The following is a 53,861-nucleotide window of genomic DNA, read 5'->3' as shown; positions in this document are numbered from 1 at the left end:
AAAACTTTTTTCATCAGAATAGGTAAAAGCTGCTTATTCAAAACGTGGAACACTAGCATTATAACTACCGGAGTTCGACTTAAATTGACTCCCTGATCACAGTCTAAGACCATGTTCTTATGAACTGATAGGCTTCTGTTGTTTATCTCCATGAGAGGAAAAGTACTAATGCTGGAATCCTCCCATATTGATCAACCAGATAAGTTACTGTGGATGACTGTACACAGAGCATTTCTAATAGTCTGGATAGACCGAGGCTCGATTTAATCTGTATCGAAGTTCAGCGCTATAGTGCAATTAAAATGTAAAAAGGACATTTCTGATTTGAGTCGACATATGCAGCGTTAACCATGAATGCAGTCTCCACAAAATGTGGGAACGTTGCCTTTAATTTCTCTACAGTGCTGAATTTCCACCATACGGATCGAATGGAGCCCAAAGTATACTTGCGGCTAGGGTTGCAAAGAAACTTTCCCCCAATTCCCAGAAATCCCATTTGGAAGATACCCTCCCTCTTTATCCACTCCTGATTCCAGGAATTCTCCAACCTGGAATTCTTGAAAACCTGTGAAGTTGCCAGAATTTTGCAACCTGACAAAAACAAACAGCAGATACAGAAACAGGTAAATAACAAAGTTCAACAAAGGTTACATTTAAGCCCTTGGTAGTTTTCTTCATTAATTGTGATACTTCCAACTGTGGACAGAGTACATGTTGAATGTCCTCTACTAGTATAGTGTTATGTACTGCTTTAGCAGTAGCTAATGAGGGTCCAACTGAAATACTTAAGGCAAATGTGTTGTTGTTTGACATCATGAGGTAACTTGATTGGGCCCAGTAAGGCTATTCAGAAAATAGACACAATCTTATAGTCAAAGGAAGCCATCCTCCTCACCTAACATACTATAACTGTATATAACCCTAAAATAATTAAAAAGCAGTGACAAATCTTTCTCACAATTACTTTTTGAATCATGCATTAAAATGAATATATACAAGTCTTGTCTTCTAAGTGTCAAGACCTTGAGGTATTTTAAGAAACTGTAAACTTAAGTTCAAACTATGGAACAATATATGAACCAACAATGTACTGAAAATACATCAGATCAGTGTGGATTTGAAGCAGCATTGTCCTCGGTTTAATCTACTTGATCAAACTGTTCATAACTTCTCCAAGCCTTCCCTTTCCATTCTCTAGTGTAACAGTACCTATAAGACCTCACATCTAACTGCAATTCAACTGAGGTTTGAAAAATGCAACCATGCCAACGAGGTATTAACAGTTCAGCAATGAGGTAATGGGCGTAGCTCAGTAATACTGAGGTAAAGATGTACATTATACCTATATCTTTCTGTATAATGAAGGGTATATATATGGGGCAGCAGGTAGCCTAGTGCTTAAGAGCGTTGGACCAGTAACCAAAAGGTTGCTGGATCAAATCCCCAAGCTGACAAGGTAAAAATCTGTCATTCTGCCCCTGGACAAGGCAGTTGGCCTACCGGGGAACAGTGGGTTGTCATTGTAAATAAGAATTTGTTCTTAACTGACTTGCCTGGTTTATGATATATATATATATATATATATATAAAGCCATTGTGACAAAAACAAACGGTATAATTTATAAATAAAACTTTTATAAATAAAACTTCAAATAGTCCATTTATACAATTTGTGTTTGTCACAATGGCTTTCCTGCTGGTCACAAATGGCCCAGAAAGTGTAATTTATCTCCTGTATAACAAAAGGCACAAGCTACAACACTGGAACAGTGTCAATGTGAATAATCCACTAAAACACCTGGAAACTCAATATCTAAAAATAGGCCATTTTGGTTCAATCTTTAAGAGGATGTAACGAGTAAGCAGGTCTGGAGCCCAACGTCTCCACTGGTCCCCCTGTACACCCAGCTGTGATTATTAGGTAAAAGAGGTATGAGGTGTTGTGTTGGCATGCCTTCCAACTCTTCGGGGGTTTAGAGCAGCTGGAGACCGACAGCTATGGTGCCTCACCAACTCACAGAGGAGGGTGGCTGTGCCAAATGGCTACCTAGTCCCTATTTAGTGCACTACTATTGACCAGGGCTCATAAAGTCGGGTCAAAAGTAGTGCACTATATAGGGATTAGTGTGCCATTTGGAACAGAACCGAGCTCTCCTCGTAAACCAGCCCTTGTGGCAATGTGGCTCTCAACAGACAGGAAATACTGGCCCATTAGATGCAGTCAGAGACACAGGGAGGAGAGGGCTGGGACTTGGCTTTAACAGTTAATGCTATAAGCACAATAATTAATCCTAGCTATGAACAGATAGCTTATAACACAGGGCAGGCTACAGTGGGGGGAAAAAACTAATTCAATTTTAACATTTGCATTTTTACTGGTTCTTGATGTTCTGTAGTTAATAGCCACTGTGGAACCATGAATGACCTGGTTATGTTCTCTCAGACGGAGGTACAATAGAGAGGAACTGCTGTGCTGACTGAAATTACAACGTCTAATGTGACCAACGGACTCACTGCCATCACAGTTCAGATCAGGGTGAATGTGGGTGTGGGAGCAGCAGCTGATGGAATTCTAATTATGTGGAGCCTTTTGCTTTGGTTACTCAGCCATCTGTAGGCTACATGAGTGGGTCATCAGGCAACTGACCAGCAGCTAGGGGTTACTATGGAGAATATCTATTGAAAATACTATGGAGGCAATGGAGATCAACATCAATGCTGTCACTTTTAATTTACTGGTCAGTTTTACTTTTAAAAATGATTTTATTTGCCACCAGGATAAAACAATATTCTCTTTCAGAGCGGTTTCCCATGAATGACGCATTCTATTTTGAAGGGAAAAAAGCTAAGCGGATGACTTTGACGGGAAACAGATTCGAGGCACTGAGGCAACGTTAGACTTTTCAAACAACGATCACAAAGAAAGGAACATGGTAGCATCATTAGGGTGCCAACCTAAACCACCAAACGTGTGCAGAAACGTTGTTCTTCAATCATATCAGAATGAAACGTCACTACTCTTAGACCCCTCTACTCTTAGGAAAGTTAGTCTACACAGATTTCATTGATTTGTAAATGGATATCAGTAAATAGATTTAGACTCAGCAGTGGTGTGGGTTAACTTTCTGATGATTCACCCAATTCAAGGTGGTCAATTCCTTGTTAAATGTTTTTTCCCTTAAAGCTGAAATCACACGACTGACTGAACTGACAATGGTCACTGATATCAAATATTCAACTGCCTATAGCAAACTGGCAGCAGCCTATTTGTGGAGAGAATCCATTTTAGAGTCTCAGATTACAACCTATTCACTATTTAGTGCACTACTTTTGACCAGGGTCCATAGCGCTCTGGTCAAAAGTAGTGCACTATTTAGGGAATAGGGTGCCATTTGGGACTCAACCATACTATCGACCTGAGGACACTGGAGTTCTGAGGTACTATGTGGTCGTGACATGAGGTAAAAAGGTTTTACAGAGGTATGGAGGCATATTCAAAAACAAAATGGAAAAATAACAGTTGCTGAGTTTATAAAAAAATGTCTGACTCCACGTTTACACATGTATGTAACACAGTCATTATTATACATTGTTCTCAGCAACATTCTGGGATTTCACACGCTTTATGTGCACAGTAACAATTAGAGAAAATGTGTGCGCGCTTTCTGTGCAAATATCAACCAAATGTTGCTTCATGTTAACTATACTTTTCTCTTGCATTGAGGTAGTTACTTCATCAAAACTCCACTGGCGAAATCTCTGCATCAAATAATAAAGGAGTACATTCATACACAGCTACATGAGGTAGGTATGATGCAGTGGAAATCTTTCAAGAATGCAAGAAATTCCCTGAGAAAATCAGAGATTTTGACACATACATCAGGAGCAAAGACAACTATCGAGCCAGATACTGTCACAGAAGGCCTACTATAGGGTTCAAAATGTCAGCTTATGACAATAACCCCTTGTTGGCATTGGTTCATGTACTGCATTGATTTGCTCTTTCAAAATAGAGGTAATAACTGAGAGAAAAGGTCAAGTTCAATATTACTGTCTCCATTTGCTCACAAAGACATTTGCATCTGATGGGTGTGTGTTTCAAAATCTCCTCTTCAATGTTTCTTTCTTTGCAAACCAGTAGACAAACTGCAAACCAGTAGACAAACTGCCTAGCCTAGAACATAATGATTCGGTTGTTTCCAAAGTCCACGGCAACAATCCTTCCGTCTGGAGTAACAGCTATACCCGACGGGCGATCCATCTGTCCAAAGCTGCTACCCTGAGTCCCCAACTTGCATAAGAAATTACCATTGGTTTGGAACACCTGATCCGGTGGTTCCGGGAGTCGGCCACCCACGATGCGGTCCTCCTGGTCCACTGCTACGCCCTGCGAGTCGCAGGAACTGACCGTTACGGTTCCCTCTGATCCCAGGAAGCGGGCCGACTGGCAGTCCGGACGGATGATCAGCAGACGGGTGATTGTTGAAGTCTGTCACCACCAGTGGTCCTCCTGAGTAAAGGCCACACCCTGGGGGAGTCCATAGTGTTTCCATAGACCCCCTCAAAGCCGTTACTTGTGAGGAAGGTGCCGTCCTGCCTGAAGAGCTGGATGCGGTGGTTCCGGGTGTCTGAGACGAGGATCTTTCCCTCCGAGCCTGACCGCCACGTCCCAGGGGTAGCTGAACTGACCGGTCTTGGTTCCCCTTCTCCCCGAACTTGAGGAGGAACCGGCCTTCAAAGGTGAAGATCTGGATGCGGTGATTATCCTTGTCGGCAACGATGATTCTCCTCTGGCTGTCGCTGGCCACCCCCAGCTGGTCGGTCCAAATGGCCTGGTCTGGAGCCCAGCGTGTACCAAACTTGTGGTGAAGGAACCGCACGGCTTGAAGATCTGCACCCTGTTGTTGCTTCGGTCAGCTACGATTATGTAGCCCTCTTTGTCCACACACACCCCCCACGGGGCGGACACAGCTGCCCGTCTCCGTCCCCCTCCCTGCCGAAAGAGGCCGCCGGCAAGGGGATACCTCCATAGCTACGGCCAGACTTGACCAGCGCTTTAAAGGGGCTGCCTTCGATGTGCTGGTTGCAGATAAGGACTGACACCAGATGTTCTCCTTCTACCTTGGGCAGGTAGCTGACCGTGTACAACCCGTTCTGATGGTCGGACACCTCAGCGTTTAGCAGGTTACCATCTGGCGCCACCACCACAGCTGACACACCGTCCCCCCCAGACAGCCTGGGCTCTCCATCATGATCATACCCCACCACAGTGAAGGAAGCCTGCTTACCCTGCAAGCCCCGACAAAGCCCCTCTCCCTGGGCCTTGGTGAGGGGGGCGAAGGCCCCAGAGCTGACCAGACCTAGGGACTGGATGGCGAGGAGCAAGGTCTGGTCAGGGGCGGTGAACAGGATGCGATCATCATCCTGCGGTAGTAACAGCTCCCTGAGGGCCTTAAGCTCTGTGATCTGGAGGAGCATGCTCTCTCTGGCCAGCAGCAGGTCCAGACTACTGCCCTTCTCTAGGACCTGGGTTACTGTAGCGATGGTGCTGTCCAGCTTGGTCAGGTTCTGGTGCAGCTTCTCTAACTGGAGATAGAGGGACTTGGCTTTCACCTGACGGATCTTCTCAACCTTTAGAGGGCGAAAGGAGGAAGAGGGGAAAGGGACAGAAGGGAGAAAGAAAAGATAGTTACACCTGTCTTAGGTTTTGTAACACTGCTGGAATGTGTAAATGTACTGTAGGTCCTACAGTATGATACCAATTAGCAGAAAACCAACTTACTTTCCACAGCAGTTCACCACTCTCGTTCCTCCAGGGCCTTCTTATGACGCTCTGTGATGGCTTTGACCTCTGACTGGACCACCATGGCCTTCAGTTCCACCTGCTCGGCAACGGCCTGGGCTTTCTCAATGCTCAGCTGCAGGTAAATCATTAAGAAACTGCTTTAGTGGGGACAAAAGCATGACCTTTGAATAGGACCTTTGAATGGTATATTGACACATTATTCACAGGTTAAGTCCTGACAGGTTAAGACCTTTAAATAGTGACACATTGTCCCTTATCAGATACAGTAGGTCAGTGTTTCTCAACCTTTTTGCACCAGGGACCAGCAAGCTACTGGGTATCATGAGACTATGGTGTAAATGGCTCTCCTCCCCTCCATATCAGTGGATGAACTGATGAGTGACCTCTCAAAGTCCTTTCAGTATGAGGCCAGCTGGTTAAGTGAATGAAATCCCTCAGACTGGCTCCAGTACTACTGCTGGAGAGAGGCTGGTGACCCCAGGCCAACACAGCAGCTGTGTTCCAGCCAGTAGTTGGTCCTCATCATGAAGTCCCCCCATAGAGGCATCTCTGGTGGATATAGGGGTCGGAACTAAAGCTCAGAGCGTTAAGTTAAGACTGTGTTAAGATCTGCTATCAAAATGCTTTATCAGCACAGGCCTTTAACTGTTGGGAGAGTGAATACAGTGTATGCACGCATGATTAAGTCTAAAAGTGTCTGCTAAATGGCCTTGATGTAAAGTGTGACTGACTAGGACAGAAATGTTAAATTAACTTCTCACTAGGTGGGAGCTGACAACCGTCCATAACCTGATCCGTCCCGGCAGGACTGAGCTCAACCAATGGAATGAGGGGTACTACCAGGGTGGTGGTGTCAATCAGAGAGGAAGCACCAATGACGTCATCTATAGGGGTAATAAATCCTGGGTCAGAGGTTAAGGGGGTGGCAGAACGGGCAGAAAAAGGCAGCAAATGAGATTATGGTGTTTTAATGTGACCCTTTAGGCCAAAGGTCTTCTACCTTTCAGGACAGAGTTCTACAGCTCGGGCTTTGTGCCATTCAAGCCCATGAACATTATGTGTGTCCCAAATTGCACCCATTGCCTATGTAGTGCACTGTTTTTGACCGGGGCCCATGGAGAACGGGGTGCCATTTAGGACGCAACCCATGAGATCTCTTCATTGGAGATAATGGATTATCAGGCTGGTCATAGTCATAGTACAGCCTCTTCACAGGAGCTAAAAACACTCAGCCTAGATTGAGTTAGCAGCATTTGGTGAATTAGGTCTTCAAGTTAAGTGAGCCTCAAAACACCAACTGAGTGTCACAGGACTGAAGGGGGTAGGGGGAGGTGTGTTTTTCTATTGTGTTTTGAGAAAGGGGAGGGGCATACATATTTCATTGGCATGTGAGTGAGTTGGTTTGGGGGGTGGGAGGGGGGTGTATGGGAGAGGGGTGTATGGGGACAGGGTGGGGGAAGGAAGCGTCTTCCTAGAATTCCTCTCCATTGTGTCCGTCCTCCCAAAGCCATCCCGTTCCCAACACCCTTCACTCTCTATTCACAGCTGGATGACAGCCCACCTCCCAGCCAGCCGCCTAAGGAGGAGTGGCCTAATGTTCTGAGTGGTTGTCGGCATCCCAACTGACACCCTATTCCCTTCATAGGGCTGACACCCTACTCCCTTCATAGGGCTCTGGTCAAAAGTAGTACGCTATGTAGGGAACATGGTGCCATTTGGGATGCAACCATGGTATTAGAGGGGCTATAAATGGGCACTATTGCCTCTCCCTCCCGCCCGCCCTTCCACTCCCATTCTCCTGGCCCTGTGAGGCTGGAGTGATAGAGGACACTAATGATCCATTCTGCTCCTGATGCCATCAAGTCTCTGAATACAAACTGTCAGAGCTGACGAGTGGCCGTCACACACACACACCAACGTAGAGTCCCCGCCGTATATCCCCCTGTAGATCTACATAGAGTCCCCGCTGTATATCCCCCTGTAGATCTACATAGAGTCCCCCGCTGTATATCCCCCTGTAGATCTACATAGAGTCCCCCGCTGTATATCCCCCTGTAGATCTACATAGAGTCCCCGCCACCTACAGCATGTCTGCATCCCATCACCCACCTAGAGCGTGCCTGCCCTGCATCCCATCACCCACCTAGAGCGTGCCTGCCCTGCATCCCATCAGCCACCTAGAGCGTGCCTGCCCTGCATCCATCAGCCACCTAGAGCATGCCTGCCCTGCATCCCATCAGCCACCTAGAGCGTGCCTGCCCTGCATCCCATCACCCACCTAGAGCGTGCCTGCCCTGCATCCCATCACCCACCTAGAGCGGTGCCTGCCCTGCATCCCATCACCCACCTAGAGCGTGCCTGCCCTGCATCCATCACCCACCTAGAGCGTGCCTGCCCTGCATCACATCACCCACCTAGAGCGTGCCTGCCCTGCATCCCATCACCCACCTAGAGCGTGCCTGCCCTGCATCCCATCACCCACCTAGAGCGTGCCTGCCCTGCATCCCATCACCCACCTAGAGCGTGCCTGCCCTGCATCCCATCACCCACCTAGAGCGTGCCTGCCCTGCATCCCATCACCCACCTAGAGCGTGCCTGCCCTGCATCCCATCACCCACCTAGAGCGTTGCCTGCCCTGCATCCCATTCACCCACCTAGAGCGTGCCTGCCCCTGCATCCCATCACCCACCTAGAGCGTGCCTGCCCTGCATCCCATCACCCACCTAGAGCGTGCCTGCCCTGCATCCCATCACCCACCTAGAGCGTGCCTGCCCTGCATCCCATCACCCACCTAGAGCGTGCCTGCCCTGCATCCCATCACCCACCTAGAGCGTGCCTGCCCTGAATCCCATCACCCACCTAGAGCGTGCCTGCCCTGCATCCCATCACCCACCTAGAGCGTTGCCTGCCCTGCATCCCATCACCCACCTAGAGCGTGCCTGCCCTGCATCCCATCACCCACCTAGAGCGTGCCTGCCCTGCATCCCATCACCCACCTAGAGCGTGCCTGCCCTGCATCCCATCACCCACCTAGAGCGTGCCTGCCCTGCATCCCATCACCCACCTAGAGCGTGCCTGCCCTGCATCCCATCACCCACCTAAAGCGTGCCTGCCCTGCATCCTAGTACCCACCTGTACAGCATGCCTGCCCCGCTGGGCGTCTGCCAGCAGCTGGATGGTGAGGGTCCTGGAGTCCTGCAGGGAATCCTGGAGGTAGCGGAGGCTGTGGCCCGAGTGACAACCCACACTGCCCTCCCTACAGACAGGCACGGAGCACGTATCACAGAACAAATGCAGAACCTGCACAGGGACATGCACAGAAGCAGACAGTCAGCAACAGAACCTGCACAGGGACAAGCACAGAAGCAGACAGTCAGCAACAGAACCTGCACAGGGACATGCACAGAAGCAGACAGTCAGCAACAGAACCTGCAGAGGGACATGCACAGAAGCAGACAGTCAGCAACAGAACCTGCAGAGGGACAGGCACAGAAGCAGACAGTCAGCAACAGAACCTGCAGAGGGACAGGCACAGAAGCAGACAGTCAGCAACAGAACCTGCAGAGGGACAGGCACAGAAGCAGACAGTCAGCAACAGAACAGCTATCCTCTCACATACAGCAACAACCAACCGCAGCCAGTTCTATTGTTACATTCTGTACAGTATCTAACATGTTGACTGCCAGGTCCTGAAGATGTAATAATAGTAACAATGACATTAAGCTATGGCTCTGCCTCGGTCTGCACAACGATGTACTGAACGGCATCTCATACTCAGTGTTTTGGACACAGTCCTGTCTAAAGCAGAGTAGAGTGAAAGAAGAAACAAGGGTAAGAAATAATGAAGAGGGGAAGCAGGAGTGCAGTGGTGTGAGGTACTTAAGTAAAAATGCTTTAAAATACTACATAAGTAGTTTTTTTTTTTTGTATCTGTACTTTATTTTTGACAACTTTTTCTTCACTACATTCCTAAAGAAAATAATGTACTTTTTACTCCATACAGTTTCCCTGACATCCAAAAGTACTCATTACATTTTGAATGCTTAGCAGAAAAGGGAAATGGTCCAATTCACACACTTATCAAGAGAACATCCCTGGTCATCCCTACTGCCTCTGATCTGGTGGATTTACTAAACACAAATGCTTTGTTTGTAAATTATGTCAGAGTATTGGAGTGTGCCCCTGTCTATCCGTCAATAAATAAAAAACAAATAATCATGCCATCTGGTTTTCTTAACATAAGGAATTTGAAATGATTTACACTTTTACTTTTGATAGTTAAGTATATTTAAAACCAAATACTTTGACTTTCTCACGTAGTATTTTACTGGGTGACTTTCACCGGAGTCATTTTCTATTAAGATATCTTTACTTTTACTCAAGTATGACGATTGGCTACTTTTTCCACCACTGCAGGAGTGAAAGGGTAGAGCGTACAGGATAGGATGGAGAAAGCAGGGTGAGTGATGCAGACCAATCACTACATTGTATAGAGAAAGGAGGCCAATAAACAATTACATTGGTCAGTTGCCAAGAACATCAATATTTACAATACAGAGCCCCTAAAGATGTTTATCTTTGATATGTTCCTATGTATTACCACTAAAGTGCATGGATGTGTGGCATGTATCCAGAACTTCATTCAAGCACCGTATAATACTTAGCTAGTACATGTCTCTATAGCAACAGTCATAATATCATTTGGTGCTGGTGTGGGGACATACTCTGACAATACTAAGGTTTAATGCAGGGGTGAAGTTGTCAGAGAGTTTTCACAACGAGAGTTAAATTAGACTGGATGCTCTTTAGTTAGTTCTGGAGATTCAAATCAAATTTATTGGTCACATACACATGGTTAGCAGGTGTTAATGCGAATGTAGCGAAATGCTTGTGCTTCTAGTTCTGACAATGCAGTAATATCTAACAAGTAATCTACCAATTCCACAACAACTACGTTGTACACACAAGTGTAAAGGAATGAATAAGAATATGTACATAAAGATATATGAATGAGCGATGGCCGAACGGCATAGACAAGATGCAGTAGATGGTATAGAGTACAGTATATACATATGAGATTAGTAATGTAGGGTATGAAAACATTATACAAAGTGGCATTGTTTAAAGTGGCTAGTGATACATTTAATTACATCAAGATGGCAAGATGCAGTAGATGGTATAGCGTACAGTATATACATATGAGATGAGTAATGTAGGGGATGTAAACATAGAATATAAAGTGGCTAGTGATAAATTGATTACATCATTTTTTCCATTATTAAAGTGGCTGTTGTTGAGTCAGTATGTTGGCAGCAGCCACTCAATGTTAGTGATGGCTGTTTAACAGTCTGATGGCCTTGAGATTGAAAAACAGCTTCTGTCTCTCGGTCCCCGCTTTGATGCACCTGTACTGACCTCGCCTTCTGGATGGTAGTGGGGTGAACAGGCAGTGGCTCGGGTGGTTGTTGTCCTTGATGATCTTTATGGCCTTCCTGTGACATCGGGTGGTGTAGGTGTCCTGGGGGGCAGGTAGTTTGCCCCCGGCGATGCATTGTGCAGACCTCACTACCCTCTGGAGAGCCTTACGGTTATGGGCGGAGCAGCTGCATTACCAGGTTGTGATACAGCCCGACAGAATGCTCTCGATTGTGCATCTGTAAAAGTTTGTGAGTGTTTTTAGTGACAAGCCGAATTTCTTCAGCCTTCTGAGGTTGAAGAGGCGCTGCTGCGCCTTCACCACGCTGTCTGTGTGGGTGGACCATTTCATTTTGTCCGTGATGTGTACGCCAAGGAACTTAAAACTCTCCACCCTCTCCACTACTGTCCCATCGATGTGGATAGGGGGCTGCTCCCTCTGCTGTTTCCTGAAGTCCACGATCATCTCCTTTGTTTTGTTGATGTTGAGTGTGAGGTTATTTTCCTGACACCACACTCCGAGGGCCCTCACCTCCTCCCTGTAGGCCTTCTCGTCGTTGTTGGTAATCAAGCCTACCACTGTAGTGTCGTCTGCAAACTTGATGATTGAGTTGGAGGCGTGCATGGCCACGCAGGCATGGGTGAACAGGGAGTACAGGAGAGGGCTGAGAACGTACCCTTGTGGGGCCCCAGTGTTGAGGATCAGCGGGGTGGAGATGTTACCTACCCTCACCACCTGGGGGCGGCCCGTCAGGAAGTCCAGGACCCAGTTGCACAGGACCCAGTTGCACAACATCTCCACGCAGCAGCGCCTCTTCAACCTCAGAAGGCTGAAGAAATTTGGCTTGTCACCAAAAACACTCACAAATTTTTACAGATGCACAATCGAGAGCATCCTGCCGGGCTGTATCACCGCATGGTACAGCAACTGCTCCGTCCATAACCGTAAGGCTCTCCAGAGATAGTGAGTTCTGCACAACGCATCACCATCAGACTGAAAAAGAGATTCTCTCTCAAGGCCATCAGACTGTTAAACAGCCATTACTAACATTGAGTGGCTGCTGCCAACATACTGACTCGTTTCTAGCCACTTTAATAATGAAAAATTGATGTAATAAATGTATCACTAGCCACTTTAAACAATGCCACTTCATATAATGTTTACATACCCTAAATTACTAATCTCATATGTATATACTGTACTCTATACCATCTACTGCATCTTGCCATCTTGATGTAATTAAATCTATCACCAGCCACTTTAAACAATGCCACTTCATATAATGTTTACATCCCCTACATTACTCATCTCATATGTATATACTGTACTCTATACCATCTACTGCATCTTGCCTATGCCGTTCGGCCATCGCTCATCCATATATTTTTATGTACATATTCTTTTACACATTCCTTTACACTTGTGTGTATAAGGTAGTTGTGAAATTGTTAGATATTACTGCATGGTCGGAACTAGAAGCACAAGCATTTCGCTACACTCACAATAACATCTGCTAACCATGTGTATGTGAAAGATAAAATTGTATTTGATTTGTTTGTGTGTTGTTCCAGTAACATGCACGACTTGATCTCTATGGCTCAGCCTCAGCCTCTACAATAGAACACTACAAGCAATACACCAAGTTGTTCTGTGTGTTGATGACCTCCAGTTCTGATACACTGGGGTTGCCAAATTCCTGTAACTTTACCGAAACTCACAGGTTTCTCTACATTCCTGTTTGGAGCGTTCCTAGATTTCCTGCTTATTCCCTCCCGATTCCAGTGATCTTCCAACCAGGATTTCTGGAAAAGTTTTTGGGGAAGTTCCCAGATTTTCAGAACCCTAATAAAGAACTGTGCCTCCTCATGGACTGACCATGAGCCAGAAACATATGAGACGTTTCGGAGCCCATCGCTGTCTAAGAATAGGGCTTCCATCCCATCCCAGAGAGAGAGCTGCTTTGATGCCACGCCAGACGTTTCTTGTATATAAAATTCTGAAAGCGCTTCCATGTGAGCCGTGCTGGTGGGAGGGGGGCAGCCAGACCTGCGTCTGCTGAACTACCCTACAGTCCCCTCCCCCCCACACACCCATATGAGCCCCCTGGTTAATGGAAGAGTGAAGGAACTACCCAACTAAAGGGAAGTGTTTAAACGGAATGTCCTCTCCAGCACCCGGAAGTTCCAGAGCCAAAACAGAGACCTGGCGGTCAAAACAAAAACACATTCATGGACACATCCTTTGACAAGCTCTAGCTCTACACTGATCCATGTGTCCAACACTTCCACACAGCTGTGATTGTGTGTACACCCATTCTGTTTCAAACAATGGTGATATTCCATCTGTACTAAAATCTAGACTCAGCAGAAGAAAAAACGTGACCCACACTGAGTGAATCACCCTTCTACTTTCCACTGTTCATCAGAAACACAATCTGCAGACCATTCCAACTGCTTTCTTTATTTCCCTGGACTGGACTGGTGGACTGACTGCTCCATCTGTCTTCTTCATACAACAGCATTAAATGTTCAGACATATGTTCCACTGACTCGCCGGCCGTGCTGCCTGCTTTATGGCAACACAGAGTCTACGTTCCAAATGGCACCCTATTCCCTTCATAGTGCACTACTTTAGCTTAGGGGTCGGGCCAAAAGTAGTGCACTATCTAGGGAATAGGGTGCCATTTGAGACATATAAGCAGAGTTATTTTGGCTAGACATTGTTTTCATATTCCCAATGAGAAGGCTGGGCCCCATCGTTAATGCCATGTCTGCTGATGTCTGCCGCCTTGTAGGACCAGCAGGGAAACCAAACGTCCACTCTGTCATGTTAAAACTATTTTCAAAGCCTCTTCAACACAGAGATTTGCAGTCATGGGGAGAAAAGATGTATAATTCCTTTCATTAAAAAGCTGAATCCTGCCAGTGCAATGGTTGTGCATGTGTAGCCTACAGTAGAACTTTAAACTGTATTAAAGGTTTGGTCCAGAACTAATCAATATGGACTACATCTGCAATGTTCATCCACCTTCAGAACCAGCTGAACTAGGAGGAATAGAGATACATTAGAGAGAGAACTTTCCATGGGAATAAAAACAACAGATCTCCAGTTTCTTTGTCTGGCTTCTAATTCTGTTACATAAGAGGTCTATTAGTAATACTGCCAGTCAGGCCTCCCTCCTCAGCCCTAATGAAGACCGTTCCACATTCCTGACGAAGGTCTGGTCCTACCGTAGGAGGAAAGGTACCCCCATTAGAGGAACCCCTCTCTCTCTGGCTACGTCCCAAATGACACCCTATTCCATTTATAGTGCACTACTTCTAACCAGGGCCCATGGGGCAATAGGTAGGCTCTATGCAGGCTATAGGGTGGAATTTGAGACGCAGACCCCAGCCTACAAGCAGCTCCACAACACCAGATGGCTACCATCCATCCAATCTTGGTCCTCAGGGGCTGAGCCGGGACTAAGCCGAGGCTAAGCTGGGGCTGGGCCAGGGCCGGGGCTAAGCTGGGGCTAAACTGGGGCTGGGCCAGGGCCGGGGCTAAGCTGGGGCTGGACCAGGGCAGTGGGGTTGTTTTAAGTCTGTGCCCCTAGCTGCCAGATTCAATATCAAAGCACCAGGAGGGGCTCCCTCTCTCACATGAAATGGGTTAAAACTGAAAAAGAGGCACAGGGAAGAAGAACTGAAACAGAATAATAAAATAGTGACTGACAGGGAGGCTTTTGGGGTTGGTTCACAGAGGATATCCCCAGCTAGACAGAATTACAAACCAGACAAGATTCCTTACATGAGTTCACTGCACTGGTAGGAGCGATGGTAGTCAATCACCAGCGGCAGCTGACACCTTCATTGGGGAGGACAGGCTCATAGTAATGGCAGCTCATAGTAATGGCTAGAAAGGATTACATGGAATGGTATAAAACACATCAGACCCATGGTTTCCTTGTGTTCGATACTATTCCATTCCAGCCATTATTATGAGCCGTTCTCCCCTCAGCAGCCTCCTGTGTAGTCAATGAGAGACGGGACTACTCCCCCCCCCCTTCCCCATAGTTAACTGTCTAATGTACTGTGGAATCATTGACTGAATGTTCATAGCTGTCAGTGTTGTCAATAACGGCAACAACAGTGGCTTTTATTTCAGTGACTGAGACAATATCTGAAAACACATTACCTAGCCTGTAGCAGTGTCTCATCAGATCGTCGTGCCATTGGATGAGAGTTACAGACAGACTAAACTGGTTAGTGACAAGCTGGGAGTGTCATCAGGCAAAAGACTTCTCCTCTAACCACTAACCCCTTATTGTCCTGTTGATTAGAGGATGAGTTAGATGCATTCCTCTAACATGTCATTAAGCTGCACAGCAAACTAGGTTGGCTATCCAAATGACTCAAGGCCTAAACATACCAGCAACTTCCACATTTCCTCATTATAGAATAATCAAGTCTTCCTATCCTAATGTAATCTACAAAAAGGTTTGGGTTAGGTGAGTCTTTACTGAATGTTCTACACCGTCACCACATGGCAACCAGTGTGGCCCCGCCCTCGTAACCCCTGACCCCAAGCCTGAGGGAGAAAACAGACAACAATGCAGTGACGGGCTTCCATCCCTTCCACCTTGTGACCTTCTGTTGGAATCAAAGTCAACAGAGAGAGAGAGGGCACAACATTCTCTCAGCTTAAACATTGAATGGATATAGGCCTCCTAGTAGTTATGACCCAAGGCCATTCACAACTACAAAAGGGAAACTGTTTTTTTAGACAATAAGTTACATAAGGTATTGTAGTGAGTTGAGTTTCTAGTCAAAGTCTGATGGGGGAAATGTAAAAAAATCTAACCAAAACTATGTCCACCCTATGGGCCGGGGTCAAAAGTAGTGCACTATTTAGGGAATAGGGTTCCATTTGGGATGCACACTATGTCTGAGGTGGCCAACTTTAACCCAACCTCCTTGTTGCGAAGGCTATTCAGATGCTGGATTTCTTTGGCTTTGCCCCACTACAAGGCAGGAATGTTCAACCATCTCACTGACCTGGTGTTACAGTGTTCTCTGTAACATTCAACGTTCTCACCTGAGACTGTAGAGAGAATTGGTAGAAAAGAGGGTGAATGGGTAGAACAAATAGAAAGTGTGTCTGTGGGGGCGGGGCAATACAGAGAGAATGTGTGTGTCGTCCCATCCTCAACATGTCTCCCAGATGACTGCTCTGCTGAAGGCTAACGTCATGACATTCCGACTGGCCTTCCACTGAGTAATGGCACCCAGTAGTGACGTCAGAATGGCGCCCGGTAGTGACGTCAGAATGGCGCCCGGTAGTGACGTCAGAATGGCGCCCGGTAGTGACGTCAGAATGACGCCCGGTAGTGACGTCAGAATGGCGCCCGGTAGTGACGTCAGAATGGCGCCCGGTAGTGACGTCAGAATGGCGCCCGGTAGTGACGTCAGAATGGCGCCCGGTAGTGACGTCAGAATGACGCCCGGTAGTGACGTCAGAATGGCGCCCGGTAGTGACGTCAGAATGGCGCCCGGTAGTGACGTCAGAATGGCGCCCGGTAGTGACGTCAGAATGGCGCCCGGTAGTGACGTCAGAATGGCGCCTAGTGACGTTAGACAATGGACAGGAGTGAGGGACTGCACTGCTGCTTAGTCCAACTACTCTCTATATCATATATTATTTATCCATGACTTTGGTATTATGAGACAAACTGTGAAATTGGTGTTATGAGACTGTGATATTGCTATGGACTGTCAAGCCCAAATGGTGTCCAATAACCCCCAAACCCACGTTAGGCTTTGAAGAGGTGTCCAATAACCCCCAAACCCACGTTAGGCTTTGAAGAGGTGTCCAATAACCCCCAAACCCACGTTAGGCTTTGAAGGGGTGTCCAATAACACCCAAACCCACGTTAGGCTTTGAAGAGGTGTCCAATAACCCCCAAACCCACATTAGGCTTTGAAGAGGTGTCCAATAACACCCAAACCCACGTTAGGCTTTGAAGAGGTGTCCAATAACCCCCAAACCCACGTTAGGCTTTGAAGAGGTGTCCAATAACACCCAAACAGACATCAAGCTTTGAAGAGGTGGTGGGTCAGACAGAGGATATGGGAGGATGGGGGCTATCTCATGATGATATTAAACAACATTACTGCTGTTAGATGGAGAAACTTACCGCATTGTCATGCTCCTGGCAGAAACTCAGCCTGTCCTGAAAGACAGGCAGCAGAGAGTAACTCGACCGGCTCAGAGTGGCAGTAGGAGTGTTGTTAGAGTTGTTGGTTCGGTTCCCCAGGTGCTGGTGAAACAGACTCTCCATTAGTCTATCAATGAAATGGTCTTTGGTAAGCCGGACCCTCTGGTGTGCCCATACACAGTTGTTACAAAGGTACTCCTGGCAGTCTCGGCAGTGAGAGGTAGCGGGGTTGCCCTCGTTGCAAGAGCTGCACAGGGGCTCTCTGCTATGTCTGTGAGACAAGTTGTTGCCCCTGCTACTAACAGTATTGTTGATTTGCTCCTCAGACGAATTTACCACGGCATCCAACATGTTGCTAAATAAAAAGTTTGACGAGGGCAAGGCGTCTACTCCTGATACGGGCATTAGAACCTTTTGGTCACAAATCGGGCACCGGAGTTTCAAGGGGTCTCCGGGGTTCCGCTGGTCCTCCAGACACTGCCTGCAGAAGGCATGGAGGCATGGGAGGACGTGGAGCCTTCTGGAGGATGAGGTAGATGAGCTAGTTGAGGTATGAGACGAGGACGAGGAGGTAGACGAGTTGGAGGAGAGCGGAGCAGAGGAGCGGCACAGTTCTTTGCATAGGGGGCATGTCTTCAAGTCGGAGTCAGGGAATGAAGCCATTTGCACGACTGCTTTGGAATAGGGGTCTTTAAACCCGCATTTAGACATAGCCTACGGTTGCCTTTGTAAATAGATGCAATGACGATAGACTAGATTAAATGTTTCTATTAAATGTTGCTCCTATTGTGCAAAATTGGTATCCACTCACTGACAGCAAATAAAATGTGTAAGTGATGAAATAGGTCTGCCGGTGAAGGACGTGCGTTTGAAGGAAATTATAATGGCAGTCAACGTCAATGAAAGCTCTTTGGAATAGAACAAACTTCAGGTCTTCCTTATTTGCATACATAATTCACATTTTACGCATTGAAATGTGAGAGTAATTAAAACTTAATATTACAGAGTTGTATGTTCTTGTTTACGTCAATGGGAATAAACCAATATTGTGGCAAACATTAAATCGTCTGCGTGTCCCCCACTCCGATTCTCCCCAAGCACAGAGAAAGGCCACTGCCGGTTTTCGTTATCAATTCCTCTGTTCAATTATGCACAAACGTGTTTTAACAGTAAGTGTCCGTCCAATTATTCTAATCCACCATCACGACTCTTTCAAATGTAGCCAACCATGCGCATCAAACAGAGACTGTTGAAGACAATTAAATAATGAATCCATTTGATGTAATAAGTTTGCGCGATACTTGCGCGCATAAGATCAAATAGCCAAACAGTTGCTGAACAGTCTCCCAAAAAGGATTTGCTACTCTATGATACCTTCTCTGAACGAAATGCTCTCTGCGATGCATTCGTTGTGCTTAATAAAAGGCTGCACTTTCTTGAGATCAAATGTGCAGCGTTTTCCACTGGCTTCCCTTGACCATCCGCCAGCGCAGAATTAATCCATTCGTCCGGTGCAATGAAGCGTTCCAATGTGTTCATTTGCACGCGTTTTACGCATGTTGAACTAAACCAAATATCAAGAGGTACGACGTAGGTTTTACTAATACGTGTATTAGGTGCCATGTAAACTGCAAGACGTGAGTTTCTCGAAAATGCCCTGAACGTCTCTAATCCTACAGCCGTGAGCATACTTCCGTTTCATGACTCGGGGACTTTGTTGGACAGCGGGGCTGGGCAGTTACATGCTAGCGTCGCCCTATTCATTCCATTAGGAACATTTGAATTGGAAATGCTACAGTATAGTATGCAATATGTCGTGGAGTAGACCTCAAACAGCATTTGTGCAAAAACAAGGGATCTATTTCAATATTTTAATTTCCTGGAAAAAATTATAGACTGTGGCTTTAATTTAATTTGACACTTTTGAGACTATTCCATTGGTTCCATGGTACCAGGCAAACTAAATCAAACTTTCTCTCTGGCTTGTGTATTTAAAACTAAAAACGAAATAATTGTTATTTAAACTGCAGTAAGTAGCCTAATGCTAACGTTTTATTTAAACAACTCTAATGTCCACTTTGAATGTGAACAAATAAATTACTGATCATGATTGTATCCATTCATCCTGTCTCAGACTGACAAGCAATGCTTACTCATGCATGCCTCTGTGAATGCCATGCCATTGATGTTGTGCTTTTGGTTTAGTCTCCTGGAATATCTCTCTCTCTCACACACACACACACACACACACACACACACACACACACACACACACACACACACACACACACACAGGCCAGGACAGGAGAACCCCAGTGAGGTTTATCCTTTACATGTTAGCAGTCCAAAATAAGCAGTGGGATGCCAGCCTGAGTGACAGAGCTCTGAAGGGAACCGTTTGACCCCATTATCCAGTCCTGGATAAGGAGCTGGCCCCGCCCAATCCTGCTCAGAGGAAAAACCCAAGAGTGTCGGCTACTAGGACTGGGGCATTATGAAAAGAAAGAGTCAAGAAGCGTCAGTGTTGGAAATGGCCAAAGACAACTTGGTTGTCCGTCTAACCAGCCGAGATCTGAACCCGAGTCTCCCACGGGAGGAACCAACCAACCAATCTGAACCATTAGACCAAGAGGACAGTTCCACTGCACTTGTGTTGATGGACGGGGTAGGCACGGTGTTGACTTCTAACATGGATGTCTCCCTTCCCTGAGTCATATTACACTTGGTAAATAAAATCTGTGAAAGACTGGGAGACATAAAACATGGGAATCACATGAACACCAGTAATACTCTACCAAGCCCCAATCAATATCTGAATGTCAAATCAAAAGTCACGGGTGGATAAAAATGCTACCTTTCCTGTTATTTAGGTTGCTGGGGAAATAACTTGAATGTCCCTGGCTACTTCAAAGTGGATCATATTTCTGGTTCTGAACTGAATGTTCTGATCATAATGCCAGGATGTATTTTCTGGTAACAAAAGGAAACAAGATGATGCTGTGAAAGAGAGTAGAGTGATCAGAAACATTCAGTTCAGAACCAGAAATATGATCCACTTTGAAGTAGCCAGGGACATTCAAGTTATTTTCCCAGCAACCTAAATAACAGGAAAGGTAGCATGTGTCTCCCCATGACTTTTCCATGGCAACACTTTGTGAAGGACAATGGCAAACAAACAAGAGTGTTGAAAATAGTGTTAATCCAGCAATAGTCATACACATGAGTCATTTAGCGTCTCTAAATGATATTAGATGAAATAAATGATACATCTTCTCCCAACGCTTGAAATCACTCACTTTATTTTAGCAGGTCTTTATTCTGTGGTATTGGTTGTGTTAAAGTTAACATGAGGTAAAAACAAACATATTCATCATTACTGTTCCCAGCTGTCCCGGCAGTATTCTAGCTAGTCAGGTAACTGATGCAAAATACAGTTAGTATTACTTGATCTTGCAGTATAAAGTCTCCATTCCATTTGACTGTCCCGTCGCCCGAGAGCTGCATCAACAGGGTGGGATCCACTTCCAGTACTATAGCTCTTCTTCTAATAGCTGTTGTCCATTTCAGTCAAGGTCAACCTACAGTAGACCACTGACCATAGGCTCTAAGTATCAAACATCTGATCTAGAATCAGGTCTCCCCTGTCCATGTAATTTAAAAGGTCAAACTGATCCTAAATCCGCACTCCTACTCTGAGAAACACCAGAACATCAAATCTCACTCGGAAGAATATACATCATTACAAAACTCAGTATGAGGCTCATTGGTTTTAGTGAGAGCGCTCCATCTAGTGGAGAGTTTAAACACTGCAGCAGTATCTCCCGTCTGATCATCGTACGAGACAGTTTGTAATACCGATACTTTTCTTTTCTTAGCTCTTCTTTTGTGATAGCAAAGTGTGTTCCTGTACAGTTTAAAGTGTAATAGATTTGAATAAGTGTTATAGTGGTCTTCGTAGATGGTCTCGGAAATAATACTCCACAACATGTTCATTAAAATAACAATCAATAAAAAGTGCTACTGTACTACATTAACAAACATATTATTTCCCCTCATAAACCCCTAATAAAAATATTGCTACTATTACTCTGTGTTGGTTTCTTCACACGCACACCCTCCTGAACACTGACTGACTTCATGATACTTGACCTTCTTGTTGGTTAATACAAACTAACTCTATTGCACCAGCCTGCTCTGACCAAATATTTTCACACTACCAAGCCAAGCTGCGCTAGTCTGGTTACCCATCATATCCACCATAGTTACTGGAACGTGCTGGAAAGGACATGAAAACAACGTATGGAAGCCAGCACAGTACTGGGCCTGGTTTCCCGATATCGATGGAATGGAATTTAGGCTTACGAGTGTTTTAACGATGCATCTTTCCTACAACAGCCGAAGATGTAACGCCATGCAGAGAGAACGTTCGCTAAGTGTGTCGATACTGACAAGATTGAAACGGAGCACTGCTGCTCTCGGATCAGGATTCCACAATACTGACAACAGATCAGCTAGTACGACTGCAAATATTGAGACGGCTTTTTCTAATGCTTACCCTATAATAAATACACTAAATCAAGATTTGACACATCATGAAATATATAGAGGCATAAATTAGACGGTAGCCAAATAGATAAATAAAACTATTTGAAATATAGGCCTATGTAGACTATATAGGTTTTCATTTTAAACATCATTTTATCCTTTGGTTGTTTCTAATGCATAGACATCGGCAGCTTTATATTTGTAGTCAACATCGTTGTGAAATTATCGGTGGTCACAGAGAGACAGATAAGCATCTTGATTCTATGTTTAGTGGAAGGGGAAAATAACACTAGCTGTTCTAGGAGTGATCTGAGGCAGGCGGTAAATAACAAGCGTTTTCAAGTGCAACTTCAGTAAGGATGGCTTTGGAAAACAGGTCAGAGATCCAACAATGCTCCTACAAAAGGTTCTAACTATGAACTCAGCCTTAAGATGCTTTTGGGAAACGGGCCTGGTTCAGCACGATAGTGTGAAAAGGTCTGTTTATCTGTCCTCTCCAGTAGAAGGACAACGTGATTGACCTTGTGAGAGTCGGTTGGTGTGAAAAGGTCTGTTTATCTGTCCTCTCCAGTAGAAGGACAACGTGATTGACCTTGTGAGAGTCGGTTGGTTTGAAAAGGTCTGTTTATCTGTCCTCTCCAGTAGAAGGACAACGTGATTGACCTTGTGAGAGTCGGTTGGTTTGTTTCTCTGTGTGGCAGCTGCAGTGTAGCCTGGTGGTAGACATGGTGAGCACAGCATTCAGTCTGGTCCAACCAGGCGTGCTGCAGCATGTCCCCTGGCCCTGTCCCCTCAGCCCTTCCAGTCCCAGGGGATGCACAAGTCCCCGTCCTGCATGACAGAGTAGAAGTGGGAGACCTCCACCCGGAGGCCCTCCATGAGTGGGGAGCGTACCTCCAGCAACCGCCTGCAGCAGGGGATCATCTGGTTGTGTCTGACACTGGGCTCCTTGGACAGATTCCTCAGGGCCAGACCCTCCAGGCAGTGGAGCAGTACCTCCTCCTCCTCCGCCTGCAGCCTGGGGGACGGACACAGGTCAGGGTCACACACAGACAGAGGGATAATCAATACAACAATGTACACAGACATGTAGGAAGTAGGAGGGCAGGAAGACAAGGTTGACAGAGACACTCACTGGTTCCGGTGTTTGATTCGTTGTCGGGCCTCCCAGGCCATGCTCTGGAGGAATGTCTGTAGTCTGCTAGGCTCACAGGTGGCTGGGATGATGAAGTGACCCATCTCATGCAGGCTGGGGCTGGAGCGGTCACTGGGACAAAACACCACAGGTACATCATCAGTGGCCGGGGAATCTCTCACATGCCTCTACACCAGGGTTCCCCTATAGGCAGCCCGCCGGTGATTTCATTTGGTCCTCCAAGTTCTGAGCAAAATAAATCAGTAATAATAAAAAAAGTTTAGGAATTGTTGTTGATGGACATAAAAGACTAAAATCACAAAGAAATTTGCTCAACGTGATTTTAATTTAGGAAATCTGTTCCCAAGTATTCCCACACATTAATAGCGAGGCTTATGTGATCCTATCCCAATGTAATCAAGGTTTGAAATGATTCTGCTTTTGTCAAATACTATATCTGTTTGGGATCCAAATCATTTCTAACTATGTTCCGGCCATCAGGAAAAGTCGGCTCACGGCTAAATGTATACTGAACAAAAATGTAAACGCAACATGCAAAGTGTTGGCCCCATGTTTCAGGAGCTGAAAAAGATTCCAGAAAATGTTCCATACGCACAAAAAGCTTATTTCTCTAAAATGTTGTGCACATATTTGTTTACATCCCTGTTAGTGAGCATTTCTCTTTTACCAAGATAATCCATCCACCTGACAGGTGTGGAATATTAAGAAACTGATTAAACAGCATGATCATTACACAAGTGCACCTTGTGCTGGGGACAATAAAATGTGTCGTTTTGTCACACAAAACAACGCCACAGATGTCTCAAGTTGAGGGAGCATGCAATTGGCATGCTGACTGCAGGAATGTCCACCAGAGGTATTGCAAGATAATTTAATGTTCATTTCTCTACCATAAACTGCTAATGTCATTTTAGAGAATTTGGCAGTATGTCCAACTGCCCTCACAACTGCAGACCGCGTGTAACCATGCCAACCCAGGACCTCCACATCCGGCATCTTCACATGCACCATCCACCTGGACAGCTGATGAAACTGGAGTATTTTTTATCTGTAATAAAGCCCTTTTGCGGGGAAAAACTCATTCTGATTGGCTGGGCCTGGCTCTCCAGTGGGTGGGCCTGGCTCCCAAGTGGGTGGGCCTATGCCCTCCCAGGCCCACCCATGACTGTGCCCCTGCCCAGTCATGTGAAATCCATAGCTTAGGGCCTAATACATTTATTTCAATTGACTGATTTCCTGATATGAACTCAGTAAAACCATTGAAATTGTTGCATGTTGCATTTATATTTTTGTTCAGTGTAATTGGGGACCCCCACTCTACAGACTGGTATTACAGTAGCATCAAAATCACACCCTTGAACAGCAATGTGCTGCATAAACAGAGTATTTTGGCCCACTGGTAGACAGTCGGGTACGTGGTAGACAGTCGGGTACGTGGTAGACAGTCGGGTACGTGGTAGACAGTCGGGTACGTGGTAGACAGTCGGGTACATGGTAGACAGTCGGGTACATGGTAGACAGTCGGGTACATGGTAGACAGTCGGGTACATGGTCTGTGGTGTGGGTGGATAGGGAAGAGTCTCTTACTTCTCCAGGGTCATGGCCAGGCCTTGCAGGCTCCTGGGATGCAGGGCTAGGCGTCGGGCCAGTAGTCTCTTATGGAAGGTGTTGAGGATGCTGAAGTGTTCCTCTATAGGCTGTACAGGTCCCAGTCTCTCTATGTCAATCACCTGAATACCTCCCAACACATGGCTGATCCTCTCCTTCAGCCACTCTGTCTGCTGGTGCAGGCTACGGTAGCTGGGGAGACTCACAAACAGCTAGGACACATGTACACACACACACAAACAAACATGGAACATGAGCAACAGGAAAATAAAAAAGACTGGTAACTTTTCCAGCTGAAATGTAACATGTGCCTTACTTTTGTCCATTGGTGATGAACATCCATTGTTCCCAGCATCACATGACCTGAGGCATTCATCCCTGATTGGTCAGTGAATATTATAGTGTGTCCTAAAAGAAAATAAGGAATGCATAAAGTAATTTACCATACATCATTTTAATTCACTCATCATTCTCTGTCAGTCAGGACATCTTTCAAAATGTCAACAGAATAGAACAATTCAAGCCCACTCTTAAGACATAAAGACCCTTATTGACTCTCTTCCGGGTGTGTATACCTCGCAGGTTGAGCACAGCCTCAGGGTTCTGCTGGGAGAGACGGCTCAGACTCTGGAGCTGACAGCATCTGTGAGTCACTCCCCAGCTGCGCTGCCACCTGCAGGAGGGAGGAGGTATTGTCCTCAGATCAGGTGTTCAAGTGGAAGCAGGGGTCGCCAGTCGTGATGTAACAACAGGAGGAGGCTCAAAGTCTCCAGAACATTGATAATAGGTTACTTTGGAATGACATTGACCACCTTCTGTTGTACCGCAGGCCAGTAGAACCCAGTCAAACAGTAACTCAAACATGCACCCTATGAAGTTGAAGGGTCTATGCACTTAACTTCATAGGACCAGCACTTTGCATCAGAGTCATGTTGTATTCGGTCCAGGTGACAATTCCATTTTTACTATGTGTCTCTGCACCATTTTCTATCTGCATGGGAGTTGGTGCACTTAATGAAACTCACCAATGTTTTCATCTTCTATCATAATGGAATAGCTGTTGTTCAGAGTGCTGATGATTACCTGATATCTTCCAAGGCAAATTTCTGACACAATTCCTTCTTGAGTCTCTTCAGCTCCTCCCGTTGAGGGACACTGGCGTTCTGCTTCTTCGTAGCCTCCTTCTCATGGTTTCTCAGCCACAAGCTGCAGCAGAAAGACAACTCTTCAGACAGACCAATGGCTCGCTTGTAGAGCATGTCACTTCTCTCAAGGCGTGAGTGGAATGAGCCAACTAGAAGAATGCAAGTACACAGGCAGTGACGAAGACAGCAAGATCATTTGTTTCTTTTTAAACCCGTCTTCGGAATGCATCTGTGAATTTGAGTTGACAGTTAAAAAGTGATCAAGCTAAAGCGATGCTAATGTCTAATGTGTCATTCTACGTACATAAGAAGTTAGCGTTTGCTTTGGCTAGGTAGTCACTATACAGTACCTTAGTGTGGGCTCTACTTTCTTGGCCTGCTCCAGCTCCTGCTCTGGGTCTCTGAAGCCAGTGAAGCTGTAGTAGCTTTTGTCCCATTTGATGGGTCTGTAGAAAGGGTTCCCATGCCCAGCCACTGGCTGCCGGCTCTTGGGTGACTCTGAGCTGGCCTTGAGTCCCTTCATGTGCTCTGTGGACAGACTGCAGGACTTCAACACGTCCATTACGGTGGTCAGGACATCCTTGGTCTGCAGAGTGAAGCTGACCGAACGGAACCCTGGGAAATGTCATCAAATTTATTACAAATGTAGTCAGTCACAAAAAAAAAAATCTCAATTGCAAATGGCACCATGTTCTCTATATAGTGCACTACATTTAACCAGGGTGCATAGGGTGTCACTTGGAATGCATAATACTCACTCTCTCAGAGGAAACGGTATGAAAAAAACAAATGATCAAGAAACACCAATACTGTATAGTCTACATTTTAAGCAGGCTAAAAGGACGTTACCATGGGGAAGGATGTCCTTCTGAATGTCTTCCTTGTCCTTTATTTCCCTGACATAAAAGGTGAGCTTTGTTGGTTGGACTGAGCGGGTCCCCGGTTTCTGAAGGTTTTCCAAATAACCATTGAGTCTCTTGAGGGAATTTTCATTCACTTCCTGAAGAGAATTACACAAAGAACGTTTTGATTGGCAATTCCACAATAACAGAATGATTCTGAGGCTCATACTTTTCACTTTAAAATGTCAAACAAAAAACAATGAATGCAAAGTTAAACAAACCATACAACTCTATGCACAAGGACTACTTTTAACAATAACCACTGAAAATGTTACAAAAACACATTTACTTGAATAACAGTGCAGATGCAAAGTTTGGTAACAGAATGACAGTTTGTGCTGCATCTACACTGTTCTTCAAGTAAATGTGTTTTTGTAAAATGTTAAATGGATATTGTTAAGTCACCATGGAATTGCCCTACGACATAGTTCTATGATACATGGACATTATTGCTCTTTTAGCCTACAACAGGACATAATCATTCACCCTTTCCCTGGGATGCTGGCCAAAGAAGTCTGGATGCACTGCAAAGTAGAAAGGTCTCAGTGCATTGATAGCATCTGCCCCTGAAAGAGCTCTCTGATGGACCAAATGTGCTGCGACATGTCTGTTCCCCACTCTGGAAAAACAACATGGACCAGAGAGTGAGGATAAAGGGTTGTCACCATGATCACTATGAAGTCCAAAGGGAGCCTGCTGTGCATTACATTTGACATTTTAGTCATTTATCAGACACTCTTTTCCAGAAATGCGTACATTTCATACATATTTTTATTTATTTTTTCGTACTGGTCCCCCGTGGGAATCGAACCCACAACCCTGGCGTTGCAAACACCATGCTCTACCAACTGAGCCACACGGGACCATTACATCAGGGTCTCCCAACCTCAGCCCCCCCTCAGTGCACGTTTTGGTGTGTGCCGCACCACTACACAGCTGATTCAAATGGTAAAAGATTGATGATGAGTTGGTTATTTGAATCAGCTGTGTAGTGCCTGGACAAAAACATGCACCCAGGGGGGCCCCAGGACCGAGTTTAGGATTACATCACTAACTGTGGTCCTTTTCACAAAATCAATTCTGAGTGCAGGTGATGATGTAAATATGATAATGTAAGTACTATAGTGGGTTACTTACCTCATGGCACTTCGCAGGAGAGAGGCCACAGACATAGCTGTAGCTAGGTCTAGCTGGACACCATCAAATCACTGACTTGTGACATCCACAGGTGTTGATTCTCTCCTGTTGATGAAATAGTTTACAGATTATGAGCTGACTGGCTAACTGGTCCAAACTGACACATCTTAATAAAGATTGTAGTAGCATTTATACTACAGCAGTAGCTAGCCAGCTAAGCCTTGGTTTGTGGGGCAAACTCAATAGGTCTTATTTACAGTATATCTGGCATTCACAGGACTAGCCTAAGGCAAGGCCAAGGGGACACATTGGAAAACACTCCAAACAACAACGCTATCAAATCGCATGGCTTGCAAGTTCATCCTGTTTATTCCAGCACAAAACTGAGCAATAAATCGTATGACTTGTTATAACTAACAGAAAATCACAACAAAAAACAGGTTCAGCTAGTTTACCCACCTAGCTAGCTTCCTTGCAGGCTAGCTGTGAGCTGAAAATAAGCAACCACATTCAGACTGTACCAACCACATGTCGATAAGTGTTTGGCTCAGAATTTGTCAAAATTAATGAATACAGATTACCTTCTTAAGACTGCATTGCTGAATTGGTAGCATGGCAGTGAATTGTTTTAAATAGATTTTGAGTCCAATGTCAGCTAGTGGTCCAGTCACAGCAATCAGACAGACAAAAGCAATCGCACTACTATACTAAAGCATCGATAGCTCTGATATGGACGTTTAATGACCTCTGCTGGTGAGTTTAGAAAGCTACAAGCAATATCTCTCTCATCATTGCACCTCTTCTAAACGCAGTCCAAATTCAGTTTTTTCTATATTTTGTATGATATTGTACAAAAACAGCAGATGAAACTAACACCGTAAAAGAGTGATAAAATGTGATCAGTGTTATTTCCTGATAGTTGCTGGTTGAAAATACAATCTACACAGGACCTAATCAGCAGGTTTTTGCATGGGTGAAGTTTCGTTTTTCCATGGTGACATCAGGCGGTAAATGAGTTAATAGACCAATAACAAAGACAGTTCCAAACCTCTCTGCCAATAACAGCTAGTTTTCGAGGTTTCCACTCCCCACTCAGACCAGGGGCGGAAATCCCGGTTGGAAAAATATGATTTGTCCCCCCCAATATATCACTGAAACATAACTATGTCATTTAAATAATATTAATAATACGCAATGAAAGCAATTGTGCTGATTATAGACACTTAATAGCGCGTTTTTAAGTTTCAAAAGATTGCGACCCCCCCCACCCTTTGCCTCACAATGTTTTGATCCACTGCCAGTTCCTTAGTTGGCAAGGTAACAGAGGGGTTGTATCTACTGTCTGAAAGGAACTCAATGAATGTAACTGAAGTGAGGTTAATCCAGTCAATCGCGCACACACACTAGCTGAATATGCAGAGCTAGCGCGCAAATATTAACTATTAAGCTAGCTAGTACCTATTCCATTTATGTGGCCTCGTCAAAGATGGAATCTTTGCTATTGTCAATTTATTCCAAGATCAGCATGCAGATGATGTAAGTTAGTGCTTCAAAGTCCCTGCGATAAGGTTAGCAATAAACTGAAGTCCAAACTGAACAGAACTACACTCTCTTCTACCATTGTCTTAAATATATTTAATGGTCTCGATGCAAAAGCTAAATTGTCACAAGGGAACTTTTATTTATTTATTTTATTTCACCTTTATTTAACCCGGGTAGCAAAGATTATAGCAAACACCACTGAAACGGAATTGGTGCTCGCTAGCTTTGCAAATTCAGCTATTGTTGGAAGCCAGCCAATATGAAACAAACTATTAAAATTACAAAAGGTTGCAGCATATGTTGTGTAAATGGTGAACTCATACAGCTGTCAACTCTTGTCATTTTAATCCATTTCACATTTGCTAGCTACCTTTTAGATCGAAGCCCAAATAGAATGATAAAAGATAAGATGATAGAAGCCCATCTCCTACTGTAAATAACCTACACACTGTGTGTGTGTGTAGCCAGCCAGCCAGCCAGGTACAAAAATGGCAGAAAAATAAAAGACGGACATCAGAGTATTTTTCAGTACACCAAAACGCAAAGTAAGAACCCTAGTAGCCTAATATCTCAAAGACTAGTTGATAAAATGTTCATAAGAAAGAAATGAAATTCTAATGGAAATGTTTCACAATGATGTCATTAGGCAGAGCAGGCAACAGATGGCACACAGACAGCAGAGTTGGGGACAGATAGGCAGGGACAGACTGGCAGAGACAGGGAGTCTCAGGTAAGTTTGTTGAGTCTTTGTTTGGCAACATTATGAAAGGTTCTCCATTTTTTTTGACTTGTAAAATAGGAACATAATTGGAAAATGCCATGGATACCCCCACTCTCAACTTAAACTGGTGACTGAACTAAGATTTGTTAAAGGCAATGGTATTGCTGTTGTGATTAGTTGTGTAGTTTTGGGTACCGGTAGTTAGGAGTACGGCAAACACCTTATTTCTTTGGTTCCTCAATATACATTTACCATATTACAATGTAGGCTATGTGTTACAGCACTACTTTTGGTGTCCCCCTCAGGAATTGCTCTTGAGAAAATTTCATGTAATTGTTCCCTCCAAAGTTGATATCAGATTTTCGCCCCTGACTCAGACCACTAAGTCCTAGCAAAAGTATTGCTTGAGAAACAGTTTTTTTGCTAAAAAAAACATTTTTGTTTATTTTTGACCATTTTAATGGAAATCTATTACATTAAGGTTAATACCCAGATATTATTTGATATTGATATAAAAACGGCTGTATTGGATCTTTAACCAATGTCAGATTCTGATGGATCATGAATGTTCATTTTCTTCACCCACAAAATTATTTTTAGACACCTTCCTTACTGCCTTTCTTTGGCTTGTTTCTTAAACGTCACATTTTCCCTCCAGTCCAGGTTGTCCATCTGCAGCAAACCCATTTTGTGCTTCATCATACCTGTGAATTACAGGAGGCTGCTGAGGGGCTCATAATAATGGTTGGAACGGAGCAAATGGAATGGCATCGAACACCTGAAAACCATGTGTTTGATACCATTCCAGTGATTCCACTCCAGTCATTACTAGTGGTGGGAAAAGTACTCAATTGTCATACTTTGGTAAAAGTAAACATACCTTTAATAGAAAATGACTCAAGTAAAAGTGAAAGTCATCCAGTAAAATACTACTTGAGAAAAGACTAAAAGTATTTGGTTTTAAATATACTTAAGTATCAAAAGTAAATGGAATTGCTAAAATGTACTTAAGTATCAAAAGTATAAGTATAAATCATTCCAACCTAATTATACTAAGCAAACTAGACGTTTTTTTTAATTTTTATTGACGGATAGACAGGGGCAAACTCCAACACTCAGACATAATTTACAAACAAAGCATTTGTGTTTAGTGAGTCTGCCATATCAGAGGCAGTAGGGATGACCAGGGCTGTTCTCTTGATAAGTGTGTGAATTGGACCATTCTCCTGTCAAAATGTAACGACTACTTTTGGGTGCCGAGGAGTAAAAAGTACATTATTTTCTTTAGGAATGTAGTGAAGTAAAGGTAAAAGTTGCCAAAAATACAAATAGTAAAGTACAGATACCCCCAAAAAACTACTTACGTAGTACTTTAAAGTATTTTTACTTAAGTACTTTACACTACAGGTCCTTACCACAAGCCCTTTCTCCCCAATTAAGGTGCCACCAACTCCTGTGCTGTGAATATCAATGGATTACATTCGTGGTCAAGTGCTTGTAAAATAAATCTATTTGGTTTGCTAAGTATTATAGTGTATTAAGACATTAGCAAAAATATATTTTGATATATCCAAATGCAACAATATAACATGTAATGTTCAAAATATAATCTATTTTACATTTCAACATCAATTTTTATAAAGTAATACATTGCATAATATATATTCTAAGAGTAGCGTATGTTTTCTTCCTCATTACACATTTGACAATACAGTGTATCCTACATAGAGATAAATCAATTTTATTCTCAAATCAGGCCATAGGATGCATACCTCCTACATTAGGAATGTGTAATTCACCACAACAAGCTATGTATGAGGTGTTTCCACATTTACCAAACACCGGTCAAAAGTTTTAGAACACCTACTCATTCAAGGGTTTTCTTAACCTTTACTATTTTCTACATTGTAGAATAATAGTTAAGACATCAAAACTATGAAATAACAAATATGGAATCATAGTAACCAAAAAAGTGTTAAACAAATCAAAATATATTTTATATTTGAGATTCTTCTAATAGCCACCCTTTGCCTTGATGACCGCTTTGCACACTCTTGGCATTCTCTCAACCAGATTCATGAGGTAGTCACCTGGAATGCATTTCAATTAACAGGTGTGCCTTGTTAAAAGTTCATTTGTGGAATTTCTTTCCTTCTTTAAGCCAAACAGTTGTGTTGTGACAAGGTAGGGGGTATACAGAAGATAGCTTTATTTGGTAAAACACCAAGTCCACATTATGACAAGAACAGCTCAAATAAGCAAAGAGAAATGACAGTCCATCATTACTTTAAATCATGAAGGTCAGTCAATATGGAACATTTCAAGAACTTTGAAAGTTTCTTCAAGTGCAGTTGCAAAAACCATCAAGCGCTATGATGAAACTAGCTCTCATGAGGAACACAATAGGAATGGAAGACCCAGAGTTACCTCTGCTGCAGAAGATAAGTTCATTAGAGTTACCAGCCTCAGAAATTGCAGGCCAAATAAATGCTTCACAGAGTTCAAGTAACAGACACATCTCAACATCAACTGTTCAGAGGAGACTGTGCAAATCAGGCCTTCATGGTCGAATTGCTGCAAAGAAACCACTACTAAAGGGCACCAATAAGAAGAAGAGACTTGCTTGGGCCAAGAAACAAGAGCAATGGACATTAGACTGGAGGAAATTTGTCCTTTGGTCTGGAGTCCAAATTTGAGATTTTTGGTTCCAACCACCGTGTCTTTGTGAGACGCGGTGTCGGTGAACGGATGATCTCCGCAAGTGTATTTCCCACCGTAAAGCATGGAGGAGGAGGTGTTATGGTGTGGGGGTGCTTTGCTGGTGACACTGTCTGTGATTTATTTTGAATTCAAGGCACACTTAGCCAGCATGGCTAACACAGCATTCTGCAGCGATACGCCATCTCATCTGGTTTGGGTTTAGTGGGATTATGATTTGTTTTTCAACAGGACAATGAACCAACACACCTACAGGCTGTGTGAGGGCTATTTGACCAAGAAGGAGAGTGATGGAGTGCTGCATCAGATGACCTGGCCTCCACAATCCCCGAACCTCAACCAAATTGAGATGGTTTGGGATGAGTCGGACCGCAGAATGAAGGAAAAGCAGCCAACAAGTGCTCAGCATATGTGGAAACTCCTTCAAGACTGCTGGAAAAGCATTCCAGGTGTTGCTGGTTGAGAGAATGCCAAGAGTGTCCAAAGCCATCATCAACGCAAAGAGTTGCTATTTGAAGAATCTCAAATATAAAATATATTTTGATTTGTTTAACACTTCTTTGGTTACTATATGATGCCATATGTGTTATTTCATGTTTTTTTTGTCTTCACTATTATTCTACAATGTAGAAAATAGTCAAATTAAGAAAAACCCTTGAATGAGTAGGTTTTCTAAAACTTTTCACCGGTAGTGGACAAGCTTGCAGGTCTTTGGGGGAGGAATTTGGAAATTCTACTGCACGGGAACTTCAACTCTCTATATATTTTATGATGAAATGGGTGTATGAATTATACGATTAATTTCCAATGTATCGTACAGTCTGAATGGAAATAATATTTACACAATAAAATACTCAAATAATTTGCAAAGATAATCAAATAAATGACAAGATACATAGATGTAGTTGTTCACATGTGTCCTGCTTTATTATTGGAATAATGATGCAAAAACTAATTCACAATTGTACTTAAACACTTTCACTCACAAACTACCACCACACAATGAAAACATAACATTCGTTCCGTAACGAATAACAAATAAAAAGTCCTTTGATGAGTTTTAATAAAAGTATATAATATAAAGTGAAATAAACGCAGCACAGAGGGATGCCAACAAAGCGTACTGATACTAAGACTGAGACTAACATCAAAATCCATTTTCAATTTAATCCCAGACAAAGGAATAGACCCAGCCTTTCATTTGTCATGCTTTTACATAAACCGGAACACATTTCATTATGATTGATTATTCATTTCATGCTATTCCCATCCACTAGCGGTTCTGGGAATCCTAGTCCTAGTGTGCAGACACACAGAAACTGTCATAGGGCAAGTCAATACAATACAACTCTACTTTAATCACAATTGAGAATTAAACAATGGTGGTTATGCTTCGGACGATGCTCAAATGTTGCTCTTATGCCCCAGATACACAGTGGAATATTTAGTTTATTTTTAATTAACTTCGACTAGTCTGTTTTTGAAAGACACATCCTCCACTAGTCTCGGCATGCATTTTTAATCTGTCCTCCTGTGATCTGCTGCTGTGCCTTGCTGCCGGTGAGGGAGAGGGCTGGGCTCCGGGGCTTCGGTGCTGCGGACAGTGGGGTGTGACCCTGGTGTTGGGAAGAAGCCGTGTCTGGCACTATAGCGGCCTGATTCACAACACCAGCTGTCCTGCCCCACCAGAAGTCAGAGCTGGCTAGAGCTGTTCCTCCTGAGGCCCTGCATCCTCCTGCGTGGATCCTACAGCTCTCAGGGGCTGATCCACAGAGAACCTGGAAGTCTGATAAAAACAACAGCATCATTATTCATTCATTCATCCATCAGTATTACAGTTATTATTACAGTAAACACTCATTCCTATTCAGTGTCATTCAGTTCATTTTTTTATTTTATTTCACCTTTATTTAACCAGGTAGGCCAGTTGAGAACAAGTTCTCATTTACAACTGCGACCTGGCCAAGATAAAGCAAAGCAGTGCGACAAAAACAACAACACAGAGTTACACATAAACAAACGTACAGTCAATAACACAATAGAAAAATCTATGTACAGTGTGTGCCAATGTAGTAAGATTAGGGAGGTAAGGCAATAAATAGGCCATAGAGGAAAAATAATTACAATAAAGTTTAGGTTAGAATGTATCACCACTTTAATAAACTGCTAACATGGCTACAAATGCAATGTCTAAACAATAAATACTTATCCAAATCTAGAGTGTAGTATTGGGTGTGAGTAGGTTCAGGTAAATTAGGGGCAGTCTTCAGATGTGGCAGATACTGTACCAACATGCAGAGTGGAGCAGAGGTTTCTATTTTAGAGTCTGGAAGTGTATTGAGGTCAAGTCAGAGATAGATGGAGCAGAGAATAACTGAGGACCACGACTGTAGTTCTCTATCCACCTCTGTTGACACTGGGTTTGGGATGGGGTGGACAAGTAAAATGATTGGGAGGGAGAGGTTTCACATAATGTGCAAATGTCCATTTATTTAGAGTGAAGTTTAGAAATCCAACTAGAGACATTTGACTCAATTAAAGAGGCACTCCTGCTATTTTGGAACTTTTCCTGTTGAAAAACAATATCCTATGTATAAATACAGTAATGTACACACACAGACACACAAATATTTTTTGGAGCAAAATTGTGTTTTTTCGACACAACTGAAAACTTCAAGATGGTCTGATGGTGCCCTCTGATGTCATCGCCCTCCCCCCTAGTGTGGGGGAACAATAGAGGAGTAATAGAGAACAGATGAGAAAGCCCCCCCCCACCCCACTTGTGCCATGTCATGATACCTGGACCACATATTGAGATGTACCTTTTGCTAAGTTAATCAGGTGATAAATGAGGGTAAAAGGAGACTGGACTGCCACTTTAACGATGAGGGAGGTTATGCTACACAGGAAATGAGAATGAGAGACATCATCCAAAATCGCAGCAGACCCATTACAGAGAGATTTGGATAAGCTTTTTTGTCTGTGCTAATTTAATGATTCCCAGAGGAAGGTTTGGCTAACTGGCCTGGTTGTTATGCGGAGACAGAGATGGAGAGAGACAGAGAGACGGAGACAGAGAGAGACGGGAGAGCGTACAGGAAAGAGAAAACATCTTGTGAATCATAGCTCCACCATCTCAGCCAACTGTGTTAAAGGAGCTAAGCCTCTGCAGCCTGTCTGACACCACACTGTGTGACAGAGGTCAGAAAGAGGACAGAGGTGCTGAGGCCATACTTAACTGGAACTTCCAGCGTGGAGCCAGAGCAGTAAAACAATGGCTCTTATTGGCTGCTGCCTCAGTGACTGTGGATAAAGACTGAGGCTATGTCCCAAATGGCACCCTATGTAGTAGTGCTCATACAGCTCTCGTCAAAAGTAGTGCGATATATAGGGCTTAGGGTGCCATTTGGGATGCAGCTTGGGCAGATCGAGGGGACATCTTAAAAGGGCAAAGTGACCACAGTGATTGATATATTGTTGCTCTGACTTTAATTCCATCCCACCATACAACTTAATCTCTTCTTGATAGACAGGCACAAACCATCAACAGATACATTCCATGATCCTCCTCAATGGATGCCATTTTGTGAAAACATGGTTGACATATTAATATGAAACTCACTCTAAAAGCCATTAAAATACACTTCAAGTTGTAAGTGAGAAGAGCATATTAACGGTGTCAGAGAGAGAGAGAGAGAGAGAGAGAGAGAGAGAGAGAGATACTGGTAGGTAGCTGCATTTGAAGCTGCCACGGTTTGGGGGCCAAACACCTTTACCACTGTTATCTGTAATGCGACTTTATTAATCTGCAGTTTGTCCTCTCCCCTGGACATATTCCATCACTGGAGGGTCAAGTCCAGCTAATTCCTCCACAGTTGAACATGCCACACAGCATAATATCCCAGCAATACCTTTCTGCCCAATCCTGTTCTATCCTCTCTGTTGCCCTTTCTGGTTAATCTAATTGCGACAAAGCCCACATAAGGGCTTTTGTGCCAAGAACTTCTTTATGGTTTAAAATTAAACGGCTTGGGCACCCAGTTTTTGGATGGCAGCCAGTGTCCTTCAGACAAAGAATGTCAGTGTGCTTAATAGGCAGAAAAGCTCTCCCCTGTCCCGAAAAAAAAGCAGCCACCACACGCCTCAGTACTGCGCATGTCTGCTCCCACTACTTTCTGTCAAGGCAACAATGAGAGCAGATACATCTGAACTGCACCATAGTGTGAAAGGTCATTTTGGACAGGCCTGTTAACATACACACTTCCATTTCTGTACAGGCAAGTTAAAGACAGATATTCCTTTCAAAAAAGCTTTTTTTTTGGGGGGGGGGTACTTAATGACCTGATTTAGATTTTCTCAAGTTCTGGAAGTGGCCAGAATTGACCATAGTTTCTAGAAGCTCTGGTCCAGAGCGTTAAGTCCAACTTGCTGAAGGCTCAACATCAGAAAGCTGCACGTAATGCCCTGGACCAGAGCTAAGGTTCCAGCTGAGAACAAAGAAGATTACTTATTCCTGCTATTCTCATATAAAATATGATCATTTCCCAAATAGCCAAGCCAAGCATCATTTCACACACAAGGGGCCATCACTATTTCTGACACCTCCATATTGTCTGAACAAATCTATTTCCTTTTCATCAGATCTCTATGTAATCTACATTCAGTGATGTCATGTCCTTTGTACTGTGCTGTATTCCATTCTGTGGATTCCATGATTGGATTCCATTCTGGGGGAGTCCCGTCGGCACAGCAACATGCCTCCTTGACATTTCCGTCGGATAGTTCCGGAATCATTTTGCGTGTCCCCCATTCATTACAATATTTGCTGAGCAGAAACCCTTGAAATCACTGCTCCAATGTGGCCGAAAGCACCTGCATTCCCTTTGGAGAAATTCAGGATCAATACATTCTCAAGTCCAAGATGCTTATCCCACTCACAAGCTAAGAAAAGTGTCTTACAGACCCCATAATGATATACTGTAGTGTGGCACAGTACCAGTACAAGTGTCCATGTGTAACGGCTAAACCAGTCATTTGAGGTAAAAAAATCTAGAAATAAAAACAATGCCAATTCAAGCAAAAAAATAGGAGACCTTCCTTGGAGTGAAGACCCTTTGACAAGCAATTAAGGACTTGCTCGTTGTCTTGCTTGGGCTATTTCCTAAACGCAGGCATTAGTTAGCATTAATAGCTTCTCACGGTAATTAAACCTCCCTTCTAAATGATCCTGGTGCCAGACCAGACCATGTGCAGTGTGTCCCCTGTGTCTCCAGACAAGCCCAGCCTACCCCACCCATCCTCCCACCTCGGGCCACATTTCCCTCCCTCTGGCCTGGCTTTGTGCTGATGGACGAGCCCATCCCTCACGGTCCTCCCAGACAGCTGTGCTTAGCCTGCAGAATGGAGAGAGAGACTTTGGGACTTTGCTTACTGGATGAAAGCAAGCATTTGTTTCCTAATGGAACCTTCAGCCCTCCCGGAAGATCAATTATATTCTGTACACCCAGAAATAAGTCATTGGCATCATCCTCGTCTTGGTAATTGATCTCTTTCTGAGGGTATGGCATCCCTGGCTGTGTCTGGGGTTTTTGTTTTAGCACAGACTGGCTGCTGTGTGATACAGTGTTCAGGTAATAGGGGACATGTCGATGGTATTGTATCTAATAATAACATTTGCAAATCTGTAAGATTGCACAGTTAGTATCAAATTCTATGAATGTGGAAATTCCCCTCACTGATAATATCTCCTGTATTATGGGAAATGCATCATCCTAATCAATCTGAAATGGTTTTGCCTTTCCTTTGCATTTCCATTTCCAAATACTAAGAGAAAAAGCCCAAACAAATTCAACAGAAACTTGTTTTGGCCTGCTAGACGGAAGGGGAAATATCAACTGCAATTTTTGAGAAGACAGACAGACAGACTGGCAGACAGACATGTCTTATCATGGATGCAGCAGCTGTCAGGAACAGCCCAGGTAACAGAAAGGCATCATCTCATCAGCCTTCCCAGAGCCTGTCAATCCTGCACAATGGACTGATTGACATATCCCTTACTGTATATACGGCAACCTTTCCTATAAGCCTAACTTAAAACAACACTATTTCAGTATGACAGTATATTTCTTTCCTTCCTTCCTTAACTCGACATCGGAAAGATGAACATTTGTTTTCATGCTTCACTCCTAAACTGAACATGAAGTGAAATGAGAGAGAGAGAGAGAGAGAGAAGAAGAAGAAGGAAGGATATGTAATGAGAGTGTTTACGAGAGGTTCCTGTCCATTGGTGGAAGGCAGTCTGCTCATTAAGCTATAGGGAGAACAGAGAAGGCAGTCTGCTCATTAAACTATAGGGAGAACAGAGAAGGCAGTCTGCTCATTAAGCTATAGGGAGAACAGAGAAGGCAGTCTGCTCATTAAACTATAGGGAGAACAGAGAAGGCAGTCTGCTCATTAAGCTATAGGGAGAACAGAGAAGGCAGTCTGCTCATTAAACTATAGAGAGAACAGAGAAGGCAGTCTGCTCATTAAACTATAGAGAGAACAGAGAAGGCTGCTTATTAAGCTATAGGGAGAACAGAGAAGGCAGTCTGCTCATTAATCTATAGGGAGAACAGAGAAGGCAGTCTGCTCATTAAGCTATAGGCAGAACAGAGAAGGCAGTCTGCTCATTAAACTATAGGGAGAACAGAGAAGGCAGTCTGCTCATTAAACTATAGGGAGAACAGAGAAGGCAGTCTGCTCATTAAGCTATAGGGAGAACAGAGAAGGCAGTCTGCTCATTAAACTATAAGGAGAACAGAGAAAGCAGTCTGCTCATTAAACTATAGAGAGAACAGAGAAGGCTGCTTATTAAGTTATAGGCAGAACAGAGAAGGCAGTCTGCTCATTAATCTATAGGGAGAACAGAGAAGGCAGTCTGTTCATTAAACTATAGGGAGAACAGAGAAGGCAGTCTGCTCATTAATCTATAGGGAGAACAGAGAAGGCAGTCTGCTCATTAAACTATAGGGAGAACAGAGAAGGCAGTCTGCTCATTAATCTTTAGGGAGAACAGAGAAGGCAGTCTGCTCATTGAACTATAGGGAGAACAGAGACGGCAGTCTGCTCATTAAGCTATAGGGAGAACAGAGAAGGCAGTCTGCTCATTAAACTATAGGGAGAACAGAGAAGGCAGTCTGTTCATTAAACTATAGGGAGAACAGAGAAGGCAGTCTGCTCATTAAACTATAGGGAGAACAGAAACGGCAGTCTGCTCATTAAGCTATAGGGAGAACAGAGAAGGCAGTCTGCTCATTAAACTATAGGGAGAAGTGTGTGTGATGATCGAGCCACTGGTCTGGATCTTTCTGCATGGATTCATTCGTTTCTCTGTGGGACACACATACACACACACTTCTGATGATATTATGGTTCCCAGACTGCCACAAAACACATGGCTAACAGTGACAGACAGTCCTCTCTGGAGCTCTGTCCTCCATCCCTCTCCTGTCCCTCATTCCTCTCTGACACGATATCATTATGGACCGATTTTATACATATCTAATATACTCCATTGGCATCTGTAACATCCCAGGCAACATCCCAACAGACAGTAGCACTGAACAGTAAAAGGAGCCTTCTTTGTGCTACAGCTGCAGAGGGTGTTGGATGTATGTACACGGCTGCCTGCTACTCGACTGTGATGGTATTTCACTGAGTGTTTGGCAGGTGTGGCACTGCAGCATTGCTGAAGGAAACAGCTGTTCTCCACAGACAGACAGACAGAATAACAGACAGACAGAATAACACACACACAGGCATACATACCCCTGAGCCACCATGGCTTTATAGGAGTAGAGGTAAATAGGCCAGTTCATGTGGTTAATAGATGGTAGTAGGGTTAAACAGTGGAAGACAGGCCAGTTCATGTGGTTAATAGATGGTAGTAGTGGTAAACAGTGGAAGACAGGCCAGTTCATGTGGTTAATAGATGGTAGTAGGGGTAAACAGTGGAAGACAGGCCAGTTCATGTGGTTAATAGATGGTAGTAGGGGTAAACAGTGGAAGGTAGACCAGTACATGTGGTTAATAGATGGTAGTAGTGGTAAACAGTGGAAGACAGGCCAGTTCATGTGGTTAATAGATGGTAGTAGTGGTAAACAGTAGAAGACAGGCTAGTACATGTGGTTAATAGATGGTAGTAGTGGTAAACAGTGGAAGACAGGCCAGTTCATGTGGTTAATAGATGGTAGTAGGGGTAAACAGTGGAAGGTAGACCAGTACATGTGGTTAATAGATGGTAGTAGTGGTAAACAGTGGAAGACAGGCCAGTTCATGTGGTTAATAGATGGTAGTAGTGGTAAACAGTGGAAGGTGGACCAGTTCATGTGGTTAATAGATGGTAGTAGGGGTAAACAGTGGTAGGTGGACCAGTTCATGTGGTTAATAGATGGTAGTAGGGGTAAACAGTGGAAGACAGGCCAGTTCATGTGGTTAATAGATGGTAGTAGTGGTAAACAGTGGAAGGTGGACCAGTTCATGTGGTTAATAGATGGTAGTAGGGGTAAACAGTGGAAGACAGGCCAGTTCATGTGGTTAATAGATGGTAGTAGTGGTAAACAGTGGAAGGTGGACCAGTTCATGTGGTTAATAGATGGTAGTAGGGGTAAACAGTGGAAGACAGGCCAGTTCATGTGGTTAATAGATGGTAGTAGTGGTAAACAGTGGAAGGTGGACCAGTTCATGTGGTTAATAGATGGTAGTAGTGGTAAACAGTGGAAGACAGGCCAGTTCATGTGGTTAATAGATGGTAGTAGTGGTAAACAGTGGAAGACAGGCCAGTTAATGTGGTTAATAGATGGTAGTAGTGGTAAACAGTGGAAGACAGGCCAGTTCATGTGGTTAATAGATGGTAGTAGGGGTAAACAGTGGAAGACAGGCCAGTTCATGTGGTTAATAGATGGTAGTAGGGGTAAACAGTGGAACGTGGACCAGTTCATGTGGTTAATAGATGGTAGTAGGGGTAAACAGTGGAAGACAGACCAGTTAATGTGGTTAATAGATGGTAGTAGTGGTAAACAGTGGAAGGTGGACCAGTTCATGTGGTTAATAGATGGTAGTAGGGGTAAACAGTGGAAGGTGGACAAGTCCATGTGGTTAATAGATGGTAGTAGTGGTAAACAGTGGAAGACAGGCCAGTACATGTGGTTAATAGATGGTAGTAGGGGTAAACAGTGGAAGACAGGCCAGTTCATGTGGTTAATAGATGGTAGTAGGGGTAAACAGTGGAAGACAGGCCAGTTCATGTGGTTAATAGATGGTAGTAGGGGTAAACAGTGGAAGACAGGCCAGTTCATGTGGTTAATAGATGGTAGTAGTGGTAAACAGTGGAAGGTGGACCAGTTCATGTGGTTAATAGATGGTAGTAGGGGTAAACAGTGGAAGACTGGCCAGTTCATGTGGTTAATAGATGGTAGTAGGGGTAAACAGTGGAAGAGAGGCCAGTTCATGTGGTTAATAGATGGTAGTAGTGGAAGACAGACCAGTTCATGTGGTTAATAGATGGTAGTAGTGGTAAACAGTGGAAGACAGACCAGTTCATGTGGTTAATAGATGGTAGTAGTGGAAGACAGGCCAGTTTATGTGGTTAATAGATGGTAGTAGGGGTAAACAGTGGAACGTGGACCAGTTCATGTGGTTAATATATGGTAGTAGTGGTAAACAGTGGAAGGTGGACCAGTTAATGTGGTTAATAGATGGTAGTAGTGGAAGACAGGCCAGTTCATGTGGTTAATAGATGGTAGTAGTGGTAAACAGTGGAAGACAGGCCAGTTCATGTGGTTAATATATGGTAGTAGGGGTAAACAGTGGAAGACAGGCCAGTTCATGTGGTTAATAGATGGTAGTAGGGGTAAACAGTGGAAGACAGACCAGTTCATGTGGTTAATAGATGGTAGTAGTGGTAAACAGTGGAAGACAGGCCAGTTCATGTGGTTAATAGATGGTAGTAGTGGTAAACAGTGGAAGACAGGCCAGTTCATGTGGTTAATAGATGGTAGTAGGGGTAAACAGTGGAAGACAGGCCAGTTCATGTGGTTAATATATGGTAGTAGTGGAAGAGAGGCCAGTTCATGTGGTTAATAGATGGTAGTAGTGGAAGACAGGCCAGTTCATGTGGTTAATAGATGGTAGTAGTGGAAGACAGGCCAGTTCATGTGGTTAATAGATGGTAGTAGGGGTAAACAGTGGAAGACAGGCCAGTTCATGTGGTTAATAGATGGTAGTAGTGGTAAACAGTGGAAGACATGCCAGTTCATGTGGTTAATAGATGGTAGTAGTGGTAAACAGTGAAAGGTGGACCAGTTCATGTGGTTAATAGATGGTAGTAGGGGTAAACAGTGGTAGACAGGCCAGTTCATGTGGTTAATAGATGGTAGTAGTGGTAAACAGTGGAAGGTGGACCAGTTCATGTGGTTAATAGATGGTAGTAGGGGTAAACAGTGGAAGGTGGACCAGTTCATGTGGTTAATAGATGGTAGTAGGGGTAAACAGTGGAAGACAGACCAGTTCATGTGGTTAATAGATGGTAGTAGTGGTAAACAGTGGAAGGTGGACCAGTTCATGTGGTTAATAGATGGTAGTAGTGGTAAACAGTGGAAGACAGGCCAGTTCATGTGGTTAATAGATGGTAGTAGGGGTAAACAGTGGAAGGCGGGCCAGTTCATGTGGTTAATAGATGGTAGTAGTGGTAAACAGTGGAAGGTGGACCAGTTCATGTGGTTAATAAATGGTAGTATGGGTAAACAGTGGAAGGTGGACCAGTTCATGTGGTTAATAGATGGTAGTAGGGGTAAACAGTGGAAGGTGGACCAGTTCATGTGGTTAATAGATGGTAGTAGGGGTAAACAGTGGAAGACAGGCCAGTTCATGTGGATAATAGATGGTAGTAGGGGTAAACAGTGGAAGACAGGCCAGTTCATGTGGTTAATAGATGGTAGTAGTGGTAAACAGTGGAAGACAGGCCAGTTCATGTGGTTAATAGATGGTAGTAGTGGAAGACAGGCCATTTCATGTGGTTAATAGATGGTAGTAGGGGTAAACAGTGGAAGGCGGACCAGTTCATGTGGTTAATAAATGGTAGTATGGGTAAACAGTGGAAGACATGCCAGTTCATGTGGTTAATAGATGGTAGTAGTGGTAAACAGTGGAAGACAGGCCAGTTCATGTGGTTAATAGATGGTAGTAGTGGTAAACAGTGGAAGACAGGCCAGTTCATGTGGTTAATAGATGGTAGTAGGGGTAAACAGTGGAAGGTGGACCAGTTCATGTGGTTAATAGATGGTAGTAGTGGTAAACAGTGGAAGACAGGCCAGTTCATGTGGTTAATAGATGGTAGTAGGGGTAAACAGTGGAAGGTGGACCAGTTCATGTGGTTAATAGATGGTAGTAGTGGTAAACAGTGGAAGACAGGCCTTGACTAAAACAGGAAGGATGAATGTCATTACAGGATATCAAGAGAGAGTAAATGAACATGTGACTTCTCTCTTCCTGCAACACCATCCTCCTCCCCCAGCTAGCTGTGCTAAATATTTCTCTGTGTATCTCTCCGAAATTGAGACGTCATTTACAAAATGGAGAGCTGACGGTAATGCATTACTAATACCAATAAAGGATTGCTTTTCTTAATTCGTTTCACGTGAACTTGGTACCCTTCTACTGTCTGAAAAGCAGGTCCTTTTCCCTCCCTTCTAAAATAATTGAATCCAACGCGAACACCTTCAGGCTAAACTGTGAAAGTAGTTAGAGTCATGTCTTGGTTTCTGATCATGATCAGATCTGTAATGAAGCAGAACATGCCATTTGCCTTATTGGGTAATGTGAGGATGTGCTCTTGTTTTATTTTCCACAGTATCAGAACAACACAAGGGAGAGGAATTAACATCTACTAATTAGACCATTATAACAAAATATTATCATTGTGGACCCCAGGAAGAGTAGTTACTGCTTCTGCAAAAGCTAACGGGGATCCAAATAAACAAATAAATAAACAAATACCATGTCACAGGCGTGGAAATGAGTAGACCAAGGCGCAGCGTGTATAGTGCTCATATTTAAACTTTTAATGAAGACACTCGAACCAAAACAATAAAACGGCTGACAACAGTTCCGTAAGGTACACTGACAAAACGGAAAACAACTACCCACAAACAACAAAGGAAAAACAGGCTGCCTAAGTATGGCTTCCAATCAGAGACAACGATAGACACCTGCCTCTGATTGGAAACCATACCCGGCCAAAACATAGAACACAAAACATAGAATGCCCACCCACCTATCACACCCTGGCCTTGCTAAACAGAGAAAACACAGCTCTCTTAGGTCAGAGCATGACATACCAATTACATTGAACATCTTCAATGTTTTACATAACAAGGTCGGCACTTTTCACATGACATAAATTAATGTGCAACACAATGACATAAAATCCCATTTCGTACAGGTACCTATGGAATAAATGGAATTGGACAGCATATTGCACATTTCATTATTTCAGTCAGAACTTATGTATTATGGGAAATCAATATGAATCTAGAATAACTACAGCACAAAATCAAAGAATGACTATACGGTGTATGTATGAACTCCACAAAAATACACTGTCCCATGTAGACACATGCCTGGGTTTTACTGTACTTGATAACCAATTATGCCTTTGTAGATCTAGTTAAAAATATCTATGTGGATTCTGGACATGATACAATGCTTTTCCCCCGGGGCTATAAAGGGCTGTTTGCTTTATTTCACCAGTTAAACTTGAATATAGGAGCGCTGCCAACCCGCTGAGGGAATTAGGCAGACTGAAATGCAGAGTGGTGCTGCTGAATGGGCAGATTGGCAGGCCTACCCTTCTACTCTACTCTAACAAGTCCACACAATGAACACATGACCAGCCCCATTACCCACCGAGCTACAGTGGAGAGACAGGGAGGCAGGGGCTGAAGATGAAAGAGATTTCATAAGCCCATCCGCTGTCTATTATTGGCCACTTGTAATTGATCCCTATACCAGTCAAGCCATCTCACAATAGTGATTTTGAACATAGGCCTACTAATGTCTACTCATAATGATGTGAAGTTGTTATAATGAAATATGTTTCTGTAGGATATGATCTACATTGTAATGGTACAGGATACATCTATCTACATTGTAATGGTACAGGATACATCTATCTACATTGTAATGGTACAGGATACATCTATCTACATTGTAATGGTACAGGATACATCTATCTACATTGTAATGGTATAGGATACATCTATCTACATTGTAATGGTACAGGATACATCTATCTACATTGTAATGGTACAGGATACATCTATCTACATTGTAATGGTACAGGATACATCTATTTACATTGTAATGGTACAGGATACATCTATCTACATTGTAATGGTACAGGATACATCTATCTACATTGTAATGGTACAGGATACATCTATCTACATTGTAATGGTACAGGATACATCTATCTACATTGTAATGGTACAGGATACATCTATCTACATTGTAATGGTACAGGATACATCTATCTACATTGTAATGGTACAGGATACATCTATCTACATTGTAATGGTACAGGATACATCTATCTACATTGTAATGGTACAGGATACATCTATCTACATTGTGATGGTACAGGATACATCTATCTACATTGTAATGGTACAGGATACATCTATCTACATTGTAATGGTACAGGATACATCTATCTACATTGTAATGGTACAGGATACATCTATCTACATTGTAATGGTATAGGATACATCTATCTACATTGTAATGGTACAGGATACATCTATCTACATTGTAATGGTACTGGATACATCTATCTACATTGTAATGGTACAGGATACATCTATCTACATTGTAATGGTATAGGATACATCTATCTACATTGTGATGGTACAGGATACATCTATCTACATTTTAGTATTTTGAATTTGACTCCATCATTCTATTTTGACTACGAACTAGTTTTAGCTGTAGTACACTTCGCTAGCACACAGTGTTGTTTAGGAGAGAGGATATTTTATTTCCAATGTATTTTTTTCTATAGGTTGTTGAGTCGGTATTCAGTCGTGTTAAGCGACTCCAGTTGAATAAGGAAAGGCTGAAATAAATGCAGTAGATAACAGTGGAAGGGAAATGACCTTGACTTGATTGGCATCAAATTATTGTAACGTTTGATCTTCTTCTCACTGTCACGATCGTCGTAAGAACTGGACCAAGGCTCAGCGTACGTAGTGTTTCACATCTTTATTATAAAGTGAAACTTCAGCAAATACAAAACAATAAACGAACAAACGAAACGTGACGTTCTGGAGTGCTCACAGGCAACTACACAAAAACAAAACAAGATCCCACAAAACACAGTGGGGAAATGGCTGCCTAAATATGATCCCCAATCAGAGTCAATGATAAACAGCTGCCTCTGATTGGGAACCATACCAGGCCAACATAGAAATAGAATAACCTAGATTACCCACCCTAGTCACACCCCGACCTAACCAACATAGAGAATAAAAGGCTCTCTATGGTCAGGGCGTGACAGTACCCCCCCCCCCCCAAAGGTGCGGACTCCGGCTGCAAAACCTGACTCAATAGGGGAGGGTCCGGGTGGGCATCTAGCATCGGTGGCGGCTCCGGTACGGGGCAAAGTACCCACTCCGCTCGCGGATCTGCCGGCATCGGTGGCAGCTCTGGTGCGGGACTTTGCCCCCGCCCAGACCACGGGTCCGGCCATGGAGCCGGGTAGAACGCCTTGCCCGGACTGGGCCTCGGCGCAGAGGAAGGCCACGGCCATGGAGCTGGGTTGGAGGCCGCACCCGGACTGGGCACCGGCGCCGAGGAATGCTCCGGCTATGGAGCGGGACTGGACGCCGTGCCTGGACTGGACATCGGCGCAGAGGAAGGCTCCTGCCAAGGAGCGGGACTGGACACCGGCGCAGAGGAAGGCTCCGGCCTTGGAGCTGGACTGAACACCGTGCCTGGACTGGGCATCGGCGCAGAGGAAGGCTCCGGCCTTGGAGCTGGACTGGACACCGTACCCGGACTGGGCACCGGCGCAAAGGAGGGCTCCGGCCTGTGGACCCTCGTAGGAGGTTCCGGACTGTGGACCGTCGTAGGAGATTCCGGACTGTGGACCATCGTAGGAGGTTCCGGACTGGGGACCATCGCAGTAGGTTCCGGACTGGGGACCGTCGCCGGAAGCTCTGGACTGGGGACCGTCGCCGGTAGCTCTGGACTGGGGACCGTCGCCAGTAGCTCTGGACTGGGGACCGTCGCCGGAAGCTCTGGACTGTTGATGCGCACTGGAGGCCTAGTGCGTGGAGCCGGTACAGGTGGCACCGGACCGGTGACACGCACTTCAGGGCGAGTGCGGGGAGCAGGGACAGGACATGCCGGACTGGGGAGGTGCACTGGAGGCCTGATGTGTGGGACCGGCACAGGTTGCACCGGACTGGTGACACGCTCTTCAGGGCGAGTGCGAGGAGCTGGCACAGGACGTACTGGGCTGTGGAGGCCCACTGGAAACCTGGTGCGTAGAGCCGGCACAAATTGTACCGGAACGATGACACACTTCGTACGGCGAGTGTGGGGAGCTGGCACAGGACGTACTGGGCTGTGGAGGTGCACTGGAGACCTGGTGCATAGAGCCGGCACACATGGTACCGGAACGATGACACACTTCGCACGGCGAGTGCGGGGAGCTGGCACAGGACGTACTGGGCTGTGGAGGCGCACTGGAGACCTGGTGCATAGAGCCGGCACACATGGTACCGGAACGATGACACACTTCGCACGGCGAGTGCGGGGAGCTGGCACAGGACGTACAGGGCTGTGGAGGCGTACTGGAGACCTGGTGCGTGGAGCCGCACAGGTTTTACCAGACGGCTAGCACGCTCCTCAGGACGAGTATGGAGAGCTAACTCAGGTGGCATCAAACAGATAACACGCTCCTTAGAGCAAATGTCGTGCATCATACACCAACACAACAACTGTCTCATTTCTCTCTCCTCCAAATTCTCCATCAACTCACTGACGGTCTCTGACTCTCTCTGTTCACTCTCCTCCAATTTCTCCCTCTTCTCCCAGATTGGCTCTGGTTCGGTCCTCGGCTCCGTCGACCACCCCGTGTGCCCCCCCAATTATTATTTTTTGGGCTGTCCTTTGGGCTTTCTTTGTGGCCGCGAACCCCGGCGTCGTCACTGTCCTCCCTTATCACCTTGCGTCTGCTTCCAAGGAAGGCTTTCGTGTCCCTCCATGATTTCCTCCCATGTCCAGGATATCTTCTCCTCCTTGATCTCCTCCCAAGCCCTGGATACCTTCTCCTCCTGGGCACGCTGCTTGGTCCTGTTGTGGTGGGATCTTCTGTCACGATCGCCGTAAGAACTGGACCAAGGCGCAGCGTACGTAGCGTTCCACATCTTTATTATAAAGTGAAACTTCAGCAAATACAAAACAATAAATGAACAAACAAAACGTGACGTTCTGGAGTGCTCACAGGCAACTACACAAAAACAAAACAAGATCCCACAAAACACAGTGGGGAAATGGCTGCCTAAATATGATCCCCAATCAGAGACAACGATAAACAGCTGCCTCTGATTGGGAACCATTCCAGGCCAACATAGAAATAGAATAACTTAGATTACCCACCCTAGTCACACCCCGACCTAACCAACATAGAGAATAAAAGGCTCTCTATGGTCAGGGCGTGACACTCACATACATTACAGTAAAAACCAAAGGGTTGGTTCACTCGTACGGAGCAATCAATCTGGTTCATTACACTGATTCAAGTAGGTTTGTTATTAAAAATATATATATATATTTTTCTGTGAAATGTAGGTATGATGAAGTAGCTCTTTTTAGCAAGTTTTATAGCAAAATGTCCTGAATTGAAATAATTACTATTGTGATGAAAAATTCAGAACGAATGATACACACTTCTCTGCAACAATATCTCTGAATACATTTGTATGAAAAAAGGATGTATTCTGGAACCTTTCATTTAGCTGCTACATTTTGCTTCAATTCCAAACCCATAGACACAATAAATTACTACCTGTAACGCCCTGGCCATAGAGAGGGGTTTTTGTTCTTTATTTTGGTTAGGCCAGGGTGTTACATTGGGTGGGCGTTCTATGTTCCTTTTTCTATGTTTTTGTATTTCTTTGTTTTGGGTCGTGTGTGGCTCCCAATCAGGCACAGCTGAAGCTCGTTGTTGCTGATTGGGAGTCACACATAAGGAGCATGTTTTTCCTTTGGGTTTTGTGGGTAATTGTTTCTGTTAGTGTTTGCATCTGACAGGACTGTTTTGGCTGTCAGTTTTCTTGTTTTTTGTATAGTGTTCACGTTGTTCAATTAAAATCATGATGAACACTAACTCCGCTGCACCTTGGTCTACTCTCTCTTCAGACAGCCGTTACACTACCATACATTTCATGAAGCAGAAGGCATAGAGGGTTATTTACTGTAGGATTGACTAGCCATTCGTTCTCATTAGTAAGTGAAAGAAGTCACCGCACTTTTAATGCAAATTCGTACAGATCCCTAATGGCCATAGACATAGAATTCTATAGTGAGAACAGCAGAGGTGTTAGAAAGATGACAAACCTCTGACGCCACGTCAGTCCTCCTGGCTTTGAGAGAGACATCAGGACAGCATACCATTCAGTGGTGATGAAAGCCCTGCAGACTGTAAAAAGAAGAAGACAGACATTTTTGTAATGTGCATAAATATCGCTGTTCTGTTGTGTGAAGGCATCACTGTGATATACAGTATATAGAACCATTTAACAAACACACACACGCACAGTATGCACACACAGACAGAGACAGAGACAGAGACAGAGACAGACAGACAGACAGACAGACAGACAGACAGACAGACAGACAGACAGACAGACAGACAGACAGACAGACAGACAGACAGACAGACAGACAGACAGACAGACAGACAGACAGACAGACAGACAGACAGACAGACAGACAGACAGACAGACAGACAGACAGACAGACAGACAGACAGACAGAAACCTGAATGTATTCATTGTACTCAACCTCTTACGTATCACTATCAATCAAACTGAGACCTACAAAACAGTCAATACTGGTCTAACATATCTAGTAGTATTGTTCTAAAGCAGCGGTCTACCCTTCCTCTCTTTTAGACAGTGGAGGGAGGTGAGGACACAGTGAGGACTCTCAGTGCCTCTCCTCTCCCAGGCAGGCGGGCAGGCAGGCAGGCAGGCAGGCAGTAGACAGGCAGCCACTCTACGCTGTCTGGCTGATAATAGGGTCATTAATCATGCGTTCACAGACTGCTCTCTATCAGACGTAAGTCCTATGATTATGGCCATTGATTGGGGTGAAATAGTCCTCTGCTGCTGCTACTGCTGCTGCTTGGACCAATCTAGTCCAGGCTTGTTGGGGCGTGATTGTTTATTAGTTGACTCATTGATTAAAGGGTGAAAGCTAACAAAATGGAGTTTGAATGATTTCCTTCTCATTAATATGTGTAGTAGATGATCGACTCTGTGGTTCAGTAGGTCCATAGGACATATAGTATAGTATAGTATAGTATAGTATAGTCAACATGGCTCAACTCCCTCAAGGAGTAATATGTTTTATCATTTGAAATGTTTCACAAATGTACAAGGGAGGTCCATTCTCCCCTTTCTACTGTCCTAGATTATGTTAATAACAAGTTAATAATCAGCTAGAGAATTGCTACATATTTACAATAAAATGTATCACATATAAAGTACAGGTATTAGATAAATATTAATTGTTGAACTTGGATTCAATAAGGAAATATACACAAGGTGTATTGAAGGAATTATAGACACAATTCACAAGCTGTAGTCACCTCATTATCCACTGAAATATGGGCGGGTCTGACTTCCGTTTAAGCACTTTGGGCAAATAGTTTGCCGCTAGCTAGCTATCGCTTCTCACAACTTTCCAAACATGGATTCACACAAAACAGGCATTACTCTCAGTAGCAACGACTTATTTATACAGTCCTATGTAATGACAGTCAGACAAATCCTGTATAGTGTCTGTTTCCCTTCACCTGATTAAATGTGACAGTAATGACAGTTGGAGTTAAATTCAATCCCAGTCTATTCTCAACGCTCCCTCATTGTCTGTCAAACCATATGCTGCTGGACAAACAATGATTTTACATAGAACACCCTAACCTGAAAATACACAACAGAGAGGAACACACATAATAAGCTTTTTTTTTAAAAAGGAGGATACAGAATTAGGGCAGTCTAAAACATGGATTGAAATAGAAACGTGACAAAGCTCCCGGGTCCAGTCAAAATGGCTTCTGTCTCTGTGTGCTCCACTAATGAAAGGATATAGCTGTGTGGACACTGAGCACCTGTGAGTGTTCGTCTGGTTTTACACAGTATCTATGTGTTGTAGCTATGTCTTTTCCTTACACTGTCAGACAAATACTGTGAAACTACAAGGCATTCGATATGAAACATGCTTCGTTGTAGTTTGAGTATAACATTTGAAATGAGTGCAAGAAAACAGAGATTTTTTGTCTACCTCTATTGCATATGCTTGTCAGTGGTCAGGTGTGAGCATGTCTATGGGTTTGCGGTAAAGATTTTTACAGTAAGTGTTTCTTGCAAATGTAGTTGACGCTTATCTTGTATGTTACGGTATATGACTTCTATCTGCCAGGATTTACATAGTGAATACTCTTCACTTAATAAGGAGAAAATGAGCAAGGAGAACAGAGAAAGGGATGTGTATGTGAGTGTGTGTGTTTCTTAAGCTTCCTAAAGCAGCCACAAACCAACTCCTGTAGATAAAACCCATAGCGAGCTCTGTCACTCAATTAATGTCTCTTTTTATCTTCCGTTAACATACCTGCCATCCTCAGCGAGGAATTAAAGCACTCTCTTTCTCTCTCTCCCTCTCTCTCTCTCCCTCTCTCTCTTTCCCTCTCTCTCTGGGGGAGTAAGAAGTAAGCTAAGGGGAGTAAGAAGAAGCTAAGGGGAGTAAGAAGAAGCTAAGCAGAAGGCTGGGTGGATTAAATTTAGAGCTAATAACTTAGCGGTGTAAAAAAAGGACAGATTTGGGGTTCACAACCCAAATGTTTTCTTCATACTAAAACATGAATGTCTTTTGGTTTCTTTAAATACTAGTATGGTGTGATAAATAACAGGTCTAATATAAATAAACTGACTGGTACCACCCCACCACATAGGAGACGGCTCAAATGGCGGCATGGAAATCGCTGACATTTTGTGGCAGAATTTTTCTCACTTGCCCGGCAGCAGCAAATCCCCTGTTGAGAGGACTTGAGTGTGAAATCCATTTAGGACAGATTCCGGCAGAAAGCTTGTCATCTCATTGAAAAGAAACCCCTCTCAAAATATGGAACAAGGCCTGTAGGTGTCAAATGCATCACATTCTTATAGCCTCAGTCCCCCAGCCAGTCTCCTGTTTATTTTGTTAGTGTGTGTGCATAGAGAAAACAAGCCAGGGTAATTGTTTCTGGTTAAATTTCCTATCTATACGTGGCAGCGGAAACAAGCATATCCTCGGGCAGCAAACCAACATGACTGCAGTACCAAGGTTAGTGAATCACAAAGAGAAGAACATGTCTGAAAAGGAGAAAGGAGGATTCCGTGAGAAAGTCCCTGAGGATGACAGTACAGCAGGCCCCAGATCAGTTTTTACAAAGACTACGTCCTAAATGGAACCCTATTTCCAATTTAGTACACTACTAAAGCTCAACGGATGATGTAGGGAATAGGTTGCCATTTGGGACGCATCCTAAGGCCATTCTACAGCAGACCCACTCCTGACCTTGCCTTTAAACGTGACAATGGGTTCACTTTTAGAAGTCTTACTCATACTTCCAGCGTGTTTTCACAAGGTATCACGGTATCACA

General features: G+C 44.1%; 1 protein-coding gene, 1 long non-coding RNA gene and 1 pseudogene across 3 annotated transcripts; all 3 read right to left on the bottom strand.

The window, feature by feature from the left end:
- Positions 1 to 4,098: 4,098 nt before the first annotated feature.
- On the bottom strand, positions 4,099 to 19,122 carry LOC115185023 (E3 ubiquitin-protein ligase TRIM71-like; annotated as a pseudogene).
- Positions 19,123 to 20,699: 1,577 nt separating this feature from the next.
- On the bottom strand, positions 20,700 to 28,597 carry LOC115185024 (T-cell activation inhibitor, mitochondrial-like). 2 transcript variants are annotated; one of them, XM_029745658.1, is made up of 12 exons: positions 28,493 to 28,595; positions 28,371 to 28,401; positions 27,912 to 28,016; positions 27,261 to 27,393; positions 26,722 to 26,872; positions 26,223 to 26,487; positions 25,811 to 25,933; positions 25,303 to 25,400; positions 25,044 to 25,135; positions 24,707 to 24,939; positions 23,099 to 23,230; positions 20,700 to 22,981 (listed from the first exon to the last, which is right to left on the bottom strand). In XM_029745658.1, exons 3-12 carry the CDS (start codon positions 27,944 to 27,946, stop codon positions 22,756 to 22,758), a joined length of 1,488 nt encoding a protein of 495 aa, XP_029601518.1. In that variant the 5' UTR covers positions 27,947 to 28,016; positions 28,371 to 28,401; positions 28,493 to 28,595; the 3' UTR covers positions 20,700 to 22,755. The 2 variants fall into 2 exon arrangements, with proteins under 2 accessions (XP_029601518.1, XP_029601526.1); XM_029745666.1 differs by lacking the exon at positions 28,371 to 28,401 and having other exon boundaries at positions 28,493 to 28,597.
- Positions 28,598 to 33,792: 5,195 nt separating this feature from the next.
- LOC115185022 (uncharacterized) lies at positions 33,793 to 50,678 on the bottom strand. The gene is made up of 2 exons (XR_003874724.1): positions 50,554 to 50,678; positions 33,793 to 34,678 (listed from the first exon to the last, which is right to left on the bottom strand). It is a non-coding gene; the product is annotated as an uncharacterized LOC115185022 (long non-coding RNA).
- Between the last annotated feature and the right edge of the window lie 3,183 nt (positions 50,679 to 53,861).

This window comes from Salmo trutta, chromosome 3 (assembly GCF_901001165.1).
Source record: "Salmo trutta chromosome 3, fSalTru1.1, whole genome shotgun sequence".
Classification (NCBI taxonomy): domain Eukaryota; kingdom Metazoa; phylum Chordata; class Actinopteri; order Salmoniformes; family Salmonidae; genus Salmo; species Salmo trutta.
This window is presented reverse-complemented; position numbering and strand designations above follow the sequence as displayed.

What these genes read in the sequence shown, in the direction of transcription:
- LOC115185024 (XM_029745666.1), bottom strand. Translation starts at nt 27,946, where the DNA reads ATGTCTGTGGCCTCTCTCCTGCGAAGTGCCATGAG. An exon ending in TTCATCACCAATGGACAAAA is followed by an intron (nt 24,940 to 25,043) that starts GTAAGGCACATG and finishes CATGTGTCCTAG; the next exon opens with CTGTTTGTGAGTCTCCCCAG. An exon ending in CGAATCAAACACCGGAACCA is followed by an intron (nt 22,982 to 23,098) that starts GTGAGTGTCTCT and finishes TCCGTCCCCCAG; the next exon opens with GCTGCAGGCGGAGGAGGAGG.